Source organism: Benincasa hispida, chromosome 8 (genome assembly GCF_009727055.1).
Source record: "Benincasa hispida cultivar B227 chromosome 8, ASM972705v1, whole genome shotgun sequence".
In the NCBI taxonomy this organism is placed as follows: Eukaryota; Viridiplantae; Streptophyta; class Magnoliopsida; order Cucurbitales; family Cucurbitaceae; genus Benincasa; species Benincasa hispida.
This window is the reverse complement of record NC_052356.1, coordinates 31,441,976-31,514,064: the sequence shown is the minus strand read 5'-3', so window position 1 is coordinate 31,514,064 and position 72,089 is coordinate 31,441,976. Positions and strand designations below refer to the sequence as shown.

The following is a 72,089-nucleotide window of genomic DNA, read 5'->3' as shown; positions in this document are numbered from 1 at the left end:
TAATTCCAAAAAAAAAAGATGTGGGTGGCATTATGACTGGGGTGTCGCGGTTCCCGCACTGAGGGATTTCGTGAAAAGTGGTAGAAGTTCCTCTCCAGCTAAAGGAACGCCCAAACGATGGATTCAATAAGTTCTTGCCAATAACCACGCCTACCAAGGTTTTAATCAATATATCTCCTCTCCTTTGCCGATGCTCACTGAATTACTCACAACGCAGGTTCAAGACTTTATATACACAATTTTCAGTCAATAGTCTGACGAGAGGTCGGTCTGTGTCGCTCTTCCTTTTTGGGGGATGAGTGCCATAACCTATTTAGTTTACACCTACGAGAGGTCGTTCCTAGTGCAAATTGCAGATACAGAAATGAGAGAATCATTTTGGATCGGACCAAATACGGGTCTCCGATAGAGAGAGATGAAAGAACTTTTCGGGGGGGGGGGACACTGCAAGGTGGGTAGTTTATCTGGGGCGGATGCCTCCTAAAGGCTCTTACCCTGCCCTTGACTCTCTTCCTTCCTGTTATCTTGGTGAAGACTGTGGTAGTGGTTCTTTGCAAAGAAGAAAGATAGTTTAGAGTTTACCGTAGCTACTTCTGACCCTGGCAAGACTTTGAAAGCTTGTTAGGTTCTTAATGAGGAAAGTGCCTCACGTACCACTTGAATCGGCGAACAACCGAACCATCTCGGTATGGGGTTGGATCATCGGCCCTGGTGATGGCTCCCCTTACTAGTAAAGGGAACTGGAAGGGATGCTATTGGTGCTATCGGTACTGCTCTCGCACGATCTTAAGAAATTTGCTTGACTCTTCAGATTCGTCGAGCTATTTACTCGATCGCAGACATTTCTGGAACACCAAGCAGGCCCCCTTCTTAGCTCTTGGTGCCTGCTTTAGCGATTAGATGGATCACTTTCAGAAAGGGAAGACCAATTCAGAAGACCCACATTCGACCTCTAACTTTAGAATGGATATTTCCGGGTGTTTAGGCTTTCACTGTTTTGGTTTTTATGAATGCTCACTACTACCAGACCAGAGCGAGCTTCCAAAAAGGAAAGCTCAATCCCAACAGTCTCATCTATTGCGCCTTATCCTGGCCCGGAAGTTCGCTTCTGGCGACTAGCTTCTACGTTAGCGCTTGGCCCATTTCCTCCCTTTATATCGTATGCCTGCAGTGGTCAGGCTAGCGGTGTGCTGGTTTGGAACCTTATACAAGGGGCGGTCAGTAGATGATGCAAACTGAGAGGGACAGTGAGGGGAAGAGGGGGCTGCCTCGGCCCGATCATCTTATTCGCTCCAACAGACAGTCCAGAGACCCTTGACATGGCAGGATATCGCACAACGCGATCTCCAACAGTAGTCGATCCTAGCCCAGGGAGCAGCTTCACCCTTCTCTCCTCCGCAGTTCGTCGCATTATAGTTGGTTTTTTTCAGTTTCTTGTGGGGGAAGACGGGATTAGGCCTTCTCTAAGTGGCGGCACTAGTACGTCCGTCAGTAAGTATCTCTGACGGTTAACAGCGAGTAGGGTGCGATCCTACCGAGCTATATCACACACGGCACTTTGCCGTAATCGAATGTTATTTCTCATTTCGTGTTAGCTTCTCCAAGAGCTTCCTGGTCTGGTAGTAGACGAAAACTTGGACTTAGAGACGGCAGACTCACCAGTCAGGCACACCGTGAGGCTGACTACAGCAGACCTAGTTGGAGCGAAGCTCATACAACTGGCCTCGAACCATGCAAGGGCTTCAAGAGAAGAGGAACGGAACAGCCCCATGAGAAAGGCCTGCCTTTCAGTACGGTTCTTTTTGTCCAAGTTACTTGTTTTTTTGTCCAAGTTTCTTCTATTTTTGTCTAACTCACGAACGATCTAAAGAGGGTCATAGCTTATTCAACTTGCAGATGAAATTCTTCCCGACAAGAGCCTTTAGAATTCGAATCGATCGGTGCCCCTGCCGCTAATGTAGCGGCTTGTCGAGCATTTGACAAACTCACACCATCAATTTCAAATGGGGTCGTGCTCAAGACAAATTCTGATTTTCTTACTCATCCTTCTCTGGGATTGCAACTACATCAAAAACCGCGACGGCTGGTCCGGGTAGGAAGAAAGGAATTGAACCCAGATAAAGTCCGTGTGGGTGGGTGGGGATTGAATCATTCATTCATCAGATACGTCCGAAACGAAGGGGACTAAAAAGGAACAAGAGGGATCCATCGAAGAAGATACTTCTCCTTCCCTTTTCTTCTCTTACTCAATTCAACAAAGGGTTCAGAGACGATTCGAGATGAGCCACTAAAAGAAAGGCGATAGAGAGAGGTGGAAGGAAGACGAGTTGTGAGAGTCAAAATGCCCTATACAAAAGAGTGATCAGTGACCGGGAAGGTTGGACCTGGCCTGCCTACAACCAAAGCGTTAGAAGCCCTTAATTAAGGGTGATAATGAAACCAACCAGCAAAAAGCATTAAGGCTGTAAAGACTAATGCACCAATTGCGAAATGGGGGTCTATGTCGATGACATGATCAACAAGTCTTGGGCGGAAGAAGACCCCGCCTTTTGAAGAAAAGGATATTTTGATTTCAACTGCTCTGGCTCTTGGTTTATGAAATCCCGGGGCCACCACTTGGGGTGGGAATGGCTCAGCCCACATGCATCATTTGATGAAAGCACTCCCCGTCTAGCCGTTGGTACTCCGCATCTTCACGGAGAATTCAATTTCCGCTAAAGACATTAATCAGGGGCAATCTCTCCTAAAAGTAATCCGTAGTAGTGGATTTCTACTCGACTCTCAAAGTAGTGAAGTTCTCCTAGGGCGAGGCACCGAACATGTTCGAGACTCAACCTCCATCCGTCATTAGTAATCAAAATCCGCTTTTTGATCAGTGATTCACCGGCCACTAGATCCAGGGATCCCACCTTATTCTCAAACCTGGCGGCTCGGTTGATTGGCACTCCTATATGCTCATGCAGATTCTATTCTGGGCATGAATGTGCAACGCTTTTCCAGAAGGGAGTTTCGAAGGGCGGTAACCTTAGCCCAGAACTCGATCTACGGCCCCCTCAAGCGACACAGACCGAAAAGAGGAACCTCACCGAAGCCTGCCGAGACCCCCCGGGCAGAAGCTTCACGACATTTTCTAAAAACGAATTCATATTTAAATACAAAATACACACCTCTTCGAGCCCCGGCTGACCCGCATTAATCTTCTTTTCTTTTCCTCGAACTCCACGATAGATAAGGAATGCAGCCGATACCGGAGCAGCTTACCAAAGGTTCTTCGCTTACTTCTCTAGAGTCAACGATGTCGCTTTTTTCGTCACGGAGACTGCTGATGGACCGGCTTATTGGCTGGTCCCTAGGACCGGATCCCTTTCTTTTCTTTCAAAGATGAGGGAAGGCACGGGGAAGGAGGTACCCCAGGCCCCAGGGTTGGGCCCAAAGAGGAATCCTTCCAATAGTCTCGGCCATTTGTCCCACTTCCCTACTGCCAAGACTCGGATTTTCTTTTTTATAGTAACGCCCTTAACGAATTACGTTTAACGTCCCTTTATGACTTTCCCGCGAGCCTTGAATTCAAAAGAAGGAAATGAAGAACGGAACGAAACGAAATGAGGCGTTTCTAGCGCGGGGCTACTCAATCAGACAACCAGAATCGTGAGCCGTTATTAAAACATTATAAAGTTGATGATTCCCACCGCGACTCTCAATTAAGTCACCCCTCTCGATTCAAGTAGAAGGCAACTGCGTTAGAGTTACTGTCCGCGTTTACCGGGGCTTCCATTCAAAGCTTATAACACTTCTCCTTTCGACCTTCCAGCCTCATGCTGCTTCGGCGGCGCTTTTTCGCCTTCTCTTCGCAGTGATTTATTGTCTCAATAGAACCGACGCGCAGGAAAGGGAACCGCCCCGTGGTTTGCTTCGGAACAAAACAATTAGAATTAGGCTCGGGGTATTGTTCAAACGCACTTCTAAAATGGGGCTGCAGGGTTAAACAACCCGAACCGTTGTCTCGTCAAATCCCTTCACGTTCATTGATATCTTCTTTTTATAAAGCAACTCGACTTCGATTCTTGAATAATCCACATCACTTCTGCTTCTATTGGAGAAAGAATTTCGCCTTTTTCGTTGGAACTTTAGGCGGTTCGCGAAAAAAGATAGCGAAAAAAATGATTCCTAGAGTCGCCTCAGCTACAGGGGAACGCTGCTTAGAATGCCAATGCAGTACCTCACACTTGCGACTTTGTCTTCAAATCGTAAGTTCCAGCCCGTTCCCAGCTTGCCTCGCCTCTTAGTGCAGGCAGTCACCCACGGGCGTTAATTTCTTCATGCTCGTTCCAAGTTCGCCTTACTCTGAAGTAATAGCTTAGATTAAAGTACGATTAAAGGGAGGGAATCAAAGTCAATCGCAATTTTTTATTGAATGAAAAGAGTCGCGCCCAGAGGAAAGGTAGTTAGCTAGTTTACTACATTGAGATGGCACTCTAAAGAAGCCAAATAGCTTGGCTTGATCTTTCCAAAATTCAAAAAATAGGATTCCCGGGGAATATGACGGCATGGAACGGAGCCACTACGAAGAATTTCTAGGAGTTACGAAGGAAACCTCGAGCTCATATTGGTCATGGGTTGAGAACGGGAATTGAATTCTCTGAGACCTAATTTACCGTTGTTCCTCAGTAGCATATATGAATTCCATTCTGGCTTGGCCCTCCTGTAGGCGCAAAGTTCATCATTCAATGCTTTCGGACTTAGTTCTTGCTTTAGCCTCTTTAGGGGTATTACTTCCTTGGTAGCGACAAAAAAGGTTTGGACTGAAGACGGAGAAGAACGAAGATCGACTGACTTCTGCTTAGTCTACTAAAATCAAAGTGGGACCAGCCTCATCGTGGTAATTAGAGGACATCTTTGATCGAGCCTAGATCATCAGTACCTGGAAACCCTTCAGTGTTCTGTTTGCAATTGAATGCGTATCCGACTTTCCAGTCTTTTTCTGAAGTTCCTGATAGATTACTGTCAAATAGCTTCTTCTGCCACTTCATTGTAAGATCGGTATACGAAGGTGTCAGCTTTTTCACTCTTTCATATACTAGGGGATTTCACTTGGAAAAGAAAATGACCACAAAAGAGCAATCCAGCGAGTGACTAAGCGCGAGACGAGCTATCCACGCCTGTATATTTTGCTTTCCAATATTCGATTTCCTTGGACCATGTAAGAATTCGTCGTCCGATTTCATCTTCTTGTTCCTGGATGCTCCATAGGAATCCTTTCCCTGCCTCAAGATCGATTGTTGGCCTAGGGATGTAGATCCCACCAAATCATTAAACCTGGCGGCAGCTCGCGAGGCCTTCTCAACATATGTTGCAATGTCTTCAATAGCTGCCTGAAGCTGACTATCAACACTAGGAGCAATCGTGCCCTCACTGCATGTTGAAGAGGTGAGTAAGGGGCTGGGAATTCTGGATTGAAGAAGAGGCAGATCTAAATATGGTGCAGAAAAACTCACTCCCTAACGGAAGATTAAGACTAAGGCTACTCTCGGGAGGCCAATAAGTCTCTTCCACCTATAGGTGATGGCCACGCACGAGCGGAGCGAAAACAAAGCCAAAGCAGGGGGGAAAATGGACCTTCCTTCTTTCGTTGATTTTCAGCAAGCATTTTTGTAAAGTAACAATTCTCTTCAGTTTGGTTTCGGAAAACTTGTTGGTTGCGGACGTTGACAAACAAAATGTCAGAATCCGCACGGTTCCACTGTAGCCGGAACGTCTTGTCAGGTAAGTAAGGGTCCGAAGGAGGAAAGGCGGCAGTGGGCGGCAGTGGGCGACATAATAACAATTATGTCGGCGACTTTACTTCACATAGCTTTTCGTCTCCTTGATAGCTAGAAGTTCTCCAAAAGTATGAAAAGTTGGAGGACCTTGACCAACAGGATTTGCTGCAGTCGAGCTTGATGCTCCCGAACAAAGTGATTTTCCTCCTTTTTCCCAATAAGTCGACGGCGTTACACCATTGGGGCCTTACAATGCTGCCTGATAGTTCACAGCAACAGCGTATAGATAATTCGAGAGAAAATTCAGATGCCAGGGTGGATCCTACTTCGTATTTACCAGCGCGTCTTGCCCAAAAACTTTCTGGATTCTCATTGGAGAAAGACTCTCCCGCGGCAAGGTTTTACACCTTATCTTCGTGCTCGCTTACTGCCTACAACCAACCCTAGGTCCAATAGAAGCAAGCCCGACGGCGAACGTCAGTCAGTGATTGCGCCATAACGCCATAAGAGAAGATTCCTCGGTAAAGAAGAGAAGAAAAAGGTGTTGTCATCGAGATCGACCTGTTTCCCGAGGCATTGGAAATCCAGACAGGCTATCTTTCACTCATAGGAATATGGAAATTCCAAGAATTGAGTATCTCTCTATTGAAATAGGTGTTGTCATCGAGATCGACCTGTTTCCCGAGGCATTGGAAATCCAGACCGGCTCAGAGGATCTTAGTACATACGCTCTTCAGCAGAAGACTCACCTCCGACTCCCAGGTCAATAATGGCTATTCATTCTTTCTTTTATGCCTTTCGCCCGGTAAGGACTTAAACAATCGAAAACAGTGGCGTGGCTGAATGTCGAGCAGTCCGCCCCTACAGCATTTGATCAGTCGATTCTTTTTTTCTTCGGAAGGCCTGCTGAGCAAGATGCATTGCGATTTCCTCTTCCCTTGATTGGAGTTTGTCAAAAGATTTTCGAGTGGATTGTGCGCGTCGGGCCCTTCGGGTGTCATATTTTAGCCGAGAGTAGTGGCTACTTCAACCAAAAGAAGGGCAACCCCTTTTCAAACTGAAAGAAGTACCGCCCCTGCATGGCATTATCATGACTCACGAAAGATCTCGAAGAGCGGAATGACAGAGCTCAACAAAGGAAAGAGCTTGCAGTCTTCCTTGTGGCCTTCCTTCTCTTCTGGTTAATCCTATGAATCGGTAATCGGATCGGCAACTGTTGACTTTCGTTGTAGCCCGTCTTTACAACACGCCAGAAGCATATCTAGTAGCAGATGCAAAGAGAGCCTCGACCCCTACCGCCTATAGGTAGTTTTAGACAGGTTTCTTGTTTTCTCAAGTCCCTGAGTTCGACCCTGAACTTACCAGGAAACTCAATGGGGTTTACACTTGGATTCTACTGAGAAAACTTGAGTGCTCAACGCATTGTCATCATCGCATTTCATCCATAATTCCACATCATAAAATACTGCATCATCCGTCAAGAGCGAACCTCCTGATTCCTGGGGATAAATCGTAGAGGTTGGGCGACACATAGTCCCGAATGGGCCTATTGCAGTCGTTCGCCAATAGGATGGGATTCGCCATGACATTATTTTTATTTGGTACTCCATTTTCTGGTTGTTCTGCCATGTTATCTTTCTCTTATTATTGTTGTTGGCGGTTGTCTCTCAATCTTCGTTAGAACGTTCTTTTAATCTCTGGGTCGTAATTCACCAAAGATTGAAAGCTGCAAAAAAAATTAAAAAATTACCGTTAGCACAATGTATTGTCGAAGTCCCCGACAACGGCGCCAAAAACTTGTTGTATTGCTTTATGCGATGAAATGATGGAGTAGAATGTGATGGTGGAATATGCGTTGTGCAAACAAGTTTTCTCAGCAAGACCCAAGTATAAATCCTACTGAGTTTCCTGGTAAGCCCAGGGTCGAACACAGGGACTAAGGAAGACAATATGGGATGGTAACTTTAGATCACCTTGCGGTAACAATTGAAAAAATGGTTTGGTTGGTTTGTTGTTTAAGGTATAAAAAGTATGCAGCGGATTTGAGAAAAGAGCAATTCTGCGACAGATACACTGAGTATGCGGAGGAACGAATTGAGAAGGTCTTTAACTAGCATTTCCCAAGAATACGTTCAAGCTATGCGATCATGCTACACTCATGCAACAGCAAATCATTTTCTAATGCAAATGCGATAGCTCCTAATTTTAGGACGCATGTGATGAATGCGATAATGTCTATAGAACTTATTCCTAAGTCTCTACTTCTTGCCTATGCGGTGACGATGCATACAAAGACAAGGCGACCGCATACAATCATATCCTATCTCTAGGGTGCATGTGATGCGTTAATAGCAAACAGAACTTATTCCTAAGCTTCTATCTCTTGATTATGCGATTCTAATATGACTTTTCCAAGCCTAGATTCTATCCTTAGACTACCCTCCCGATTATCTCTAATGGACGAATGACACATACATAATACAAGATAATAGCATAGAATGAAGATCTCAGGTTATGCTAGCTAAGTGTTTCTCAACCCATTCGACAGATTTAGCTACTCATGCATAATGTACAGAGAGTGGACAGATATAAAGATGCAATTTCCATTTTTATAAATAAGTTCAAAGTACAAAATGACAATGGAAATAAGGGTAGAGAGTCTGGTAGTAATTCCTTGCTTCCCAAGGCTTTTACACTGTGTTCTCTCTATTCTGCCCAAAATATGTTCTTGCTTACGCAAGAGTTGGCCCTCTCTCTGGTTTCGACACTTCCTGACACTCTTCCAAGTTCACCAAATCCCACGTTTCTGAAGAAGAAGCTGTCTTCTTCAGTCAAGCTGCTGTGAGTTTCTCTGGTTTCTTCACATCTTCAAGCTGTTCTTGAATCCCACAACACTGCCTAAAGCTCCAAGAGCATAGTAGGGAAGCCTTTGAGGTGGTTCACGTTGATAACAAGTAAAGACAACAGCTGAACAGGCGTTTTCTTGGAGAGTTCATCAAAGGTATGTTCAGAAAACCCGCTTTTTAAGAAGAACATGCTTTAGTTTTTACTAAAATTAGTGAATTAGAAAGCTTATGGATCCTTGATACTTCTGCTGCATGTTATTTTACTCTTTCACTACCAGCATCCTTTGTAGCAGACTTTGAGCTACTACTGCCACTTTCCTTCTTCTCTCTTCCACCTTCTCCCTATTGCACTTTAGCTTTCAATGCCTTCTCAATGCTTCCTTCTTGTCTCATCAACCTCCTCTACTCTTGTTCTTGTAAAGCACTAACCATTTCTATCACCTTGAGTGTTGAGAGGTCATTAATAATTTCTAAGGAAGCAATGATTGTTTCATATCTCTCAAGTACTGAAACTAGAATCTTCTAAACCAATCTATTGTCAGGTAAATTGGTTCCTAATGCTCTTGCCTTGCTAGCAATCCTAATCAACTTATCTGAGTACTCTTTAATGGACTTAGAATCCTTCATTTTCATTCTCTCGAATTCTTGCACCAAGTTCAACACTTTCATGCCTTTAATCCTCTCATCACCTTCATACTCACTTTTGAGGAACTCCCAGATTTTCTGTGCCGACTTCAAGGCCATAATTCTATTGAATATGGCGGGAGACACAACTGCATATAGGCAAGCTCAAGCTTTTGCCTTCCTAGTGACTCGCTCCCTGTGAGTCTTGATCTGATGTATTGTTGGGTTATCAGGAAGTGGAACAATCTCATGGTCTTGCTCAATTGCTTCCCAATAATCACAACCCTCCATGTAGGCTTGCATTCTGATAGCCCATGCTTGGTAGTTTTCACCATTAAACACAAGTGGAGCCAATGAAGAAAGACTGTTTGATCCTAATTCAATCTCTAATAACTCTCACAGGTGTATCACTCAGTTTTTCTCGGAGATATTTCACTGATTCTCACTCACAGATCCCTTAAGAATTGAGAGCTCTAATACCATTGTTATTCTAACTAATGAGAGGGAAATGAGAAAAATGGGAAGTGTGTGTATTTCATTCTAGAAACCTCCATATAAATACATATCTTAAGTCTACAAATAGATTCCATAATGTTATTAACTAATTCCACTAACTCCACAAGAATAGAAACTTAGACTTGACTACAACTAAAAATAACTTCAACTGTTTTCTAGAAACTAGGAATTGACTAAACCAACTCAAAAACTAATTTGCAGTTTTGAGTTACTAACAAATAGAATATTGCATTCAAGTGGAAAACAATAGAATTTGATAAAGCTCTAGTGGCATCAACCTAGGAATGTGATTGTTATTCAATTCGGAATTGGAGCAAATTCTTTCTATTGTCTAGCTGAGAGGAATCGACGCATTTATTGCAATATTCAATAAATCATAAAGTGGGGAATGGCCTTTATGCTTGGAAAACACAATGAAAAACGATAATAGCTCAGGGAGCGAAAAGGGAAAAACAAAGAGAAAAAATGTTGCTGGTGTTTGAAATTGTCTGAACTTGCAGATCTGGACCACTAACGATATAGGTACACAAATTTAAAGCCACTTAAGTGTGGATAATAATCGAAGGCAGCCTGCCTCGGAGCCGAGCAAGCCCGAAATGTGTTCATCCCACTCTACTTGCATATAATACAATTCAATTGCCTAGTAAGAAACAATGATAAACAATTAACATTAACATAAAAGTGCATATGCGAAAGACAATGTATCTTTACACCTAGATATGTCCTAGACAAAAATTTAATTGAATTGAAAAGGTCCATCAAACAGGATAAATGAAAGACAAAAATATAGAATGAACATAAATTTTTAACCCAAAAAAAAAAATACAGAAACTTGTTTGGATAGACCCTCTTATGAAATTGACAAGTAAATAACACAAAAAGGAACGTAGAGAAAGAGAAGATCGACACACAAATATACGTAGTTCACTAACAATGTGTTAACTACGTCCACGGATAGAGGGAGAACAATATTATTTGAGAGAATGTTTTCAGAAATTACATAAAAAAATGGTGCCTCTAAGGTTAGAGAGTTTATATAGCGCACTACTCTAAATCCTAGGGTCATAATCGTAAAAAACTGCAAATAAATAAATATGTTGAATAAAAATTTTGAATAGGTATTGAAACGCCAACAAACAGATTCAAGATTCTTAATGCTCGAAGTGCCTGTATTTAGTTGTTCGAAACGCCAACAAACAGATTCAAGGCATTTCAATAGACCCACGAGAAGAAAATAGAATAGAAATGAATAGCAAAATAGTCAATGAGAGATTTTTATTACCATGGAACCCAATTTCTTCCCAAGTTTGACCCTCTCGCGTTGAACTTTCTGTAAACATCTACAAACAAAGAAAAATACCTACGAAGGCCGACAAATGATGGACAACCAAATCTACAATTGCGAAAAAACCTAAGAGTGAGAGGGGTGGTCATCCAAGTGTTTGCTGGTGAAGAAGAAGGTCGCAAGGGGAAAGGTTTCACTGCTAGAAAAACAATATAAAAAGGGGAAAAAAAACTTAGTTCTTATAAAAACCCATCGAGAAGAAGAACCTCCTGCTGGAAGAAGAACCTCCACGGCCCAAAATCACTTGGTTGGTACCATATCTGTCGCCCAGATCCACTCTATTCTGTCGCTTGTCACTCATTTCGTGGAGCCTTTGCCAGATCTAAATTTGTCTCCTGTCGCTAAGAATCCATTGCCAAGAAAAAAAAACACACATAAGAATTGGAATCCAATATCAAGTAAAAAAAACAACAAATGAGATGTAAGATCCACCTTTATAAGGAAAAAATCCAAAGATAACAACTTACACCTTGTAACTTCTTGTAAACAAGATTATTACTGCTCAACAGCTATAGAATTGGCCAAACAAAAAGCTTGACAAGGAAAGGAGAGCTCAACAGCCACAATCACAACTATCAATTGCAACAAATTTATAAGGTTAAAAGAAGCTTACAATGTTTTGATGGAATCAACATGAAGAAGGTGTTGGGTTGTATGTTCTAAAACTCGCAATTTGTAAATTTAAATATATTCTATTATCAAATAAAGATGTTATTCGACATTATTTCAATAAAGTTATTATTGAATCTATAAATTGCACTTATAAAGTCTAAATCCAAGAAATTAAGATCCATAGTTAATATATGAATACATGAACTTGTGGATCAGGTTCGAGTAAATAGCCAAAACGGTCTATAATAAATGAATAAGATTAGATGTCTATTCTGGTAACACTATCGGATGCGGCCCACTATATAGTTGTTACAAGTTGTTGTAAAGGTGCTACAAACGAAGGGATCCTGATTCGTTCATGTATTGACATGAGGAGTGGGGACATCATATGCAATGAGTTTGCGTAAGATCGGACAAATAAATAAGTCACTCTTGCTTTATAATGTTGTTTAATGTTTAAGACTGTCTATTTCACTTAAATGACCTAGGTAACTCGATCTTAGTCCTGAGCTAACTATGAATTCCTGTTTATTCGGGATTATTCTTAGATTTACATAGGTGAGGGTTGACTCAACAGCGCCAACTCAATAAGCCCCTCATTTTAGGGGTAAAACCGAGTAGATAGTTGGGGACATATGGTGCAATAAGGAATTCATGTGCCTACCCGATTTAGGGATAGAAGAAAGGTTATTCACTTAAAGTATTGAATCGAGGTCTTGAACAAGGGGCCCCACCCTCTCATTGGCCTGAGAGGGATTTGGTTTAATTAGTGATTGAATCACAAACTAATTGTTCATTAAAAGATCAGTAGAACTTCAGGAGCAAGATGTAATATCAGGGTAAAACAACATATTGACCCAGCCGTTATTACAAACAGCATTTGAAGGGTCGACTTACTGATTATGGTTAAATCAAGTGGACACAAATATATCTACAGTGAGGAGAGTACAATTATATCGAGCTATAGTGGTGTGACTGGATAGATAACGAATACTGACTAATTTGGTCTAAAGAGTTTTAGCCAGTTAATCTTAAATCGTTGGAGCTCATGATCTGTAAGTCCATAAGGTGCCTTTAATAACTCGTAAAACATGAACACCTTGAATTAATAAATTAAGTGAATTTTGAATGATATCAATTTGAAGTGTTCAAATTGAAATTAGGGTTTGAATTTGAATAAGTTTAAATTCAAATTAAGGTTTGTATAATTATATTTGATATAATTAATTAATGTTTAATTTACTAAAATTAAATAAAATTAGAAAGTTTATAATATTTAAATATTGATTTAAATATTAATTACATGAATAGGATTCACGTTTTAAATTAGATATATGATTAATTATTTAATTAATTAAATATGTATAATTAGTTAAAATTAAATTAATTTCTTTTTATTTCAAATTTCATAATTTGAATTTTTTATTTTGTTTTTAATTAATCTTGAATTAATTGAAATTAAAAACAAATGAAAGAGAAAATAATGGAAATTTGAAAACAAAGTGGAAACACCCACTTCTGTGAAGTAGGGGGTGTTTCCTCTTTCATTATACTCCTTGCCTACTTAATTTTCAAGTGATTGAAGTGTCAATGTTGCTAAACTTCAGTGCTTACATGTGAATTAAATATAAAACCTCTTCAATTTATAGAGATCATAAGGGTTTTGGCACCTGGAAAAGTTCTTGCTGCTGTGTTCTTCTTTTTGACAAATTCACTACAATTTAAAGTTCCACCATTCAAATTCAAGGCTAAAAATAAAGAATATCATTTGATGGTTCACTGTTGAGTTGGAGCTAGAATCACGTGAAGAGCAACTTGGAATTGGGAGAATTCATCAAATGTATGTAGTTTAGAAACCCTCTTTTGAAGTTTCTGTTTAAGCATGCTTTTAAAACTCAAATTAAATGTAATTATAGTGCTTATTGAATCTGTTTGCTTCCGTTACATGCTAGTATATTCTAATAATTGGTATCAAAGCGTGATTTAAGCACTTAATTAGCGTTAATTTGAGTTTTGGTGGGTGTTTTTCATAAGTTGTATGGAAATGGTGAACTTATATGGTTTTTTTGAGTTTTGGCATTGTTTTCTCTTCAATTATGTTATAATTCATGTAATTGGCTCTTGTTTGATGGGTCTTAATGTGTGTTTAAGTGTCTGTAATTCGATTAGAGTCATTAGAGTTGCAATTACGATGTAATTGAAGAAAGAAGTGAAGAATGTCGAGCAATAAGAACTGAATTTTACAACCACTGCACATACTCAATGCTCGATGGAATACTCGATGGCTTACTCGATGATAATTCATGAAATAACACGATGCACGATGCTCATACTCGATGGTATTTTGTGAAATACTCGATGCACAATGTCATACTCGATGGTACTTGATGCAACTCAATGGTATTTTTTGAAATACTCAATGCATGATGCCATACTCGATGGTACTCGATGCAACTCGATGGTATTTTATGAAATACTCGATGCACGATGCCATACTCGATGGTACTAGATGAGCAACTTGATGGTATTTAGTGAAATGCTCGATGCTTGATGGTACTAGATGGTTTTTTGCCCCATTCAACCTAATTTTTGAGCATTAGAGGTCCAGTTCGAGAGTTTCGTGTCCGATTCACGTTTGAGCATCTAAAAGCATTTTGGAGCTGGTTTTTTCTGAATTTTATAATAATTATGCTTTTGTTTGCTTGATAATGCCAAAAACTAAAACCATATTAGTCTATGTTTAATTATTTATGCATATGATGTATGTTATAATTAAATAAATCTTGTATGTGTATAAAGTACACCATGTAGATTTAAAATCCTATCATAGGAAGCATGTTACATGCATTAAAAGTATGTTATAAAGTGTTATAATATATAGTATGCATGTATAGGGTTTCAAATGTTTTAATATAAATGTTATATTAAATATCGAATGCCTTTGATATATGTTGTGGATGCTTAGCATGTCTAAAGTTTTGTAAGTTGTTATAAAATTGGGTTAGACATTTAAAATCCATAACAAAGATAAGCTACATGCTCACGTAGGTTAACCACCTATTTTAATAGTTAAAATAGGTCAACATCTTGTAAAATTTGGTTACAAACTCAATCGGTATATAATTCTGTCTAAGGTTGGGGGTACATAAGTTGACGGTTTACAGAACACCTCCTACATGGGGATTATGGCCGAATAACTGAGCATTGTTAACCAGCTTTATGAGCAAAATGTGAGCGGTGTGAGGTTTTAAGGCTAGTTTAACACCTAGACATCGTAGGTTAAATCCAAATATAAACATTATTCTTGGATAAACACCTAGACTTAGGTTGTTTAATTAGCACGAGCAAATCTGAGTAAAAATATACCCAAACAAATATTAGAACACTTCAGTAGGAGTTCAATAGCATATATGATATGTTATTAGAATGCTTCAGTGGGAGATTAATAACATATACGATATATTATTTTTATCTTCCACGTCCCTAAAAGTTCACAATCAAGTTTCATGTGACACTTCGTGTCACCCTGGAAGTGACCTCCATTCAAAAAGTGTTTACATAAATCGAGATTATGGTGAATAGGGGAAGCTGTTCATAGTAAAATCAAAAGTGATGTTTTCTTTTTCATTCTCACGTCCTAAGAGTTTCACAACGTGAGATTCATGCGACGCTTCATGTCACCCTGGAAGTGACTTCCATTTAGAAAGTGTTTGCACGAGTCAAGATCAAGGTGAATGAGGGGAAGTCGTTCAATGTAAAATCAAATATAAGATATATTGATTTCAACACTCATATCCCTAGAAGTTTCACACCGTGAGATTCATATGACGTTTTGTGTCACCCTGGGAGTGACCTCCATTCGGAAAGTGTTTGTATGAGCCAATATCAAGGTGAATAGGGAAAGTAGTTCATAGTAAGTAGGTGAAGGATATGTGTCAACATATCCTACGGTCTCTTCCACTTGTTTGAACTGTGAGATTCCTATGTTGCGTCATCTTGTCATCTTTAAGTCGACCTTTCTAGTCATTTAACAATGGTTATACCCTGGGATGGTTGTAACATAGAGTTCAGAACAACTCAAACTCCAGGAATGAATAGAATTTCTTAGGTCATTTTTCAACCTTGATTTTCCAATTCGGTAGTATCGTTGGGGCCAACCTCTGAGGTCTGAAAATGGAGGGTTACACTTACAAAGTTACTAAAGTGTTAGTCTAACAAAAAATGGTGATAAATGACTATCGAAATATAAGTTATTCTGGAGATAGTATTTAGTCAAGATTGTCTTGCTTTAGTAAAGGAGTATTTGACTGCCTCTCGGTAGCACTTATTCTGACTCACTACAGTATCATTGCAAATAAATAATGATTATGGGTATATTATTACTTTTTACTAAACTTGATTTGGATTTAGTTGCAATTTACTAATAAGAATATGTTTAAAATTTCAGCATGTCGAATTCTTCTAAAATACTCGATTCTGCTTTAAATAATGGTATTATGTTGTATGTTCTAAAACTCGCAATTTGTAAAGTTAAACATATTATATTTTCAAATAAAGATGTTATTCCACATTACTTCAATAAAGTTGTTACTGAATCTATAAATTGCACTTATAAAGTCTAAATCCAATAAACTAAGATCCATGACTATTATATGAATACTTGAACTTTATGTGGAGACATAAAAGTGGACCAAGTTCGAGTAAATAGCCAAAACGGTCTATAGTATATGAATAAGGTTGGGTGCCTTATTCTAGTAACACTATCGGATGCGGCCTACCCTATAGTTGTTACAAGTTGTTATAAATGTGCTGCAAATGAAGTGATTCTGATTCGTTCATGTATTAACATGAGGAGTGGGGGCATCCTATGCAATGAGTTTGTGTAAGATCGGACCAAGAAATAAGTCACTCTTACTTTTTAACTTTGTTTACTGTTTAAGACTGACTATTTCGCTTAAATGACCTAGGTAACTCGATCTTAATCCTGAGCTAACTATGAACTCCTATTTATTCGAGATTATCCTTAGATTTACATAGGTGAGGGTTGACTCAACAGCGCCAGCTCAATAAGCCCCTCATTTCAGGGGTAAGACCGAGTAGATAGTTGGGGACATATGGTGCAATAAGGAATTCATGTGCCTACCCGATCTGGTTTAGTTATTGGATCACAAACCAATTGCCATTAGAGGATCAGTGGAACTTTAGGAGCAAGATATAATATCGGGGTAAAAAAATATAATGACCCAACCGTTATTACGAACAACCTGTGAAGGATCGACTTACTGATTATGGTTAAATCAAATGGACACAAATATATCCATAGTGAGGAGAGTGCATCTATCGAGCTATAATCGTGTGACTTTATAGTTAACAAATAGTGATTAATTTGGTCTAAAGAGTTTTAGCCAATTAATCGGAGCTCATGATCTCTAGGTCCATAAGGTCCCTCTATTAGGTCGTAAAACATAAACACCTTGAATTAATAAATTGAGTGAATTTGGAATGATATCAATTTGAAGTTTTTAAGTTGAAATGTTCGAATTGAAATTAGGGTTTGAAATTATATTTGATATAATTAATTAACGTTTAATTTATCGAAATTAAACGAAATTAGAGATTTTATAATATTTAAATATTGATTTAAATTTTAATTACATGAATCTGATTCATGTTTTAAATTAGGTGTATGATTAATTTAATATTTGATATTAAATTATTATTTAATTAATTAAATATGTTTAATTAATTAAAATTAAATTAATTTCTCTTTTTATTTCAAATTTCATTATTTGAACTTTTTATTTTGGTTTTAATTAATTTTGAATGAATTGAAATTGAAAACAAATGAAAGAGAAAATGGAAATTTGAAAAGAAAGTTGAAGCACCCCACTTTTGTAAAGTAGGAGGTGTTTCCTCCTCAATTATATACCTTACCCACTGAATTCCAGGTGATTAATGTGTCAATGTTGCTGAACTTCAGTGCTTACATGTGAATTAAATATAAAACATCTTCAATTTATAGAGATCATAAGGGTTTTGGCAACTGGAAAAGTTCTTTCTATTGTATTCTTCTTCTTGACAAAAACCTACTTTTTTCCTTCACAAATTCACTCCAATTTGGAGTTTCACCACTCAAATTGAAGGCTAAGAATAGTAGCGAAGATCTCTTGGTGGTTCACTGTTGAATTGGAGCTGAAATCACGTGAAGAGCATCTTGGAATTGAGAGAATTCATCAAAGGTATTTAGTTTAGAAACTCTCTTCTGAAGTTTCTGTTTAACCATGTTTTTAGAACTAAAATTAAATGTAATTAGATTACTTATCGATTTCGTTTGCTTCCGTTGCATGCTTGTATAATGTAACAGAAGGAACTTGAGGTCTTGATCTTGGTAGAAAAAATCTTAAGTTATTTCCTATCCAAAAGTTAAAACAAAGAGATACCAATCAAATGGCAATGAAGAGATAATGAAATCAACCCCCACCCAAAAAAATCAAGTTTAATTTCTTAATTACCTACTGTCCTAAGGGCACGAACTGTTTGGACCTACATAAAACAAATATCCATGAGCTTCACTACAAAAGTATTAGAAATATAAAGGAAAGATTTCATGTCTAAGGAAAGATTTGAACCAAACCACTTTTTTGCAAAATGCACTTTGGACAAAGACCAAATTAAACTACATATAAAAAAAAATTAACCAAGTGATAGACATGCATACAGTTATGTGAACATTGTAATCAAATCCCATTTGAAGTGACCACAAATCTGAAATTAGGTAGTGTCACCCCCACAGTTTAGTGACACAATGTTGCTATCCTTCTTATAGCAATGTCACCTCACCGTTTAGGAGTGACAACAAGTCTTTGATGTTCTCCTTGGTATGGTCAATGGCTAAATCCACACTCAAACTCTTCAAGAACTCTAACTTACCTGTATTTCAAGTGGTTGCAACTTTTGTAGCTCAAAACATATGTTTTGTTATCTGAAGCAGAAACATAATTTGTAGAGAGAGTCAATTATTCATGTGAACGTGAGAGATATAACTTGAATGACTAGGCTTCTATCTCCACCAACGCCGTTGAGAACAAGAAAAATGAAATCCGTCAAAAAAGAAGTCCTTACTCACTGATATTTGTCGAAAAAACCTATTCGTTGTTGGTTCCTTGTTCAAAGAGGTTCAAATTTGGAAAGTACAACATGAGGAAAATAAACTAATCTAAGTTCATCAAGTTTCCATCGACACATGGGGCAATTTATACTTAAGACCAACGATATTAAAATCTAGAAGAAAAATGAAATATGTAAGTAAAATGAACTCAATAAAAACCATTAACAACACAAAAGAAAATTACTTATAAATCCAAGCAAGTAAGCCTATCAAATAGAAAACCCAAATAGTTATACACTTATAAACACAAACGACTCAATGAAAACCATAAACAAAGTTATCAACCTAAGCAAGTAAACCTATGAAAACTAAGAGAAGATACTAATAGAACTCAAATTCATTTGAAAAATGCACAAATATAAACAAAAAAGGACTTATAACAATTAAACACAAACAAGTCAACTTATAATCAGAAAAACTAAAGTTAACTCACTTGGTCTTTCTTGATAAAAGCGTTAACATAGTTGTAGGTGTTGAGTTTTAAGCTAGTTCCTAGGTCTTCCAGATGATCTAAAATTTCAAAGGCAACATTCAAATTTGTCAGACCTAATAAACACATCAGAAAGAACCTTGAAAGTGTGAGAATCAACAGTGGTACTTGGTAATTGAACCTTGAAAGTTTTAACCTCAACTTTGTTGCCTTTTTAAATGTTTGTTTCCACCTCCTATATCTACCTTCTCAACTTCGTTTCTTGCTAGGGGCTCTTAGCCTCTGAACCGAACCTGGTAATTGAATTTATTCCCTCCCATGTTCATTGGGTTTTGGGGAGTTTTCTGTTCTTTCAGTTTTTCTTCTTGTTTATGTTGTAAGAACTTCAACTCTGAACTTCTGATTACTGTAAACCGATGAATTTTGCTACAATTGCATAACAGAGCTTTAAGGGACTGCATAAGCATCTTTCTAAAGACCTCCAACTGCTAACAATGCAAGAGTCAATCTTCTTATTTCAGATATAAGATAATCAAAATTTACATATATTGATGGTAGTATCCCCTCAACTTTTGCAGGTTAACTTCAAAGCGTTCCACTATTTCCTTCCATCATATAAAAATAAACTTATGAATTATTACATTGAGAAGTTTCAACTATTTCATGTTACTTAACATAAAAATCGAAAGTCCATATGTCATAATCAAACCATACTTCGCACAATAATCTAACTCCATTATAACATCCAAAATTCAAATATTCATCGTAATCATAATTAATTCGAAAACGTTAATTCAAACTTAGGAGTTGAAAAAAAAAAATCAAAATACACAAACAACAAAACGATTAAAAACCATGGCTATACCTTCGAGACATCTCGAGTGAGTTTCTTCACGGTGTTAGAAAGCGACACGTTCTCTTGCAACAACGTCTCCTGCAAATTGCAATCAGCACAAAAATGCACAATCCAAATCAAAATAAATTACAAATAGCAATCAAACAGCAAAACGAATCAGGAAGACCTTTTCCTGCTCGGTGCAGGTGAGAATTTTGGATTTCTCGGATAAAGTGGCGTCAAGATATTCGATCTGCTCGGCGCTGGAACTTCAATTTCTTAGTGTAAACTGCTGAATTTTGTGATCCGTAGGGAGATAAGTGGTCAGGCTGTAAGATTTTGAGCCAGTTCCATGGGATTTGCTTTAGCACCAGGATTAAAGATAGAGGGAGAAAGGCATCTAGCATCTGATAGATGAAAAAGGCATCTAGCATATAAACGAAAGAAGACGTGAGTTTGTTCTTACCTGAAAATAGAAATCTACTCCATCAAATTGGGTTTCAAGTGTGAGAAACCCTATTTTCTCACTTGGGGGTTGAGGATGTCAAGTTCGTAACCCAGAACTTCCGGTACACCTTCGTTAACGACAAGGTCAAGTGCAGCGCCCGCTTCTACTCCCCTGGCTAGTGCCCCTGAGACGTCGTCGCCATCTAGCTCGCCTGTGAAAGCTCTTGGAAGGACACAGTAAAAAACTCTCAATTTGGAGGGTCAGAGAGAAGGGAAAGTAAAAGAGAAAGAGGGAGGGGATGACAATTTCAATTTTTTCCCGTTCTCCATCAACCACACGCGCGTTTACAAAATTCTTCCATTTCCTTTTTTTTTTTTTTTTTCCAATTTATTTCATAGCTCATTTTAGAAAACGCTATCTCTCAAGGCTATAAAAAAACATTTTTCTTAATATTGTTGGTGTAAAAAATTCTAAAGATCCCAAATGATAATCGCAACCACATCTAGTTCCTTCTTGCTAAGATTGTCTAACATCCAGAACCAATGCATCAATTGCTTGGATTCGTATCCTAAAGCCTAATAACTATTGAGTTATTTAATTATTTAATATCCAATATTATTTATTTAATATCCAATATTATTTTATCTATTATATTAAAAATCAAGGCAATTAAATGTTAAATAGAAGAGAATGTGTTTGATTTACAGGTGGATCATGTTCAAGAAATAATTTAATGGATCTATAATATATGGATAAGGTTAAGGTTGGGTTCTTTTTCCTAGTGACACTATGAATATGACCAATTTTTTTAATTGTTATAAATTGTTTGATCTAAATTGTTCATGTGGAGATATGTGAGTAGGGATATCCTCTTGAGTTAAAATTGGACGGTGAAATACTTAATCTCCCTTTATAAATTTGTCATTGAAGAGATTAATATTTCACATGATTATCATATGTGATTCGATCCCAATCCTAAGTGATGGTTATGAACCCCTTATGAACCCCTTCCTGTGAAGGCTTTTCATTTGATTTGCAGGGTTGAACATGACACTTATATCTAAGTCTATATGTTTTCCATTTCGGAAACTTGATCGAATAGCACTACTACAAAAATAGTGTTTCTTGACGTTTTTTAAATGTCAAGAATCACTTTTCTTGACATTTTAAAAACGTCAAGAAAAGTGACACTTGACATTTAAAAAACATCAAGAAACACTAAAACTTGACATGTTTAAAATGTCAAGAATATGAGTGTTCTTAACAAGGAAAAAACGTCAAGAAATCTTTTAATTTGACAATGAAAAAACGTCGACATGTTAGAAATATCAAGAATATGAGAGTTCTTGACATGTTCAACATGTCCAAGTCTGCTTGTGAATTTTTTAGAAAAATCTGTAATATTGACGTTTTTACCTATAATTGCTCCTGTATTTTGATCCAAACCACATTTGGTATATATATGACATATATTCATCAATTAAATAAACAATACACGCATTTTCAATGTTATATATATCAACCAAATTTCCACCAATATCTTTATAAAAACTTCACTTCTTTAACATTCTCAATATTACAACCTCATAAAGTATTTCTAAGTTAAAAAGAATACGGTAAACCCCATATGAATAATTCCAACATTATAATCAACCCCATATGACAATTTCAAAAGTATAATTATCAACCCCCACATGAATACATTCCTATTGTACAATCAACCCTCATCCCCTCTATGAACAATTTAAAAAAAATTACACCTATCAATCCTGTAAGAAGTAATCCTCGCCAAATCTCGCTCATTATGCTCCTACCTCCACAAGAATAACATAGTTCACCTTGAACTCGTCGCTTTGAGCACCTACATCAACGAAATAATATTACCCATATGGACACTTCCAAAACAATATAAGGAACATAATTGTAACAGTCAACCCAATATGAATTCTTAAGTTTATGCTCCTCTTTTCTTGTTGTTCATCTTTTTATGTATATTAATCTTTGCTGCTTATATAACCATTATTGTTGCTTATAATTTGTTCAGCTTGTATTTAAACTGAATGTAAGAAAACTTTTCTCAAGATGAGAACTAAAAAGAAAGTCAACAACTATCTCACACCCAGCTTTCAGTTCTTTAAACTGATCAAATTTAGGTTGATTCATAATATGAACAATCATTGGAAGAACAAAAGCAGTAGTCTTACTCGAACCAGTTTTTGCTATTCTAATGATATCTCTCCCATAAAGCACAATTGGCATAGCTTGGCACTGTATAGAAGTAGGCTTCTCATACCCTTGCTTTTTTATAGCATTCATAAGTTGAGGGGAAAATCCAGTCTTCAAAGGTTTTAATTGGCTTGGGAACGTCAAAACCCGACACATGAATAGCCAAAATCTTCTGGTAATAAGAAACTTCCTCTTCACTCATCCCTAAAGACGAAATAACACTTCATCAATTTCAGACTTGTGTTCAAGCCTCAACTATGGGTAGATTGTGCTTTCTGGGATAGACGAAATAACTAGCATAATTGTATCCATTAGACAAAATAACTAACACCAATTTCAGGCTTGTGTTCAAGCCTCAATGGACGAAATAACTAGCATAACACTTCAAGCCTCAACCTAGCAATAGACTTGTGTTCACATATTATTGGCATCAAATATGGGTAGATTGAGCTAATTGTATCCATTCAAGCATTTCATACCTCGTTAAACATACCTCTTCATCAATTTCAGGTTGGCCATTAAAACGTAAAAGAACTGGTAAAATGTACGACTCATCATCCTGCAATCATCAAGAAGATGAAACAAAATCATAAAGAAAACTAATATTTGAATTACACTTAAATATGAGTTGATTCCATTCCACCTATTGTCAAATAGTCGTCGAGAAATAATGATTGGCAACCTCAACCAAATTGTTTACATCTTTAAAAAAATATCAATTATTTTCTATTGGTACCCCAACCCCTATCAGTTTCAGTTTGAAACTTACCATGTTCCTGACAAATTCAGATATGGTGCAAGTTCTTCAGCAGTTACAACACCACCGTTGGAGGTGATGTATTGCCCAATCTGCAAATTGGCTCAAAATGTTAGCTTATGTCAATAGTTAGATATATAAAAAACCGAGATTGATTTAATGCCAAAATAGCATCCCCTCCACTGGATTTAAGCATGAGTCCATGACATAGTTTGAGGAAAACATGGAAATATCAATTAAAAAAAGAAAAGAAAAAGAAAAAGAAAAAAAAGTGTTGATCTAGAAAAATTCTGAAATTGTTCATCCATCCAGGGAAACTTTGCATCCGACTTACTACCTTTTCTTTTCTTTTTTTAGTTTCTTTATCCTTGATATAAAGTGTCCCTACAAACTCATTCTAACAAACAGAAAGACCTTGAACATAGCTTCATAACAAACAGGGAGTTTTTCAAGGAAGCAAGACCCCTAATAAAATAAAAAATGAGAAAGTTCATCCGAGAGTGGAAAAAGTTAAAAACAAGAAAAGTAAAACTGAGAACCCCTGAGTTGTATGCATAACTTCAAAACACAAGAATTTGTTAAGGACTAAGAAACTAGAATCACCTTAAATTTTATAAGGGAAAATATTCACAAAATGAAAAAGGAAAATAAAATATTGAAAGTAACGGACCACTGAACACAATCCTCAAATATTCTTAGGCATGATCAGTTTCTCCTTCGATCATGATACCCTCTTCACAAAACCTGAAACTCTGTGATTTCTTAAAGATAACGCTTCCATCCTCCACTTTGTCTTAGGTTTCCACGATCTTGGAGAACAGCCATCTCTATAAAAACAAGACCCTAAAATTTCAAATCGGGCAGAACACAGAAAGGAAAATATAGAGAAAGAAAGAAGACAATTAAAATTAGGGAAAGAAGGAAGGCGAGGAGATAGAGAAGAAAACCTTCGCCAGGTTTGTGAATCAGAAGCATGGAGAATCGATTCATCTAGAGAAAAGCCAGAGGGATCCCCCATGAATAATAATCAGTAATGCTCCAGTGCTTGGTTCTGTAGAGCACGGTGTAGGGCTTCTTCGGGCCTTGAATTGAATTGAAGAAGAAGAAGAAGAAGAAGAAGAAGAAGAAATTGAGAGATCAGAGAAAGAGGAATAATCGAGAAATAATATTGAAAGGGGAAATTACCATTGGCATTGGCGCATTCCATGGCGAGGTCGATATCAGATTTCTGGAAGAATATTGTAAGTGGTTTGGGAATCGGAACGACAAATCGACGGAGAGGAAGCGGCTTTTGAGGGAACTACAGAATTAAACGAAGCTCGAAGCTTGGAACCTCGCACTATTTTTCCGTCAAAACCCGAAGCGTTGCAAGTACAATGCTGTTTGCACGAGGCACATGCGTTTTTCATTTTTTAGCCGTTATAATGCTGTCCTAGATATTCTAGTATTCTTGACGTTTTTAAAATATCAATAAATCATTAATTGAACTTCATTTTTAAAAGTCAAGTACTGTATTTTCCAGAAAAAAGGTACAACTTCTGCTTTTTAAAATAATTCTTGACGTTTTTTCTTTAAAATACTTATTTTTTTGACATTTTTTCATAAAAACGTCAAGTAATTAAAATTACAAACGTCAAAAAAGGTGGTTTTTCTTGTAGTGTAGGGAGCTAAGAATGTAATTTTACAATATTTAATTCCTTCCTTCCTATATAGTGAAATTAGATAAGTAATTCTTTGAATACTGATTTCAAGACTTGAATAATGGAATTCAACTATTAAGAGAATTTCATAGTGCCGTTGTTTTTAATGAATAATTATAATTAATTTAAATGTTACTTTGATTTTATAAATTTAACATGTAACAACAAAAATCATTGATATTGATTCTTGATATACAAAGGTAGAAATTTGAGTAAAACATAGATGTAAATTTACATATAATATTGTCCATCTCAAAGTTAAATAATTTGTGTGGGAATAGTCTATCTTTATGAAATATTGGAGTCTTTTGATACCAATTTCGAAATTTTAGGAATATGTGTGTTTCGTCCTAATTTTTTAAAATGTAGCTTTTTAATTCTTGAATTTTTTAAAAATGTCATCATATTGAAGTAATTTTTTTTATTATTTTAAATAATTATACGACATTTTGATTTTTTTTTTAAATAATAATTTTAGAAATAAGAGATACTTTTTAAAATATTTTTTAATTTAAAACTTAAATAACTTTTTAAGTTTATTATTAAAACCTCGGTGATTAAAAAAAGATATATTTCAAAAATTAAAGTTCAAATACAATTATATTCTTAAAAATCAAAGAATAAAAAGTTAGGTTTCGAAAAAAATTGAGATCAAATATATCTTTTTGAAAATTCGAGGACTAACACGATGGATTTTCCATCATTATGTTTACTAGGATCATGTTTTTCTGTGCACATTGAAAAGGAGAAATCATTTTCTTATGTTGTTATGTCTACTATTTACTGTACTAATTAAGAATTCATTGATGCAATAATCTCTTATATATTTGTCTTGCATCTAAAAATCACCTAATTTTGTGTTTGTCCAAGGAGTTGAAAAGGGAGAAGTATAGTCGGCTTTCATGGCTTGGAGATCTATTTTAGATAATTTTGTTATCAGATATGAGTGTCTGCGTTTTCTGAATCCTGAAAGGAAAGGTCCCAAAGTTATTATGCAATAAAATTAGGTTTATGAATGGACCTTTCTAGAGAAAATCATGATAGCCTTGGGGATTTTCAAATTTTGTATGGTAAATTCTTTTAATTTATATTTGGGGATGCCTTCTTTTTCTCGAAATAAAAGTTGGGATCTCCGTAGTGTTAAGGAGAAAGTGTTGAAAGCTCTTCAAGAAAATCCTTAGTAAGAGTGTGATGTAGGCCATTCTGACGTACGTGATGGGGTTTTTCAAACTTCCGGTGAGTTTCTATAAGGAGTTAATGCAGATCGCGGCCAGGTTCTGGTGGGGTTTGAGTCTGGACGATAGGAAAATCCATTAGGCTTTGTGGGAGAAGTTGTATCTTCTGAGGCAGGAAGGAGGTTTAAACTTTCAGAATCTGGTTACGTTTAACCATGCTCTTCTAGCAAAGTTGGTCTGTGATTGAATCAAAAAGGTGTCGAGTCCTTTTGATCATATCAAATAAAGTTCTGTTCCTTCCTTAATTATGCAATAGTGAAAGTACGAGTTGAATCCATAGAAAACCTTTGTGTTTCTTAGATAGGCTGTCTATAACCCCAAGGTAACCATGGGGGAGGGAGGTTTGTTGATGGTAAATGTTTGAACGAGAGTAAGAGAGAGATTTGTGAGAATTAATAATGAAAAGATCTAGGTTTGATGTGATGTTTTCCCAATTCTAATTGATCATTGAACTCTAGATCGACCTTCCTTGCTTAAGCCCAACCAAAATGATTAGAATCCTAATCAATAGTCCTAATTATCTAATTAACCGATACGCATTGAAGAATCCATTCTAAGTATTTGAACTAATCGCATTAAGCTAGGGGAATACGCTCGATGAACAAATCAATTTATAATCGCCTAAAGTCATTCAGTATGGTTTTACATCAAAGTTGATTAAAGCAATACTTACAATAAGCAAGTTAATCCAACCATTTGCTTCCCTATAATTTATTACCTTAATCAAGGATAAATCTAAAGCATGGAATTACACAATCAAGCATTGCTTATCAATCAATAATCAAAATAATGCAACTCATGATCAATAAATTCAAAGTAAAACCCATAATCAATAGTGTTTGAACAATTTACAATGAAGGACAAGTCTCATAATTAATCTAAAAAGGGAAAAGCTATCTAACCCATGTTAGAAAACTAACTTCTAACCACTAATCATCATTCAAATCAATGAACAATAATTGATGGAAGTCCCAATGGAAGATATAAGGAAGAACATATAAAAATGGCCAACATGATAGAGAGAAACTATGAAATTTTGTTTGGTTCGGTCGAAGAGACCCTAAATCGCAAGAAGAAAAGTATTTATAAAGACGAGCAGGCGTCGCAGTGCTAAAGGGAGCACAGACCCTATTATCAAAGTGCAACACTAGCGCACATGTCGCTTGTCCATCTACGTAGCGCTGCAACATTGCCTTTAGTTCCCAAATGATATGCTCGCGAAAAAAAGCACCAGGCGTGATGTCGCTTCATTTCTCTAGGGGCATTTTGGTAATTTTGCTTTCTTATTTCTCCATTGATGCATTAGAGCTCCATTTTGATTCATTTTGATCCATTTTGATCCTAGTACCATTTCGACTCTAATGCTCCACTCTACCTCTTATATGATCGATAACGTAAAATCACTAAATAAGTACATAAACTAGAGAATGATCCCGATCTAAGTAGAGCGAGATTGCACAAATTTAAAGCTATCACTCTGGCAATTACTTTGTAACCCGAATTCCCTGTTGGCTAAACAGCTGAAAAGACACTATTTTGCTCGATCAAACCTGTTGAGATCCAAGGTCTCGCCCCAAATTTCTCTCTCCTAGAGGTGGTTAACATGGGGTTTAAAGTTTTTGATGTTGGGATTTGTGCCATAAGTCTCGTAATTTATTATTTAATTAATTAAATTATTAATTATGCAATATTGATTTATCCATTAACCAAAAAATCTAAGGTTATTATATGTAACTTTGAACAGTATGTAGTTGACATACGAGGTGGATCATGTTCAAGAAATAACCTAAAGGTCTATAGTATCCTTGTGACAATATAGATACGATCTACTTTGTAATAGTCCTAAATGATTTGATCCAAACCATTTATGTGGAGACATGTGAGTGGAGGTATCGTATACAAAGAGTTTGTATAAGATCGTGAAATAATTAATCTCTCTTTGTAAATCCGTTAATTGATGAGATTTATATTTCACATGATGATCATATGCAACTCAATCCTAATCCTAAGTAATTTATGAACTTCTATCTATGAAGTCAGTCTTTTGATTTGTAAGGTGAGAGTGGCTTGAGTTGCCAACTTAATAAACCTACCATTTTGAGGACTTGACTAAATGGGGAGCTGAAAACATAACTTCACAAGATTGAATTCGCTCCTTCCCACATAATGTAAGTTGATGAGTAGTTTCCTTAAATGTTGATTTCAGGTCTTGAACAAGGGGCTTTACCCTTCCCCTGGCCCGAGAGGGACTTAGTTTATGGTTTTACCATGAGCAAATTACTCATTAGAGGAATCGGTGGTACTTAAAGAAAATAGGTAATTATAGGGGTGAAATGGACATTTTGACTCAGCTGTAATTATGAACAACTCGTAAAGGATGAACTTACTTATACTGATTATATCCATGGACACAACTTGTCCTATAGTGCATAAGACTTTAACTATAGGTCTATAGTGGTTTGCCTTGTACTTAAATAAATGTTAAATTAATTAAAGAGTTTAATTAATTAATCTTGTATTATAATTGGAACTTATAATCTATAGGTCCTTAAAATTCCCTTGCCAACAAGAATCAAATATGTTGAAAGAAAATTTTGAAATATTCAAATTTATATGGGAAAATATTAATTGTATTGGATACAATTAAATACATATTTTATTATAAAGTTTATTTGGATGAGATTTAAATTATAGCTTTATAATATGGAGAATTATTTTATTTGAATATGATTCAAATAATTAATTATTTTTTAATGAGATTAAATTAAAGAAAATCTATAGAAGATAAATACTTAAATATGATTAGAATATTTTAAATCTTTTAATATGAGATATTAAATGGAAAGATATTTTTTATTAGATATTATTGAATATTGAGAATTCTCCTAATAGGATTAGGAATGACCCACTAGAGATCTAAATAGGGCCCTATGGAACCCTCATTGAAATCACTTCTACACTTTACAACATAATCTTTACAGTTATTCTATAGAGAATTTTCTCCTAAAAAATTCTCCCAATTTTTAGAGAAGTGTTTTCTAAAAATTGTTCTTCCCTATTCCCTCTCATCTTTTAAGAGTGGTTCTCCCAAATCGAATCGAGTCATAGCAAGGAAGATCTCGTAGACAGTTGTGGATCGGTAAAGGTATGATGCTTAACTTTCTGTTTATTTTTGCATTATTAATTTTACCAAAAAAATCAAAGAATGTGATCATACGCTTCCGTCAGGATTCAAATCCCTTCTGTTGAAGATAGGAATTAGGAAGGAGGTGGGAGTGGGATCTTTGAGTCGGATTTTCAACAATTTGTGGATCCTACGTCCAACCTATCTTTGGCCTATTACCCTCAATTTTGGAGATTCTGCTTTAGTTGTGGCTGATGTATTGGATTTTGGGAATTAGTGGGATGTAGATTAAGTCAAAAACTTGTTTCTCCCTGTTGATTGGAATGTTTTTGTTAGTATCTTAGTGTATAGTGCTTTGGATTTGGATAGGTAGATCAAGCATTCTGATAACACTACAAGAAATACTTCTTTTTATAGCTTTTTATTATACCATTTTTGTAAGTTAGGCTATGAAAGAGTGGGGAAAAAAATCCTAAAAGAAAGGAAAAAAAAGGCGAAAGAATAAAAATGAATGGGTGCTCACAATCCCGCTTTAACATTTCGAATTCCTCCTCATCATTTCTAATTTTTATTTTTCCCATCTTGCCCTAATCTTGATTGTCTTTCTTCCTTGTCTTAATTTCCTCTCTTCCTTTTGATTTATACTCTCCTCGAGATTAAGGAGACAAATATTTGAAGCACTTTTTGGTTTTGAAAAGGAATGAGTGTGTGAAAATGTGTCGATTAGGTGAATGAAGTGAGTAAATGATAACACCAAAAATGTGTTATTTTCCTCTGCTTAATTCTAGGTCGTTACTAAGTTTAATGTGTTTATTGGATGATTTTGTAGGTATTGAGCATCTTGGAGGTAGAATCAGTCGTTACGAGCTATGTGGGGTTAATTTGGAACAATTAGGAGCTAATTTGAGAAATCGGACTTCAAAGGGACATGAACGGACGAAAACACCCCTAGATGGAGTGTTGCGCAATAAGGCAGTAGATATCTATGTTGGACAAAACAAGGCAGCGTTACAACGCGTCAAACATTATGAACACGCACGTGCAAGGCAGCGTTGCAACGTTGTGACCTTGCCCTATATATATGTTCTTCCCTTTAGGTCAGAAAGACTCTACCCACCTTCAACCTCCAGTCGATTTTTTCCCTCTATTCCCTCTTCCACTTTGTATTTTGGATGTTTCTTTAGTAGTTAATCGAGTAATGTCGGATTGTAGCTAAGTCTCGTTGATGATGATAAGTCTCGCTAAGAATGAAAGTCTTGCTAGTTTTGTGCTTAGTCTCGCTTATGAGGGTAGTCTCACTCATGAGGATGGTCTCACTAGTGAGGTTCTTGCTGGTGATGGTCTCGCTAGTGTGGTCTCGCTAGTGTTGATCTCCCAGTGATGATCTCGCTAGTAGTAATATTGCTAGTGATGATCTCGTTGATGAAGGTCTCGCTAGTAAACAAACTATTTTAAGCATCTTGATTGGAATTCTAAGGAATCTAACAACGAATTATGTTGTTTCGGGATAAGAGGAGCTAGAAGAAGCCTACAAACTATTAAGAGCCCAGACGAGTAGTGAGTGACTAAAATGTTTCCGAAGTTTTATGCATATGAAAGTTCATGCATTTCCAATGGAATTTCATACTAAAGTTTATGTGTTTTCCAAACAACTACAAATTATGCATATGGCACATGAAATTACATAGCATATCCAAAGTAAGATGTTTAAAGCTATGTAAAGTATTATACTTGTTTAAACGCATGCTAAGGTTGAATGTTCAATATTTCAAAAGCTAATATTCCTAATTTACGAAGCATACATACAAAAATGTGACAACGTTTTATGATGAAAATTATGTTATGCTTTAACCTCTATGAGAAGATACCTCGGTAATAGTACCTAAGGTGTTGACCGTACTTAGTAAACTCCACGTACACGTACCCAAGACATGACTTAATGAGGCCGAAGTATGGGTCTCATGGCCATACAAAGGACGTTGGGAGCTTCAGCTATGAACATTCGTTCTTAACTAAGGTTTAACGGTACTTTTCAAAAGTAGGATGCTATGTTTTAAGGTATGATTTTACCAAGTTACTTGTGAATGATTTCAGTATGGTTTATGTGATTAAATTTCAAGAAGCATGAACTGTTCTACTTTTCTTGAGTCACTTATTGGGCAACTAGTTTATAGTTTTCCCATGTTTTCACTTCCCATGTAGCAGATTCCTCGAGGTTGATCCTGCTACTGCTTGCCACTGACAGACCCGACTAGTTGGAAGAACTTAGGTTAATGGTTTATACTGATGTACACATGATGTGGGGAAGTCAGGGTTTTGCTAGTATAATTTGGGCCAGTTGTAAATACGATATCTGTAAATATTGTGTTATGGTATGATAAACGTGTGGATGTATGAAAGTTGATGTTGGACATTCCTAATGTGAATCCATTGTATAAGTTAATAATGTTTCATCAGGTTGGCACTTCAAGAGTTAAGTAAGTAAGTAAAGTTAGTAAGTACTGATGAAAGGGCTAAAGGTAGTAAGTATTGGTGAAAGGGGAGCAGGTGTGATAGAAGTGCCATGGGCCCAATTTTTGTATTCGAGGATTTAAAAATAGATCTGGGATTGAGAAAAAATCATGCACATATGGTTTTGAGAATGAAGCTCGTTTGAGGTCTCAAATGGCTCCCAGGTCCGGCGGTGTCTCAGTACCCAATTTTTGTATGCTACTTCCACCGAAATCTCACTTCTCAAAACAGAGGAAGAAGCTCTCGTAAGCTGTAGAAGAAAAAAATCTTCAGTCATGTCAAATGAGGAGCACCACTTCGTACCAAGGCCGACGTCGGAGCCTCCAATACCTACCAAAACAGGTCAAAACTATCCGGAAGAACGGCTACATCATCGAACCATCCATGCAAGGTGATTTGGTGTTATTGTTTATCATTTCTTGTGTTTCTTCATTGGATCCAGCTTTCAGATACTGTTGTTTGCCCTTTGATCTGTTTTGTTTGTTTGTTTGTTCTTTATTTTCTGTTTCCATCGTTGAGGAATTTTATTTGTGATCTGTGTTTAATTTTTGTTCATGATCGAGGAATCTAGGCTCTGATTATTTCTTTGGTGCTTGATTGAGTCTTTTATTGTTAGGGCTTCGTTATTGTTTGTTTATTTGATGGTTTTGGGGAAATTATCTTATCAAACGCGAAGGCTATAGCTCTGCAACTTACTGTTTCTTTGTTGTTGTGTTGAGATCCGATTGTGGGAACTTGTGATTACGGATTTTTTTTTTTTTAATTTGTTATAAGATTTTTTTTTGTCTTGCTGATGATTTTATTTAGGATTTTAGTATACTAAAATGATATAATTAACATATTGAGGAATGTACTATTGATTTTTATTGTTCACTTTCTGAATACATTGATTCTCCTAAAGCATTTTAGAAAAACAAATTCAGGTAAAAAAGGGTATGAAGTTATGGTCCAAGGTGGAGTTATTGATGACTTGGCGAGGCATATTCCAAAAAATCACATTGAAGTACTTGATAAAACAAGGAAATGAGAGGCTAGAGCTGGTTAGTCTTTTATGCTTACTGCTAATTTTGATGCATGTAGTTATATTAAAGAATAGTTGGTATTACCTTTTTGTGTCTAGTAATATTAAACATCGACTGCCTTCTCAATCTGATTTCTCATGGAAATGACCCAATCGATCCAATTTTATCTCATCACTTAATTGCACCGACAGGACATGATTTCCACACATATCATGCCTACTACCAATATCGGCAGAGGGGGTATGGTATTAACTGTGTGTACAAGGTTTGTGTTCGTGGTCGTCTCTTCAACAAGAATATGTTAAAAACATACATTCCATTACCATACTTGTACTGTTGACTATCATATGCATCTTTCTATTGAAGTTTAAACAGTCAAAATTTCTGTATTAAGAATGATTGCATTTGAGTTTTTGTGAACTTGAAGAAGATTTTTTCAGCTAAGTGAATTGCAATAGCACTAGAGGGATTTAACTCTTGATGTCACTTCTCATTGAATGTTCGTTGATGACTATGGAAAACATGGAAGAAGGGAAAACGCCATTTAGAATTTTCTACACTAACAAGCACTTCCCCCAGCTTTGTTTTTCTGTTCCTGTGTGCAACATACATTACAAATAATTACACACTTCATTTATTTGCTTTCTATCATTAGCGAATATCATATCTTTGTATAGGATTTGTGAAGGTTTAATGGCATTGGTAGAGATATACTTGGAATTTGAAAATAGACATGTTAAAAAATTTGAAATGTCAGTTGGAAGTGGATTCCTCTATTTTTGTGAGTTTTTATTATTGACTTAAAATTTGAAACTGTGCATCTCTATATGGGTTTGAAGAGGGGGAGAGAATTGAGGTTGGTGAATGCAATATACAAAAAGGTTGGTGGAAATGTTTGAAATCATCTTGGATGAGATGTATTTGTGATATTTATGTCAAAATTTAAACCTTTGAATACAAGAATAATATTTGTGATGTTTGTTATCAATATGAGTTAATGTTTTAAAAAACTATGTCTCTTATAAGAGAAAACACATTAAAAGCCGAACAATGAAGTTTATGCCGAGCAAGCTGAACTTTGGAGTAATAATTATTTATTTAACCTTTTGGAATTAGTTAGCAAGCTGATGCCTTTGTTTCTTGCGCTATTCTGTATTCTGTTTTAGTTTTTCCTTGCACTATTTTGTGTTCTCTTTGTTTCTTTCCATGGTATGGAATTGACTAAGAAGATTTCCCCTTACAATAGTAGCTAGACATATTCCATGAATGTTGTTGACTTATTCCCTTAAATAACTTGGTTTGTCTTACGTTGTTGGAGATGTGTGTAAGGAAGCTTGATGTTTGCTCAGTTAAAGTGTGAGGTTGAAGGAGATGGCAGACTCACGCGGGAAGTCGAAGTGCTCGTTGTCGTTTGAAGAGGTATACAACGGGACAGTAAACGATAGTACTGGAGAGGTAGACGATAACGTCAACAGGTAGACGATAGTGTCAAGAGGTGGACGATAGCACTTAGACAAGGTAAACGATAGCGTCAAGAGATAGACGATAGCGTTTAGAGGAGGTAGACGATGATGTCTGAAGGAGGTAGACGATAGCGTCAAGAGATAAGACGATATCATGTAGATGATGATGTCAGGAGGTAGACGATAGATGATATCGTGTAGACGATAGCGTCATGAGGTAGATGATAGTATCAGAAAAGGTAAACGATAGTTTCAATCAGGCAGACGATACACGACAGTGGCAAGCCAACTTTTCCTTTATAATTTCTTGTATATGAAATGTACATAGGTGTTTGTATTTATACAATATGGAATCCCTAATTTGGGAATGCAAGAATAACTCAACAAAAGAGGTTAGACACTTGTTGTAACCATCTTATTCTTTTGGTAAATCCTATTCTTCTGGTAAAGAGGTAAGACTGTAATTTATGAAGTCTTGCACTGGTGACGAAGCTGCTGAGTGGATTTTCCTTTGGTAACGTGGCTGACTGTGTTTGCATCCTTAACATGCTCTAGATTATGAGTTGGTTTGTTTTTTGTTTCCAAATTGTTTTCTTATATTTTGATAGCTAGATTTTTTAAAAACCCTTCAACCATTGCACAAAATTATTTTGATATGGCTAGTTTGGGTATTAAGTTTGAAGTTGTTTGTACTTAGAAAAACAAAGTTGATGATATTCATTTTATGTAAATTTAGTATGTTAGCCATGTTAGAGCCAATGTAAAGTTAAAGAACCTTATTGAATTGTCTAAGTTACCGTCATTGAGATAATAATCTTATTGAATTTCCTAAGTAAAGTTAAAGATGATGAGGCTGCTCTGTTAGGATACTTGCAATATCAGCTTTTGCAAAGTTGCATAGTTCATCAATTGAAACAAAGTTGCAAAGTTGTATAATTTTGTTTTGTAATTATTTTTGTAGGTGAATGAAATGAGGCTCTGCATATGGATGGAGATACAACTCACTAGGATTTATGTTGAAAGTGAAATATCTAATTTATGTGTAGTTTTTATTTTTCTATGAATTAGGAGTAGACATGAATTGAGGTGCTTTGTTCAGAAATCCAACTTCTTAATAAGTGGAGACCAAGAACGGGTAAGGAATCTATCTAAATGTTTGGATGGATCTCTGAGTTTATGCTCACATATGAAGATAGAGAGGGGGATTGGATGCTAGTTGAGATGTTCATTGGGGGTATGTTATTTTTTATTCTAAATCTAATTTCTATGTTTTAGAATTATATGTTCAGGTTAAGATTTCTTGGTTATGTGGTTTCTTCAAAATTGTAACATTTGTTGTCTGATTTGGTTGAGGTGTAGAAGACATTTTTTTGTTGAGAATCAAATCTTTGGTCATCTGCAGATCTTGAAGTTTCTTTGGGGTTTCGATGTTCACCACTTTCAAAAGGGAAGATGAATGGTTTTGAAGATCACTTTGAACAGAAAAGGAAGAATGCTTCTGCAATGATACTCCATTGATTTTTCCTTACGAATGAGGATCTTGGAGGGATCTTGAAGACTTTGTCGATATTAGTGTTATTTTTTTTAATACTAGTGCATTTTAAAAAGTTTAGTTTTTTTTCTTTTTTTTTTTTTTTTTTTATTTTTTTTTATTTTATAGGTGTCCATCAAAATGTACAAATCAACCTTCAAAAGAAATTTCCATTGGGAGATCAAGAAAATCTTAAGAATTAATAGTGAACAAAGAAAGCTTGCAAAATATTTTATTTACTTACAAAAATAAACATGAAAGATATATTACTTTATTTTGTATCATTTATATACTTTGTTCTAGGAAATGATTATATATATATTTTTGTAATGTTAATAGATTTATAAAACTTCAATTAAGAATGAAAGTCTTTGTATTTAATGTGTTAAGTATTTAATATGTGGCTCGAGTCACGAGTTTATTTTTAACACAAATATGAAAAATTATATACAAATTATTCTTGTTGAGAAAAAAAAATTGTACCTTTTATAGCATGAGCAAAGTTATAACAAAATTTATATAGTGAAAAAAAGTGCTATCAAAAGATTATTCTAGTAATTATAGCTATTAGAAAAGTCTAAATAACTTTACTATTGTGTGAGATTAAAGCTATGAATAGTATATTATAGCGGTAAAAGAGTGCTATTATAAGTTAAAGATAGCGTATTATTTTAGATATATAAACATACTATAGCTTTAATAAAAGATGCTATAAAATGTTTTTATAGGAAAGTAAATAAGCTATATCTTCATACTTTATTATAGCATCCAATATAACTCTACAAAAACGCTATAAGAAGTCTCAGACTTTTAATAACATGGTCTGTCAGGACCTTCGAAAAAAGCTATAAAAGGTCTTTTATAGCCTTTTTCGTTAGCTATCATATCCGTTATTTCTTGTAGTGCAAGTGGGATAGGTATTCTGTTAAGAGTGGATATAGAGTTGCTCAAGAGCTTAGAGAATCTCATCATTCTTCGAGTGGTTCGGTTATTCCAATTGGTGGAAGAAGGTTTGGAATGCAAAGATTCCAAGTAAGGTGAAATATTTTTTGTGGAGAATTTTCCATAATTACCTACCAACTTGTCTAAAACTCACATTGCCGACATGTTGATGTCTTCTCTAGTTGCCTGTTGTATAGAGTGGATGTCGAATCTGTGCAACATGTAATATTTTGTTATCCTAGTCCAACGTGTGGTGTTCAAGATTATGATAGACAATGATAGTTGTCTATCATTGTCTATCTTAAAACGTGTAATAGACAGTGATAGACAACTATCATTGTCTTTCAATGATAGACAGTGATAGTGTTCTATCTTTCTATCTTAGAAACTGATAGTAACTTCTTGCTTGGTTTTTTTTATAGTGTTGTTATATAATGTTATGTTTATATATAGTTATTATATAGCAGTATTATTATATATACTAGTATTTACTATATTTGCATATCATTGATTAATGGTGATAGTGATAGTGGTCTTCACTGTCTATTTATACTCTATTTATAGTTTTTTGCTCTAGTAGATCGGTTGTGCTAGTTCTAAAATGTTTATTGCTTTGATAGATTAGTTTTGTTAGTTCCATCTTTTTACTCAATTAGAATGATAATGTTAAATAATGGAAGGTCAAGAGATACACTAAGTGATAAAACACTACCATTGTCTATCATCGGTAGACACTAATAGTAGTTTATCATTGTCTACTATTAATATTCTTTCTTACAATAATTTCAGATTGTTGAAGATAAGGGCAAGCGTTAAAGGTTTAGAATAAAAAATGTTAAATGATAGTCCCCTTGAGAATGTAAGGCCAAAAAGACAACAAAAACCAACAAGAAAGGCAGTGGACAAGAATATAAAGAAAATCTCTCCAAAGAAGAAACTTGAAATGAAGGACAAGGAAGTTTCCACAAACAAGACAACGACGCGAGTCATTGATGGACAGTGCTCCAAGCTTTAACTTTAAGATTTCTCTAACTACAATCTCAATCTTAATTTTGATCGTAGAATTAAATTTTTATAAATTGTAAAAAAAAATTTCTACTTGTTGACAATCAACTCTCTTGAAATTTATAATAGATATTGTTCTATATGCTATCATTTTTTATTTCCAATGTTGTTTGTAATGCTTTACCCATTGTGCATTATATTTATTAAGTATTGTCGTTGATACATAGTGGATAATATATTATCAATGTCTATTAGTGATAGTCATAAGATAGACATCTATCAATGTCTATCACTGATATTTAGTTCCTCGTGCTTCCACTTATTCAAGTATTTTTCTTCAATGAACTTTTGTCACTGATTTCTATTAGTAATATACACAAATATATATCTATCACTACTAAATAGTGATAGAAGTCTATAAGCGTCTATCATTAATAGTTGTTGTACTTCTACTGGTTTAAGTATTTTTCTTACTTCTTGTTTTGAACTTCTATCACTGCTTTCTATCAATGATAGACAGTGATAGATGTCTATCAATGTCTATCATGAAAGAATATGCCAATACCCATTGTGAAATCGTTCGAGCTCTTGATCTCTAGGTCCATAAGGTCCCTTTACTAGCTTGTAATTTGGATTAGCAAATTAAGTAATCTTGATTAGATTTGAAATTAGGGTTTCTATTAATTGTATTTGATACAATTAAAATATTTAATTTTATCAAAATTAAACGAAATTGGAGAATCGATTAATGTGTAAATTATGATTTAAATATTAATTATATGAAATTAAATTCATTGTAGCGAAATCAGTATTTTATTAATTTAATATTAGATATTAAATTAACAAAATTAATTAAAAGGTTTAATTAATTAGTTTTATTTAAAATTAATTAATTGAATTAATTTTTATCAAACTCATAAACAGATAATTTTTTTATTTGTAAATTGATTTTTGAAATCAATTTTGAAAACACAAAATGGAAATTTCTAAAAGTTGAAAATCTTCACTATGGGTGCAAATACCTTACTCATCCAATTCCACTCAATTCATGAAGAAGAAGCCGACCTTCATGCAAGCTTTGGGATTGCAAGATGAAAGCTTTATAAATTAGAGTGTTAGGTTGAATCATTAGCCAAACATTCAGCACTTCTACAAAAATTCTACGAAATTCGAAACCCTTTCCAAACCATCTCCATTCTTAATCAAAACCAGCTCAATTTAGTATTTCCACTATATTTGGGTTGATGCCCTAAATCTCGTAGGGTCCTGTAGTTTGTAAACATGTGTATGAACAAACATTTGTGATATAATAATATGAGATATTTTCTTCACTATTGTCTATGAAATATGAGATATTTTAGTTGCATTAACCACAAACTAATAAACCAAGATCCCTGGTTATCCTTGTAACTTAAGCATGCATGTGGAGACATACAAGTGGATCATGCCTTAAGTGATAACCTAAATGGTTTGTAGTATATGGATAAATGAGGGAAACCATATCCTGGTTATACTACGAATACGACCCGCTTCGTAGATGTTACAAGTGTTGTAAAGTGCTACAAATGGTCTGGTCTTGATCATTCATGTGGAGACATGTGAGCGGGGTATCCTATACAAAGAATTTTGTATAGGACCGGACCACGAAATGTTTAGTCTCGTTATATAACTTCATTCATGGTAGAGACTTTCATTTCACTAGGATGACCATAGGGTTTAGTTTACTTAGAAAAAACACGGCTAATTATTTTAACTAAATGACTGTTTAAGTTTGCCCAAAAGTAATTCTTACTTTGGAAAGTTAAACAACTTTTGATCAACATTCATTAAATGCTTTAACAAACATATAATCAACTATTGCATGCTTGTAGTAAATCTATCTAATTCACTTTTCCAGGTAGGTTCCCAGGTAGGAATGTTCCGTTTCCGTCAGCTTAAATACCCAGCCTAGCTATAACCCACCTTAGACAAAAGGTCCCTTATAGATAGATTTATTATAAATTTAATCTTTTATTCAAATCAAATTAATTCTATTAAACCAATTTAAAAGATTAAACTTAGGTTTCTAATCTCATTAGAACCATTAACTTAGGTCTATCTCAATCAAATTTTAAAACCTTTCTAAAACATGATTTTACCTAAGTTTGCATGCAACTCTTGGTTATTGATTTTAATTCTAATTTCATTAATTATAACTCTTACAAAAAATGAAACAATTAAAAACAACCACCATTACTACTTTATATAACTCTTATATAGCTAAGTAATGAACCAAGCATACATGCTCTCATACACCCTTATACTATAACACTTATAATATAAAGATGATGAATGGATATGCTTAATGCATAAATAAATATAACTCTTATATTATATGATGCATGAGTATACTTCAATGTAATTTAATCATGCAATCTATTATATTATAATACTTATAATATAAAGATGATGCATGAATAAATGCATAACCTAAGGTGGGTTTTGAATCTATATATCATACATTATGGCATATAAACAAACATACATCTCATGTACATTAAAAAAAATGATGGACTGGGATAATATGCCTCAAAATCCAATATAAAACTAACTATTACATTGAACCATCGAGCCGACTGGTTCAAACAAGCGAATGAGGTCTTAAACCATCCAGATGAATCCTCATTCAACTGATCGTGTAGCTTTTCCTTGTGATCGTTTAGTAACGTTGGTCTAGTAACCACGATCATATAGAAACGATCAAGTATCTTTGACTGTGTGATGAAGCATGAAAGCCACTCGACTGTGCAACGCACCGAGTTTAATGCATGCCTAAACAATCAAGTAGACGACAACTATGCAATGAAGCATGATCGTCTAGACGATCGAGGAGTAAGCGACAAGTATCATATACCGAGTGACCGAGTAGCCAGTGACTATGTGATAAAGCATGTTGGCCTTCACGATCGTTTAGTGCAGGCACCTACCATACAACGAGTAGCATATACTCAACAATCGTTTACCCTCATCATTTACACGATCGAGTAGCCAACACAAACTAAACGAGTAAACTTTTTACTCGTTCGTTTAGCATCAACCATACGATCGTTTAGTAAATGCTACACGATCGAATTAGAACTTTTCTTCTTGATCGTTTAGCCAAATCTAAACGGCCATTTAGCTTAGGCTACACGATACGACCAACGCTTGGTCTTCTTCTTCCTTGAAGTGAACTGCATCCCCATGCTTTGAAATTTCATCACGAACGGCTCAAAACTCTTCAAAAACTTTGAATACAGACTCGAATTGACTTTACATAATAGATTTATTATTTTACATGATGTATATGTAGTTCCTGAGTTAACGAGGAACTTAATTTCTATAAAGTGCTTACTTGAATGTAAATATACTCTCAACTTTTCGGTGAATAAAGTGTTTATTCTGAAAGATGGTGTTGAGATATGTTCAGCTAAACTGGAAAACAATTTATATGTGCTAAGACCGTTAGCAAAAAATTGCCTCCATAACATAGAGATGTTTAAAACTTTCGTAACTCAAAATAAACGACTTAAGGTTTCTCTTAAGGAAAATGCCCAGCTTTGGTAACTTTGATTAGGGCACATCAATCTCTATAGGATTGAGAGGTTGTAAAGAATGGACTTCTAAGCGAGTTAGAGGAAAATTCTTTACCTGTGTGCGAGTCATGCCTTGAAGGCAAGATGACTAAAAGACCTTTTACTGGAAAAGGTTATCGAGCCAAAGAGCCTCTAGAGTTAGTGCATTCAGACCTTGTGGTCCGATGAATGTGCGAGACAGGGGAGGCTACGAGTATTTCATCACTTTTACTGATGATTATTTGAGATATGGGTATGTTTATTTAATGCAACATAAGTTACAATCCTTTGAAAAGTTCAAAGAGTTCAAGGCTGAAGTTGAAAACACATTAGATAAATGGATTAAAACACTTTAATCAGATCGGAGTGGAGAGTTTCTGGATTCTAAGTTCTAGAACTATATGATAGAACATGGAATCGTTTCCCAACTCTTAGCACCTGATACACCTCAGTAGAATGGTATATCGGAGAGGAGAAACAAAACCACGTTGGACATGGTTCGGTCAATGATGAGTTACACTTCCTTACCGGACTCATTTTAGGGTTTTGTAGTAGATACTGCAACTTATATCCTAAATTGTGTTCCCTCTAAGAGTGTTGTCAGAACACCTTTGGAGTTGTGGAACGGGCGTAAAGCTATTTTTCATAACTTTCGCATCTGAGGTTTCCCAACACATATGCTTGAGGCTAATCCTAAGAAACTAGAACCACGTTCGAGGCTGTGCCTATTTGTAGGCTACCCCAAAGGGACACGAGGAGGTTACTTTTATGATCCTAAGGAAAACAAAGTGTTTGTATTGACAAATGCTACCTTCCTTGAGGAGGATCATATAAAGGAGCACAGTCCACAAAGTAAAATCGTGTTGTATGAGCTTTCCAATGAAACTGCTGAAACTTCAACAAGAGTTGTTGAAGGGCCTGCTACATCAACAAAAGTTGTTGATGGAAGTTCATCTTGTCGGTCAAATCCACCTCAAGAGTTGAGGGAAGCTCAACGTAGTGGGAGGATTGCGAACCCATCTGTTTGTTATATGAGTTTAACTGAAATCCTGGCTATGGTAGCCGATGGTGAGGTTGAGGATCCGTTATCTTACAAGAAGGCATTGGAGGATGTTGATTGAGATGAATAGGTCAAAACCATGGATCTCGAGATGGATTCTATGTACTTCAACTTAGTATGGGATCTTGCAGATCAACCTAATTGGTTAAACCAATAGGTTTTAAATGGATCTACAAGAGGAAACGGGGTCCTGATGAGAATGTGCAAACCTTCAAGGCTAGACTTGTGGCAAAGGGTTATACTTAGGTGGAGGGAGTTGACTATGAGAAGACTTTCTTGCCTGTTTCCACGTCAAAGTCTATCCGCATCCTCCTATCCATTGCCTCATATATGACTATGAGATATGGCAAATGGATATCAAGATTGCCTTTCTGAATGGTAATCTTGAGGAGACCATTTATATAGTGCAACTCGAGGGATTTATAGCCCAAGGTCAGGAGCAAAAGGTTTGCAAACTGAATTGGTCCATTTATGGACTGAAACAAGCATCTCCATCTTGAAACATAAGGTTTGATATTGCGATAAAATCTTATGGCTTTGACCAAAACGTTGATGAACCTCGTGTCTACAAGAAAATCATCAAAAGTTCAGTAGTTTTCCTAGTGTTATATGTAGACGATATCCTACTCATTGGGAATGACGTAGGTTTACTGACTTCAGTTAAGAACTGGATAGCGACCCAATTTCAAATGAAAGAATTGGGAGAGGCTTAGTTTATTCTTGGTATTTAGATCTTTCGGGATCGAAAGAACAAAGTACTAGCATTGTCTCTGACATCGTACATTGACAAGATGTTGATGAAGTACATGATGCAGAACTCCAAAAGGGGCCTACTGCCTTTTCAGCATGGAGTTTCATTGTCTAAGGAACAGTGGCCTAAGACACCTCAAGAGATTGAGGAAATGAGACGGGTCCCCTATGCATTTGCCGTTGGCAATTTTGTGTATGTGATGTTATGTACTAGACCTGACATTTGCTATGCTGTGAGGATAGTCAGTAGATATCAATCTAATCTAGGACAGGGTCACTAGACTGCCGTCAAGAACATCCTCAAATATCTTCGGAGAATGAGGGACTACATGCTTATGTATGGATCTAAGGATTTGATCCTTATGGGATACATGGACTTTGATTTTCAGACTGATAAGGATTCTCGAAAATCCACTTCAGGTTCAGTGTTCACTCTTAACAGAGAGGCTGTAGTATGACGAAGCACTAAGCAGGGTTACATCGCTGATTCCACTATTGATGCCGAGTATGTAGCGGCTTGTGAAGCTATTAAGGAGGTTGTTTGACTCAGGAAGTTCTTGACTGATCTGGAAGTTGTTCCAGACATGTCTAGGATCATCAACCTTTATTGTAATAATAATGGTGCTGTAGTGAATTCCAAGGAGCCTAGGAGTCACAAGCATGGAAAGCATATAGAGCGAAAATACCATCTCATCTTCGAGATTGTGCATCTAGGGGATGTGATAGTCATGAAGATAGCTTTGGAGCACAACTTTGCTGATTCGTTTACGAACGCTCTCACGGCTACAGTTTTTTAGGGTCACCTACAGAGCAGGAGTCTACAAGACCGACCGCGACTGGACTAGGGAAAGTGGGAGATTTTGAACTGGGCCTTAGTGCCATACTTTATTGTTTTGTACTTTTATTTATCTTATACACCCCACTAGCTTTAGGACAAGTGGGAGATTGTTAGGATTGATGCCCTAATTCTTGTAGGGTCGTGTAGTTTGTAAACACGTATATGAACAAACATTTGTGATGTAATAATATAAGATATTTTTTTTACTATTATCTATGAAATATGAGATATTTTAGTTGCATTAACCACAAACCAATAAACTAAGATCCCTGGTTATCATTGTAACTTAAGCATGATAACCAGGGATCCACAAATGATATCCCTGGTTATCATTTGTAGAGACATACAAATGGATCATGCCTTAAGTGATAATCTAAACGGTCTGTAGTATATGAATAAATAAGAAAAACCTTATCCTAGTGATACTATGGATACAACCCGCGTTGTAGATGTTACAAGTATTGTAAAGCGCTACAAATGATCTGATCCTGATCATTCATGTGGAGACATGCGAACAGAGGATCCTATATAAAGAAGTTTGTATAAGACTGGACCATAAAATGTTTAGTCTCGTTATATAATGCCGTTCATGGCAGAGATTTTCATTTCACTAGGATGACCATAGGTAACATGACTTTAATCATGAGTGAGTTGGGAACTCTTGCCTATGAAGGCGGTCCTTTGATTTTCATGGGTACAAGTGGCTAGATCGTCAACTCAAACCTACCACTTTGGAGATTCGTCTGATTGGGGTGTTGGGAACTCAGCTACACAAGACAGAATTCACTCCTAGATTGTTCCCTTAAGGGCTGATTCCGGGACTTGAACAGGTGCCACACCTTCTCATGGCCTAAGAAGTGTTCACTCATAGTAAGACTATGATGTATTATTCATTAGAGGATTCAGTGGTACTTAAGGAGTTAGATGTAACTACAGGGGAAAAATAGTAAATTGGCCCAACTGTACTTATGAGCAATTTGTGAAGGGTCATCGTACTATTGATTGGTTATATCCAATGGACATATGTCTATACTGCAAAGAGTGCAGCTGTCGGTCTTTAGTGGAATGCCCGACAGTTAACGGATGGTGGATATCATGATTAAAGAGTTTAGTCAATTATTCACGTATCGTTGGAGCTTCAAGCTATAGGTCCATAAGATCCCCTTGGTAGCTCAATGGATTCAAGTTGAAAATGCGTTTTTCGGTTATTTTGAAGTGTTCAAATTAACAAGAGTGAATTTTATTATATATGATATAATTGATTTGATGTATTAGATACATTAATTGGAGAAATTAATATAAATATGATTTATATTAAATGTCATAAAGGAGAATAGAACTATGGTTTAAATATTACATATGATGTGATATTAAAACTATAGGTTATAAATATAATATGATAAATTAGTTATTATATTTATTTATAATAAAAAAATTATTAGATAATTGTTGGTAGTTATTTTTTTCTCCTTTAACCAATTGAATGGGAGTTTCTGTCAGTTTTAATAACTGGAGAATAAAAGTGAAAATAGTTTTCATTTTTAGTGAGTTCATCACATTTGATTGAGTGAAAGAAAAAAGTTATACGATAGCCTTTGATAGATAAACGACCAAGCTTCTCATTACTAGACGATAGCTCGTTTGCTAGACGATTGAGTATCCAATTCTATACGATAGAGGATTCTCATTCTTGCATTTACTTGATCGTTTAACTCGATCTATACATCCTCATTCCCTCTACCAAATTCACATAGAGCCCACACCTCCTGGATTCTCACACCGAGAATACCAAGGCAATCGAGTGGTAGTATCGAGTGTTGCTATTCGAGGGTTAAGGATTGAGTCTTACTCGATTGGGTTCAAGGATTTGACAGTTCGTGAGTTGTGCTGGTTGTTCGTTGCGTTCGTGCTTGTAACCGACTTTGCTAGGACGCGTGACTGGTGTAGATCGAGGTAATACATGAAGAAGAGTTCTTCAAAGGTTTGTCACTCAATTCCCTTTGGTTTTAAATGAAAGCATGCTGTAATTTACTCGATGATGCATAACTGTGGTTGTATGTTTGTAAATGCTTTATTCTTTCACAATGGGTTTGGAACAATCTTGCTTTCGCTCAACGATTCTCTTGTACAAGATTTCCTTCACACCACACAATCCTTGAAAGAGAGTAGTAGAGAAGATCTTCTTGGTGGTCTGCTTGTAGATTGAAACATCTTTTCGTGGAGCTCAGCTGGTTGTGAAGAAGTTTCATCAAAGGTATTATGTTCAACAAACCCTCTTATGAATTGGTATTAGAGCATGATTTAAGCAGTTAATTATTGTTAATTTGAGTTTGGTGGGTGTTTTTTCATAAACTGTATGAAAATGGTGGACTGATATGGCTTTTTAGTGTTTTGGCATTTAAATCTTTTCAATTATGTTGTAACTCTTGTAATTTGCTCTTGTTTGATGGGCTTAATGCATGTTTAAGTGCCTGCAATTCGTTTGGAGTCATTAGAGTTGCAATTAGGATGTAATTAAAGAAAGAAGTGAAGAAGATCGAGCAGCAGGTACTGGAAATTCGAATCATTGCCATATACTCGATGCACGATGCCATATTCGATGGTACTCGATTCGCTTACTCAATGATATTTCATGAAATACTCGTGCTCGATGCATGATGCCTTACTCGATGATAGCATCTACTCGATGGTGTTTTGTGAAATACTCAATGTTCAATGATGTTTGATGTCATACTCGATGCACACTAGCATACTCAATACTGGAGTCCCTGCGGGGGATGTTTGGACAACTGTCTGAACAGCTTAAGCACGAGGCTCTTATGTATATATTCAACTCTAAAATGGAGGAAGGCACCTCTGTTCGTGAACATATGCTTAACATGATGGTACACTTCAATGTGGCGGAGTTGAATGGGTCTACTATAATTCTGCATTCTTTACCGGAGAGCTTCTTACATTTTGTTAGCAATGTGATTCTTAACAAAGTGAAATACACCCTTACAACTCTTTTCAACGAGTTGCAAACATACCAATCTTTATTGAAAAGTAAGGAGAGGAAAAAAGCTAAGGAAAATGTTTCTTCATCCTCCAGGATGTTCCATCGAGGTTCGACTTTAGGAACGAAGTCTGCACCTTCTACTTCTAACTCTACAAAGGGGAAGAAGAAGAAGGGTGGTAAGGAGAAAGGGAAGGCGCCTACTAACCTGCCACTTGTCGCCCCAAGAAGGCGTCCGCTGCCGGTTGAAAAGGGAAAATGTTTTCACTGTAGCCAGGATGGACACTGGAAGAGGAACTATCCTCGCTGGCTGAAGGAAAGGAAGGCTGTCAAGGCTAAGGCCAAGGCAGATAAAGGTAGATATGAATTACTTGTACTAAAAACATGTTTAGTGGAGAATGATGATTCTGCCTGGATAATTGATTTGGGCGCCACTAATCATGTTTGTTCTTCTTTTTAGGGGATTAGATCCTGGTGACATCTGGAGGCTGGTGAGATGATGATGCGAGTAGGCACCGCGCACGTCATCTCAGCTGTGGCTGTGGGAGAGATCCAGTTATCTTTACAGAATAGATTTCTAGTTTTAAACAATGTATATATTGTTCCTGAACTTAAGAGGAACCTTATTTCTGTAAAGTGACTGTTGCAATGTAATTATACGCTTTCTTTTAATGTGGATAAAGTGTTTATTCATTAAGATGGTGTTCATATTTGTACAACTTATTGGAAAGTAACTTGTATGTGCTAAGACCGTTAGCCTTAAGTTCCCTTCATAACACTGAGTTAAAACTGTCGTAACTCAATCTAAACGTTAATGAATTTCTTCAAAAGAAAAGGCCCATCTTTGGCACCTATGATTAAGGTACATCAATCTCAATAGGATTGAGAGATTTGTGAATAATGGACTTCTAAGTGAGTTATAAGAAAATTCTTTACTGGTGTGTGAATCTTGCCTTGAGGGTAAAATGACTAAAAGACCTTTAACTGGAAAAGGTTATCGAGCCAAAGAGCCTCTTGAGTTAGTATATTCTGACCTTTGTGGTCCTATGAATGTGTGAGCCCAAGGTGGCTATGAGTATTTTATCAGTTTTACTTATTATTACTCTAGGTTTGGGTATGTTTATCTGATGCAACGGAAGTTTGAATCCTTTGAAAAGTTCAAAGAGTTCAAGGCTGAAGTTGAAAACGCATTAGATAGATGGATTAAAACACTTCGATCAGATCAAGGTGGAGAGTTTTTAGACTCATCATTCTAGCACTATTTGATAGAACATGAAATTGTTTTCCAACTCTCAGCGTCGAGTACACTTCAACGGAGGAGAGGAATCGTTTCCCAATGTTTGATGATGAACCATGCTTCCTTACCGAACTCGTTTTGGGGTTTCGCAGTGGAGACTATGATTTACATACTCAATTGTGTTCCTTACAAAAGTGTTGCGAGAACACCTTTGGAGTTGTGGAATGGGCGTAAAGCTAGTTTACATCACTTATGCATTTAGGGTTGCCCTGCACATCTGCTTGAGGAAAATCCTAAGAAGTTGGAACCATGGTCGAGATTATGCCTCTTTGTAGGGTACCCCAAAGGTACATGAGGGGGTTATTTTTATGATCTGTTAGAAAATAGGGTGTTTGTTTCCATGAATGCTACTTTCCTAGAGGAGGATCATATCAGGGAGCACAGTCCACGTAGTAAAGTCGTGTTGCGTGAGCTTTCCAATGAAACTACTAAAACTTCAATAAGAGTTGTTGAAGAGCCTGCATCATCAGTAAGAGTTGTTGATGGTAATTTATCTAGTAAGTCGGTTCCACCTCAAGAGTTGAGAACCCACCAGTTCGCTATCTGGGTTTCATGGAAATCCTTGTTATGGTAGTAGATGGCGATGTTGAGGATCTGTTGTCTTATCAGAGGGTTGAAAACCCGCCCGTTTGCTATCTTGTAGATCAGCTTGATCGGGTAAGACCTATATGTTGTAAATGGTTCTACAAGCACAAATGGGGTGCTGATGGGAAGGTGCAAACCTTCAAGGCTCGACTTTTGGAAAAGGGTTATACCCAGGTAGAGGGATTCGACTATGAAGAGACTTTCTGGCCTGTTGCCATGTTAAAGTTGATCTGTATCCTTCTGTCCATTGTAGCTTATTATAATTATGAGATCTGGCAAATAGACGTCAAAATGACCTTTCTGAATGGCAACCTTTAGGAGACCATTTACATGGTGCAACCTGAGGGATTCATAGCCCAAGGTCAAGAGCAAAAAGTTTGCAAGCTGAATCGTACCATTTATGGGCTAAAATAAGCATCTACATCTTGGAACATACGATTTGATACTGCGATCAAGTTGTATGGGTTTTACCAGAACGTTGATGAACCTTGTGTCTACAAAAGATTATCAACGCTTTAGGAGTTTTGTTAGTGTTGTATGTAGACAATATACTACTCATTGGGAATGATGTAGGTCTACTGACTGCAGTTATGAACTGGCTAGCAACCCAATTCCAAATGAAATATTTGGGAGAGGCTCAGTTTGTTTTGAGTATACAGATCTTTAGAGATCGTAAGAACAAAGTGTTAGCACTATCTCAGGCATCATAAATTGACAAGATGTTCCTCAAGTACTCGAGTCAAGACTCCAAGAGGGGCCTACTACCGTTCAGGCATGGAATCACTTTGTCTAAGGATATATGTCCTAAGATACCTCAAGTGGTTGAGGAAATGAGACGGGTCCCATATACATCTGCTGTTGGCAGTTTGATGTAGGCGATCTCTGTACTCGACCAAACATCTGCCATGTTGTGGGCATAGTCAGTAGGCATCAGTCTAACCAAGGCCAGTGTTGCTAGACAGTAGTGAAGAACATCATCAAGTATCTTCGGAGAACGAGGGACTACATGCTTGTGTATGGATCTAGGGATTTGATCCTTACTGGATACACGGATCCTGACTTTCAGACTGATAAGGACTCTTGCAAGTCCATTTCAGGGTCAACTTTTACTCTTAACGGAGGAGCTGTAGTGTGGCGAGGCCTTAAGCAGGGGTGCATCGCCGACTCCACTATAGAGGCAGAGTACGTAGCGGCTTGCGAAACTGCTAAGGAGGCTGTCTGGCTCAGGAAGTTCTTGACAGAATTGGAAATTGTTCCAGATATGTCTAAGCCCATTACCCTCTATTGTGACAATAGTGGGGCTGTCGCGAACTCCAAGGAGCTTAGAAGTCACAAGCGCGATAAACAAATAGAGTAGAAGTATCACCTGATCCATGAGATAGTGCATCGAGGGGATGTGATCGTCACGAAGATCGCTTCGTAGCACAATGTTGCTGACCTATTTACGAAGGCTCTCATGTCTATTGTGTTTGAGAGTTACCTTCAGAGCATGGGTCTAGTTTATGATTTTGTACTAGTTTTTGGAAACCCCACTTTGTTTTAAGACAAGAGGGAGATTGTTAGGGTTGATGCATTAAAGTCTCGTGTTCTGTAGTTTGTAAACAATTTGTACGAACGCTTGTGATGTATAAGATATTTTACTTCACTTCTTCATTTTGCTTAGTTGAATGTTTTATTTGCTTTACCACAAACAAATAAACTAAAATCCCTGGTTGTCTTTATGTAACTTAAGCATGTATGTGATGACATACAAGTGTATCATATCTTAACTGATAACCAAAATGGTTTGTAGTATATGGATATAAGAGGTTTATCTTGGTAATGCTACGGATGCAATTTGTTGAATAGTTGCAAGTTGTTTGTAACTTGTCACAGATGGTATGATCCTGATCATTTGTGTAGGAGACATGCGACCGGGGGCATTCTGTACAAAGTGTTTGTATAAGACCTGACTACGAAGTGTTAACGTCTCATTATATAACATCATTCATGACTGAGACCTCACTTCATTAGGATGACCATAGGTAACATGACCTCAATCTTAAGTGAGTTGGGAACTACTACCATTGAGGGCGGTCCTTTGATTTGCATGGGTGCAAGTGGCCAGCCGCTGACTCAAACCTACCACTTTGGGGATTCGTCTGATTTGGGAGATGGGAACTCAGCTACACAAGATGGAATTCACTCCTTCCCCGATGCAGGGGCAAGTAGATAGATAACTCCCTTAAAGGCTGATTCTAGGGCTTGAATGATGTGGCACCACACACCTTCTCTTGGCCCGAGAGGTGTTCACACATAGTTGGACTATGTTGTATTGTTCATTAGAGGGATCAGTGGTACTTAAGGAGTGAGATGTAACTACAGGGGCAAAACGATAAATTGGCCTAGTTGTACTTATGAGCATTGATGATGGGCAGAAATGTACGTTATTATAGGCTTTTTATTTAGAATTATGAGGGATGTTAAGTAGAATATGTGACGATTATACTAAGAATTCATGAGAAAATGATCTTGCGTCGATCGACATTAAAAATCTCGGTTAACCCACTATTATGCATTATTTTGCATCCAAATGTCTATTTTTGTAGCCAATGCATGAATCGATCGCATGCGGGGAATCTCTCCATCAGAAAGGCGAACACATACGTTCGACGCATGGACGTTGCGGCCATTAACCACATGCGTCCATCGCATAAAAGTTGCAGTTACAGAGTAATAACCATAATAGAGGGATGAACGCAAGGGTGGTAGAATGCATTGATACTTCGGAAACCAAGCATGAATGCATATCTCGGGAGTATCAAAAGGTGATGCTGACATTTCACCTATCACGTCGTTAGCAGCAGAGATTTAGAGCAGGTCCATCACACCGTTAGTTGCAGAATTTCAGAGAAGGACCATTAATGTTATCCGTGATCAAGCTCTATAAATAGAAGCCTTAGAGCACAACTTGAAGGAATCCGAGTTTCTGCCTTCGGGTAGATCCTTGTGATCCAAACGAAAGCATGAAAAGATATTCTTGAGAGTTCTTCATTCCTCCTACCATTCTGAGTGACGACCGGAGCTCTACCGGAGATAGATCTCGAGAGAGACTACTCCACCGCCCATCCATGGCACCACCGGCAGCCTTGACACACATATGATGGAAGCAAAACATTGCCTCCATATCTCTTCTATCTCCGTATTGTATTACATTGTGGCTTAAGAGATTAATACATTTTGTGATCAATGCATTTCTCAATTTCCTTCGATTCCATCTTCATTTTCTTATCATCCTTTACTTTCACTGCAAAGACTGAGTAAGATTGCTAGAGTATCGTATACTTAATCATGCGACATAGACATATGAAGCATGTAGCAAACCACCGAAAGATGTGCGTTGCGCATGTGTTGTGAGAAAATCCTATTTGCTTAGTGTGATGCTGTAGCAACGCTTGTCTATAAGCAGATGCAATGCTTGTCTATGAGCTGATCAGTTGTAGTTAACTGCCCGGGAGGGTAAGTGGTGGAACACATTAAGCAAAATAAGCAGTATTCCTAGAGATAGGAATAATCTTATGTCAACCATGTTTACGTAATTACCTTATCTTATGAACGTATCATTCATCATTTAGGCATACTTGAGAAAGTAGTCTAAAAACCAAATCTAGGCTTGGGAGAGTCAGATTGGATCGCATAAGCAAGAATAAAGACTTAGAAATAAGCTCTGTTTATTACTACATAGTGCATGCACCCTTTAGATAGGATAAGAAAGTATGCGGTCACCTCGCATGCGTCCAAAAGTAGGATATGGTGGTATGCGGTCATCTTGTTTATGTATGGGAGCACGTGAGCAGGAATAGAGACTTAGACATAAGTCCTCTCAATACTATCGCATATACATCGCATGCGTCTTCGTCAAGTGTGTATAGCATAATCGCATAGCTTGCACTGGCTACGGTTACCCTTGTGATCAAGCTTAGTGTTGCGGGGAAGTCATCCCCGCAATTTTATCTATTTTCCCATGTATTTTATTATGCGTTAACAGTTGTCGTGTCTCTATCTCTCATAGTCATACTTCCACTGCTTAATCTGTTAGTTAGGAGTAGAAGTAGCACATAACCCTTAAACTTCAACCTCATTATTCTTTTATTCTTCGCCGCAAACACATTACTTCATGACATTTAGCTACAAGTCCCTGAGTTTGGGCTCGGATCACCCGAAAAACTTGCGATCTCATTATACTTGGCTAGAGAGCAAGAAAACTTGTGGCAGGAACGTATGGTCATTGCATACATTCTTAGACGCAAATTGCATATCTGACGCATGACCAGCGACGCATGGAGAACGCACGATAAAGGCATATTTATTTACTCCATTTTCCACGCATCAAGCATCTGTGAAGGGTCATCGTACACATGATTGGTTATATCCGATGGACATAGAAATATATCTGTGGTAAGAAGAGTTCAACTGTCGGTTTTTAGTGGAATGTTTGGTAGTTAATGGAAGGTGGATCTCATGGCTAAAGAGTTTAGTCATCTATTCACGTACCGTTGGAGCTTCGAGCCATAGGTTCATAAGGTCCCGTTGGTAGCTTGGATAAAAGTTGAGAATCAGTTTTTGGGTCCCTTTTACCAATTTCATCAAAGTCCACCCTTTGGATTCTCACTCCGAGAATGTCGAGGGCTTCGAGTGGTGGTGTCGTCCCTGGTTGCTTGTTGTTCATGCGCTGCTGATCATGTAGACGACCATGGTGCTGCTAGACGACTGCTTGCTGGACGAGTACGAACGAGGGGAGTTCATTCGCATTAGATTGAGTTCTTGTGAAGATAGGCTTTAACTGGTACGTTTTCTCAGTCTCTTGTTATTTATTGTTAAAGCATGCCAGTAATTAGAGTTTACAATGCATATTTGTTTGTAAGAATGTATGTGTGGTAACTCTGTCACAATGAAATCAGAAAGATCTGCTTTCGCTCATAGGTTCTCTTATTTAAGAGTTCCTTCAGTATAGTATGCATGTATAGGGTTTCAATTGTTTTAATATAAAGGTTATGGTAAATATTGAATGCCTTTAAAGTATGTAATGGATGATTAGCATGACTTTTTTTTGTATGTTGTTATAAAATGAAATTAGACTTTAAAATCCATAACAAAGATAAATAGCATGTTCACTTAAGTTAAAAACTTGTTTTCATAGTTAAAATAGGTCGTTATCTTATAAATTTTGGTTACAAACTCAATCGGTTTACAATTCTATCTAAGGCTGGGGTATTTAAATTGACAGTTTACGTAACACCTCCTATCTTGGGATTATGACTGAAATGATGAGAAGTGTTAACCAATTTTATGAGCTTGCGTGAGTGGTGTGAGGTTTAAAATTAATTTTAAAACCTAGACATCGTAGATTAAATCCAAATATAAACGTTATACTTGGATCATAAACATATAGACTTAGGTTGTTTAAATTAGCCATAATAAAACCTAAGTTAAAGAATACCCAAACATTTAGAGCACTTCAGTGGGAGATTAACAATATATTTGATATATCGTTTTTAGCTCTCACGTCTTCAAGAGTTCTCACTGAGAGATCCATGCTCGACTTCATGTCGATTTTACCTCGACTGTTCCATTCCAATAGTGTTTGCATGGGTCAATAACAAGGTGAATGAGGGAAGTAGTTCATAGTAAGTGGGTGAAAGAAATGTTTCAACATATCCTATAATCTCCTCCATTAGTTTAAACCGTGAGATTACTATGTTACGTCTGCTGTCGTTTTTAGGCCGCACTAGCTAGTCGTTAACAGCGGTGTTCCCTTCGGAAAGTTGTAACATAGGATTCAGAATAACCCAAGCTTCAGAAATGAATATTGTCTTATAGTTCTGTCTTCCATATTGTCTTCCAATTCGGCGGCATGTTCATACCGTTCTATAAGATCTTAAAATGGGGGGTCACACTTACAAAATTACTGAATGTTAGTAAGTTCTTGACCGAAAAATGGTAGCTAAACGACTGTCAGAATATGAGTTATTCTATGTTGGGAATGTCCTAGAACTCGCAGTTTGTGTTAAACATTCTATTTATCAATAAAATATTATTTTTTTGAGTATTTTATTCAATAAAGTTGTTGATTTTGCATTCTATTATGAAAATCCAATAAACATATCTATGGCTATAATATGAGTTCTTTAACTTTATGTGGTGACATAAATAGGATCAAGTTAATAGTATATAGCCTAAATGGTCTATTGGTATATGGATGGAATTGAGTATCTCATCCTGGTAACACTATTGGATGCAACCCATTTTGTATAGGTAATACAAATGATGTGATCCATAGATCATTCATGTAGAGACATGTGAGTGGTGGCATCCTATGCAATGAGTTTGCATATAGACTGGACCACGAAATAGTCACTTTTCTTTAAAATGACTATTTATTGTTAAAACTGACTATTTCATACTTAAGTAACCCAGGATAACTTGATCTTAATCCTAAGCTAGCTATGAACTCCTGTTTATTCGAGATTATCCTTTGATCTGCATGGGTGAAAGTAGTCCAACAACACTGCTTAATAAACCTTCCATTTTGGGGATAAGACCGGATCAATAGCTGGGGACATAGCCCTGCAAGATGGAATTCACTTCTACCCATTTTAGGGTTAGCAGATAGGTTATTCTCTTAAATACTGATTCTAGGTCTTGAACAATCAGGGCCCCGCCTTCTCATGATAGAGAAAGGACTTGATTCATAAGTATTATGAATCAAATTGTTCATAAGAGGATCAGTGGAAACTTAAGGAACGAGATGTATACAAAGGGGTAAAATAGTAATGTTGACCTAACTGTGATTACGAACGACATGTGAAGGATCGACTTACTGATTATGGTTTATATGGATAGAAATATATCTACAGTGAAGAGAGTGCAACTATCGAGCTATAATGGTGTGTCTTGATAGTTAATGAATAATTATTAATTCGATTAAAGAGTTTTGACGAATTAATTACAGATCGTTGGAGCTCATGATCTGTAGGTCCATGAGGTCCCTCTCTTATCTCATTAAATTGGAATAACAAATTGAGTATAGATGTATGAATTTAGGGTTTTTGATTGATTGTATATGATACAATTATAAACGTTTATTTTAATTGAAATTAAACAAAATTTGAAAATCAATTAATATTTAAATTATGATTTAAATATAAAATTGATTTATTGGTGATATTAATATTTTATTAATTTAATATTTAGATATTAAATTAATATTATTTAAAAATCAATTAAAATTAATTTTATTTAAATTAACTATTTTGAATTAATTTTATAAAATTATTTTAAATAAAATGATTTTATGAAATCATTTTATGTTAATGGGTTTTTCCATTTTTAGGAAAAACCCACTAACATGTATTATGGAATATCACCAAGATCCATTACTAGTCTTCAAGTTGAAGCTACCCAACATGCAACCTGATTCATTTGCATGATTTTTACTTATATATAGAAGCTTCATGCAAGAAGACTGGGGAGAGATTGAAAAAAAATAGAAAAGTTCTGAATTGATAACCCTGTTCTCGTTCCTCATAAACTCAACTTGTTCAAGTGTTTCCACCACACATTCCAGCTTGAGCATAATAGAAAAGATCTCGATAGTAGTCCTCTCTATGATTCAAGCGAGATCTTGGTGTTTTTCAGCTGATTTTGTGGAGGAATCTTCAAAGGTAATATGTGTTTCAAACCCTCCTTTGAATATCATATGTACAACATGCTCAAAACTCAAATTAAATGTAGTTTAAATGCTTATTGATTCTGTACTCTTCTGTTGCATGATATTTCATTCCTTCAATTGGTATTAGGGCATGATTTAAGCACTTAACTATTGTTAATTTGAGTTTGGTGGGTGTTTTTCCATGAACTGCATGAAATAGTATGTTGATATGGTTTTTTTCAATGTTTTGGCATTTTAATCCTTTCAATTATGTTATTTCTCTTGTAATTGGCTCTTGTTTGATGGGCCTTAATATGTGTTTAAGAGTCTGTAATTCATATAGAGTCATTAGAAGTTGAAATTAGGATGTAATTAAAGAAAGAAGTGAAAAAGATCGAGCTGTAGATTATAGTTTTTCAGCATCTGTTCAAACTCGTTGAAATTCGAGCAAGATTTCCATTTCCAACGAGAGCAAGATTTCTCTTACCAGCGAGAGCGATATGTTGATGTAAGCTCAAGCAAGATTTCGTTTCAAATGAGATTCTGATAAAATTTTCGAGCAATATTTCAAGTTCAAACAAGATTTTGAATCAAGCTTGAGCGAGATTTCTAGTTTGAGCGAGATTTTATTGGAATTTCGAGTGAGAGATCGAATTGAGTGAGATTTTGATTCAAGTTCAAATGGGATTTCGAGCATGGAGCGAGAGATCGAGTTTGGGCAAGAGTTAAACCGAGCGACACCAGAACTAGTGAGAGCTAGCGAGAGCAGCCAGTTCAACCGATTTTTCTTGTGGTCCTATCCAGTTCGGCCTAAAATGGTTTTTGGCTGGTTCGATTCAGACTTTTCTGATCCGATTCAAGTTGTTTGAGTTCGGTTTAGAGTAGTTCGAGCGATACAGAAGCGGTTTTGAAGTTGTTTCTTGTTGTTTTGTAATTTTTTTAGCCTTTTATTTACTTAAAAATGCCAAAACCAAAATTAAAAATCGTATCTTGAATATAGTATTTGGTCAAAATTTTGTCTTGCTTTAGTGAAGGAATTGTTGACTGCTCCTCCGTAGAAACTGTTCCAAATCACTAAAGTATCATTGCAAATAAATAAAGATTTATTGGGTACTTTATTATTTTGCTAAAATTGGATTTTAGATGCAATAAATTTTCATAGAGTTTGTTTAAGTATTTTCAGCAATGTCAAACTCAATAATACATCTTCTTACTTCTGACAAATTTAATGGAGAGGGTTATTCCAACTGGAAGTCAAATTTAAACACAATATTAGTAGTTGATGATATGAGGTTTGTGTTAACATAGGAATGTCCGCCTATTCCTAGTTTGACTGCAAACCGAAATGTTTAGAATACTTATGATAGGTGGGTAAGGACGAATGAAAAGGAAAGGGCCTATATCTTAGCGAGCATATTCGATGTGCTCAACAAGAAACACGAAGCCATGCCCACGGCCCGTGAAATTATGGCATCATTATAGGAAATGTTCGGGCAACTTTCATCTTCTATACGACATAAGGCTATAAAGTATGTTTTTAACTCGTGAATGAAAGATGGAACCAATGTCAGGGAACATGTCCTAGGCATGATGGTTCTTTTTAATGTCGCGGAAGCTCACGGGGCCACCATAGACGAAACTAGTCAAGTTAGTATAATATTAGAGTTTCTTTCAAAGAGCTACCTAAACTTCCGTACTAATGCCGTAATGAATAAAATTAATTACAGTTGGACTTCTTTATTAAAAAAACTACAAACTTACCAGTCAATGATGAAATAGAAAGAAAGTGAAGCAAATGTTGTCTTACGACAAAAGAAATTTTTAAAGGGTTCATCGTCAGGAACGAAACCCTTTGACGAAAAGAAGTCTATCCCTTCATCACCTAAAGAAAAAAGTGTACAGATGAAGACAAGGGGAAAAGGGAATAAACAACCTACTACAAAGAAAAACAAAGCTCCCAAAGGAAAATGTTTCCATTGTGGAGAAGACGGGCACTGGAAAGAAACTGCCCGAAGTATTTGGTTGAGAAGAAAGCAGAAAAGGCAAATAAAAAAAAATCAGATTTACTTGGAAGAATATCGTATTAAAAGTCATCAACCTCGTAGTAAACGAATATTGAAAGAAATGACCAAAGATACTACAGACAAATCAACAATAGGTTTTGAACAAGCTGGTCCATCAACAACAGATTTTGCCCTATCACATTCTTCTCAAGAGTTGATAATGCCTCGACATAGTGGGAGGGTTGTTAATCAACCTAAATGCTACATGGGTTTAACATAAACTCAAGACATTATACTTGATGATGGTCTAAAGGATCCATTGACCTTTAAACAAGCAATGAAAGATGTTTATAGGGAATAATGGATAAAAGCCATAGAAATAGAAATAAAGTCAATGTACTTCAATTCTGTCTGAGAACTTGTAGATCAGCCACATTAGGTTAAACCTATAGGTTGTAAATGGATCTACAAGAGGAAAAGATACCAAACTGATAAGGTGTAAACCTATAAAGCTAGACTCGTGGCAAAGGGTTTTACCCAAAGGGAGGAGGTTGACTATGAAGAAACCTTCTCTCCTGTTGCCATGATAAAATCAATAAGAATACCCTTATCCATTGCCGCATATTATGACTATGAAATATGGCAAATGGATGTCAAGACAGCCTTTTTGAATGGCCATCTTGATGAAAGTATTTTTATGTCTCAACCAGAAGGGTTCATTGAACAGGGTCAAGAACAAAAGGTTTGTAAGCTTAAGAAATCCATTTATGAATTGAAACAAGCTTCTAAATCCAAGTGTTGGGACTAGTGTCCTAATTCTCTCAGAGTCTCGGTGTTTTGTAAAGATGCACATTGTTAAATGAATAAAATAAGTGTTATTTAATTCTGGCATTTACTCATATCCAATAAACAAAGTTCCTTGGTTATCTTATGTGAACTTAAGCATGTATATATGATATACAAGTGGATCATGTCTTAAGTGATAACCTAAATCGGTCTGTAGAATAGGGATTAAGGTGGGATACCTAATCCTGGAGACACTACGGATACGGCCCGCTTTGTAGAGGTTTGCAAGTGTTGTAAACTACTACAGATGGTTGATCCTGACCATTCGTGTGGAGACGTGGAGCGGGGGTTCCTATACAAAGAGTTTGTTTAAGACCTGGACCACGAGATGACTAGACTCTGTATATAATGCCGTTGATTACTAGAGACTTTCATCTCACCTAAAATCGACATAGGTGACATGACCTCAATCCTGAGTGTTTTGTGAACTCCTGCCTTTAAGGGTCGTCCTTTGATAATTATGGGTGAGATTGGCTAGAATTGTCAACTCAACATGCCTACCATTTTGGGGACTTGTCTGGTCTGGGAGCTGGAAACTTAATCCACAATATGGAATTCATTCTTTACAAAGCAGGGATAAGTAGAGAGATTGCTCCCTTAAGGGCTAATTTTATGGGCTTTGAACATAGTGGCCACAACTTCTTTTTGGAAGAGAAGACTCAGTTCGTAGTAGGACTATGATTTATGTTCATTTAGAGGGAATCAGTGGTACTAGTAAGGAGACAGATGTAACTACAGGGGCATAACGGTTATTGGCCCAACTGTACTTACGAGCGATCTGTGTAAGGGTTGTCGCACTGCTGATTGGTTAAGAATGGACACATAATATATTTAGTAGTGAGGAGAGTTCAGCTGTCGATCTTTTTAGTGGAATGCCTGGCAAGTTAACAGATGGTGGATCCCGTGACTAAAGAGTTTAAGTCAGTTATTCATGTATCATTGGAGCTTCGAATCTACAGGTCCATGAGGTCCCTTGGTAGCTTAGATTCATGTTGAAGGATCAAGTTCTTGGTGTTGATTTGAAATGTTTCAAATTGACAAGAGATATTTTGATTATATGTGATATATAATGGTATAATGTATAAGATACATCTAGTGGAGGATTGATGTAAATGAGATTTACATTAAGAATTATGTTTATATGGTTATGAGATGAAATATTAAAACTATAAGGTTCTCATGAAACATTAAAACTATAGGTTATAATATAGTATGAACAGTTGGTTATCATTTATATTTATAATAATATTGATTATTAGATAATTAATAATTTTTTCTTTTAAATAACCAAATGTAGTGGGTGGTTATTGATCATGGTAACCGTGAGGTTTTAAAGGGAATCAGTTTCCTATTTTGAAAAAAGAGGTTTTTCACAAAATGTTTGAAAATAATTTGAGTTTTCTCTCCGGCGAAGGAAACTCACGGAAGTCGTCAAGTAAATATACAGATTTACTAACAGACGGCTGGGCGCTAGGTAACGATCGTGCAGTGTTTACTAAACGATCGCATAGCTTTGCTAGACGATCGCTGACCCAAAGTAAACGATCGTGTAGAATCGACCGAGCTAGACGATAGAGCTAAACGATTGCATAGCTTTTGCTAAACGATCGCATAGCTTTATCTAAATGATTGGACATCAACCTATATGTTAGGTTTCCGACTTCTCCCACTTGCCTAGTCGTGTACACGATCTGTCTTTCCTCCGTTGTCTACCTCACACTAAGTCCGAACAGAGCCCACCCTCTGGATTCTCACACCGAGAATACCAAGGTCGCCTTGTTGGTGGTGTCAGACTCAACTTGACACCGTCAAGGTATTTTGGAGGCCGTTCGTGGTGCTGTGGAGGCCATTCGTTGTTGCGAAGGAGATCGTTGAGGACGAACATGAAGAGTTCGTGCTGTGTTCGTGCGGTATTGCAGTCGTGTAGAATGGGCACTCGTGGTTGCTATGATCAATCAGAGTGTGCATCGGAGCGTGGAGATGCTTCTACCTTTGTTAGTACAATTTTGCCTTCTGTACTTTTGATGTTCATGCTATAATTTCTCAGTATATTTGCATAACTGTTTGTATTGAAGTCGACTGTAAATGTATTGTTGATTCGTGATTGTAAGTTGGAATAATCGTGCTTCCGCTACTCACGAAAATCTCGTTCCTGATTTCTTTCACCAAGAATGTAAGATTTGACACTGCGATCAAATCTTATGGTTTTGAACAGAATGTTGACAAATCTTGTGTATACAAGAAAATTGTCAACAAAACTATAGCTTTCTTGGTACTTTATGTTGATGATATCTTGCTCATTGGGAATAAGACAAGTTTCCTTGCAGACGTAAAGAGATGGTTAACATCACAGTTCCAAATGAAAGATTTAGAAAATGCTCAATATGTTCTTAGGATTCAAATTTTTCAAAATCGAAAAAACAGAACCCTAACACTATCTTAGGCATCTTATATTGACAAAATTTTGTCGAGATATAATATGAAAAATTCCAAAAATGGTATGTTATCTTAGACATGGAATCCATCTATCAAAGAAATAGTGTCCTAAGACACCTCAAGAAATTGAAGAAATGAAAAGAATTCCATTTGCATCAGCAGTTGGGAGTGATATACGTTGTGTTGTGTACACATTCTGACATATGCTTTACAGTTGAAATCGTCAACAGGTTCCAATCTAACTCAAGACACGATCATTGGACAGCTGTAAAAAAAATCCTCAAGTATCTTAGGAAAACGAGGAACTATACACTTGTGTATTGACCGAAGGATTTGATCCTTACAAGATACACTAATTCTAATTTTCATACTGATGTAGATTCTAGGAAATCTACTTCAGGTAACGGAAGAACTATAGTATGGAGAAGCATTAAACAAAGATGTATAGCTGACTCCACAATGGAAGGAGAATATGTAATTGCATGCGAAGCATCTAAAGAAGTAGTGTGGCTGCCGCAAGTTCCTAACAAATTTGGAAGTGGTTCCAAATATGCACCTGCCCATTACTCTTTATTGTGGCAACAGTGGTGCAGTTTCTAATTCCAGTGAACCGAGTCACAAACATGGAAAACACATCGAAAGAAAGTACCATCTCATCAGAGAGATCATACACTGAGGAGACGTGATAGTCATGCAGATAGCCTCAGAAGACAACCTTGTTGATCCTTTTACGAAGGCACTCTCGGCTAAAGTGTTCAAGGGCCACCTGGCTGGACTAGGACTACGAGCAACATAATCTAGGTCCAGTGGGAGAATGTCAACAAAGAGTATTTTAGATGCCCTAGTTTATTGTATTTTTCTCTTTATTTCTCAACATTGTAAACATTATATTTTTATATATTTATCTCACTAGAGTGTTGGTCCGAGTGGAAGATTGTTGGGAATGTCCTAAACTCACAGTTCATAAATGTTGTTAACATATTCTATTTATCAATAAAAATATTGTTGAGTATTTTATTCAATAAATTACTATTGATATTGCATTCTTTTATGAAAATCCAATAAAAAATCAATGGTTATAACATGAATACTTTAACTTTATGTGGCAACATAAGAGAGGATCAAGTTCTAGTATGTAGCCAAAATGGTCTATAAGTATACAGATGAGATTAGGTACCTCATCCTGGTGACACTATTGGATGCGGCTCATTTTGTATACTGATACAAATGATGTGATCCAAAAATCATTCATGTGGAGACATGTGAGTGGAGGCATCCTGTGCAATGAGTTTGCATAAGATTATACCTCGAAATAGTCACTTTTTTGTATAACAACCGTTTACTGTTAAAACTGACTATCTCAAACTCAATGACTTAGGGTAACTTGATCTTAATCCTGAGCTAACAATGAACTCCTGTTTATTCGAGATTATCCTTTGATCTGCATAGGTGAGAGTAGTCCAATAACACCGCTCAATACGCCTTCCATTTTGGGGATAAGACCGAATAGATAACTGGGAACATAGCTTTGCAATATGGAATTCACTACTACCCGATTTGGTTAGTAGATGGGTAGTTCTCTTAAGTGCTGATGCCTTGTCTTGAACAATGGGGCCCTGACCTATAAACCCCGAACCTAATTACCTTAAGTAAGCAAGTGTAAGTTATGTGATGTCTTCCAATGAGTTGTAATGAGATTATTTTTTGGTTAGGAGTGATGGAGAAAGAAAGTAAACTAAAGAACAAGGGAACTCTCGGATGGCTATGTAGGAAACAATGGTCAAATTTTGGCTAGTAGGGGAAACCAAAAGGAGACCATGCTATCCTATGAGATTTCATGCTGAATTGTGCTATGATGGAGTGGGAAGAAAATGGCTTAATCAAATCTCAACCATTAATCTTCATTAGTGGGCTAAGTGGCCCAAGGAGATTTCATTCAGGATTTTGGGCGGTGGTAAGCAGGAAAGCCGAATTCATTTAATTGGTTTGAACAAATTACTTGGGCTATTCGTGTAATTCTAGTGGCATTCGAAAGCTCCATGTATCTATTTTCTATGGAGAAAACTCGTCGGAATAAGGCCAGAGGAGTAAAATAAAGACGCAGGGTTTGTTTCTCGGGTGAATCTAGGCGATCGGTGAAGAATTGAAGCTCTAGGACAAATCAAAAAGATTTTTTAGCTAATATTTTGAGGTAATATTGTTAACCCAGTTATAAACAAATTTGTAGAATGAAGCTTTTTAAGACGAGGCCTAGAAATTGAGTTATATATTTTTTAAATTTGAACTGGAAATTGTTGAAAAAAGCAGGCAGCTGCTTGAATTGGGGCCAATGATGAAGTTTTGAATCTCCAGATAAAACGACAAGGAATTTCAAGCTGACATTTTAAGGTAATGTTTCTAACTTGATTCTAAGAAAGTTTGTAGAAGGAATTTCCTTGAGATCAGTTTTGAAAATTTAGTTATGAATTGTTGGAATTGAATCTGCAATTTGATGCTCCAAAATTTTTCTAAGTGTGGGGAGTGTGGGCAATCAAAGGGTGCATTCTTTTGACACCCAATCCCTTTAAATTGGCTAAGTGTCCAACCCTCAAAGTGAATGATAGGAGGCACAATGTGATGGTTTGGCATGTGAGCTTGATCTATTGAGTAGGCCTAAAAGGAAGGCTAATGTAAACACTAAGTAGTATGCTTATATGTGTAGGTTCAACTCCCATTGGAAATGCCTATCAAGCCTTAAGGAAGCAAACTTGAAGGACCTGTGAGTGACTATAAATGATTTATAAATGGTTTATAAATATTTTAATAATCCATGCTTTATTAACAGTTACTTTTATGTTGGTTATTTTACAAGAAGTTCCAAGCAACACATTTTCCTAAAGTTTATAAATGCATGCTAGTTACAAAGTTTATGAAATATGCTTTGGTACAATGGTTGAACCATGGTAGTTTTCAAAAGAATATTCTATGACATGTTTATATTACAAGTATTTGTATTATGTTTTAAAGCATATGTGCACTTAATGTTGTTGAGCTTGCGTTAGCAAATGATATTCTTACGAAAACTATGATTTATGAGATGAAGCTTTTAGTAAGCATGTTTTATGAAAATGTTTTCTTATCAGGTATTTTCAACTCAATATTGAAGTACAAGAAGAAGGTATCCGAGCTGTACTACCTAGTTTCAGTTATATTATGAGTTTGATGTTGAAGTATATAGAGAATGTATCAGAATAATTCACTCAGTTCAGTGATAAGTAATGGTACCCTGCTTCAGTTATGATCCTTGACATCAGGATCCAGTTTGCTCTATGTGCACGTATGACAGTTAATCAGTAGTATGATAGAACAAAAGGGATTTTTTTCCTAGCATTGGCTTTAAAATGTTGAACAAAAGGGTTCTCACCCCAGCCCAGACTTATGTTTGAGACATCGAACAAAAAGGTTCTCTCTTAAACATGATATCTGACGATAAGATTGAACCACAAAGGTTCTTTCTTAGCATTGGCTAGAAGGTGTTAAACAAAAGGGTTCTCACCCCAGGCCAGGCTAATGTTTAAGAGATTGAACAAAAGGGTTTTCTCTTAGGTGTTGAACAAAAGGGTTCTCACCTATGCCAAGGATTATATTTGAGAGATTGAACAAAAGGGTTCTCTCTTAAACATGATACCCGACATTGAGAGATCGAGAAAAAGGGTTCTCTCTCAACCGAGAATCAGTTTAGCTATGTTTTCAGATACAATGGTTTTAAAAGTTTTAGTTCCAGTATTATGTTTTCTAGCTTTCAGTTTAAGCATGAGATTTATGTTTTTATTAAGTCACTCACTGGGCGAGTAGCTCATTCTTTCAAATGTTTTTCTTTTCCCAGGTAGTGGTCATCTCCCCAGAGGTTAGTTGTCATTATGCTCTGCCACTCAAGGACTCCAGTTAAAAGTCCAAAGTCTAGAGAGAAGATTTAGGTCTTTACTCTGTAAATGTCTGTACATATGTGTTGCTCATATTAGGGATTAGTAAAATATATTGGGACCGCTGAACTCTGTATGTGTTAATATGATGTAATTATGTTGTTGTTGATCCCTGGTGTTCTGAGGTTATTTTTAAAGTTTCATTAGTTTGGTGAATGTTATATATGTACTCCAGGGATCTAAGCAAGTTAAAGATGTTAGTAAGGCAGTAAGTGCCACAAAAGGGTTGGTAACTACTGTCGTCACATTCACTTCTAGATTAAGAAGGGTAATCTGAGAGGGGGTGTGACACGAGCTCTCATGGAAGAGAGGGTTATGATTTATAAGTTGGACTATAAATCAATTGTTCAATAGAGGATCAGTGGGTGCTTAAGGAGCAAAATGTATTTACAGGGGTAAAACGGTAATCATTGACCCAGCCGTAAATATGAGAGACCTGTGAAAGATTGACTTACCGATTATGGTTAAAATGGACAAAAATATATCTACAGTGAGGAGAGTACAACTATCAGCTATAGTGGAATGTCTTGGTAGTTAACAAAAACTGATTAGTTCGATTTAAAGAGTTAAACCAATTAATTGCAAATCGTTGGAGCTCATGATCTGTAGGTCCATAAGATCTCTCTACTAGCTCGTAATTTGGATTAGTAAATTGAGTAATCTTGATGAGATTTGAAATTAGGGTTTCTATTAATTGTATTTGATACAATTGAAATGTTTAATTTTATCAAAATTACACGAATTGGAGAATCGATTAATGTGTAAACCATGATTTAAATATTAATTATATGAAATTTAATTCATTGTAGTGAAATTGGTATTTTATTAATTTAATATTACATATTAAATTAACAAAATTAATTAAAAGGTTTAATTAATTAGTTTCATTTAAAATTAATTAATTGAATTCTATTTTATAAAACTAATAACAAATAAATTAGTTTATTTATAAATTGATTTTTGAAATCATTTTTGAAAACACAAAATGGAAATTTTCAAAAGTTGGAAATCTCCACTATGGGTGCAAGCATCTTATTCATCCAATTCCATTCAATTCATGAAGAAGGAGTTGGCCTTCATGCAAGCGTTGAGATTAAATGATGAAAGCTTTATAAATTAGAGTGTGGGGCTAAATCATTAGCCAAGCATTCAGAACTTCTACAAGAATTCTGCAAAATTCGAAACCCTCCTCATTCTTAATCAAAACCAGCTCAATTTAGTGTTTCCACCACACAATCCTTGCAAGAGAATAGTAGAAAAGATCTTCGTGGCGGTCTACTTGTAAGCATCTTTTTGTGGAAATCAGTTGGTTGTGAAGAAGTTTCATCAAAGGTATCGTGTTCAACAAACCCTCTTATGAGTTAGTTATTCTAAAGCATGTTTTAAACTCAAATTAAGTGTAATTAGAGTGCTTATTGATTCTGATTGTCTCTACTGCATGTTAATTTACTCCATTAGGAATGATTTTATTTTGAGACAAACAAACACTTTTCCAAAACCTTCACCAACTTCAATATTCTCAATACCTTACAACTCCGACACATTTTGGATTATTTATAATGGTGTAAATGGAAGATGAAACAACCTTTCTTTTCATCTTCCAAATAATAATGAGAGAATTTATTGAAGAAAATGGAAGGTTTATGAGTTATTTGAAGAAAATAAAAGGTTTATATAATTAAAAATACATATAATTAAATAAAACTAATTTTCATTTAATTAATATATACTTTAATTAACAACCTATTTATGTAATTAAATAAAACTATATATTTAATTTATATACTTTAATTTAATATTATAAAAACAAATACACTCACTTATTTAATTTGAATCAAATTCATATTAAGTTTGATATTTTCTCTCAAATTATATGTCATATAATTTTATATAAACAATTCTCTTTATTAATTTGAACAATTCAAATTAATCCAAATTAGTTCGATTACATTTTTATCCCAATTGAGCTAATGAGGACCTTATGGACTTATAGTTTGGAGCTCTAATCGTAGTCAATTAATTAATCAAATTTCTTTGATTAAATTAATCAACTTTCATTAATTGTCAGTCACTCAACTAAAGACTGATAGCTACACTCTTTGCACTATAGATATGATTTTGTGTCCATTAGATATAACCAATCAGCAATCGTTGACCCTTCACAAATTGTTCGTAAGTACAGTTGAGCCAAATTACCATTTTGCCCCTATAGTTACACCTAACTTTTTAAGTACCATTGATTCCTCTAATGAATAATAAGTCATAGTTCAATTATGACCAAACCTCTCTCGGGCCATGAGAGGGTTTTACGCCACATTGTTCAAGCCTTGGAATCAGTTCTTAAGAGAGCAATTTTTCTACAGTCTCTAACTATAGAGAAGGAATCAATTCCTTCTTATGTAACTGTATTCCCAACTCCCTGACCAGACGAATCCCTAAAATGGTAGGCATATTGAGTCAGCGAAGCTGGCTACTCTCACGCATACAAATCAAAGGACCGCTTTCACAGGCAAGAGCTCACAACTCACTTAAGATTTAAGTGAAGTCACCTATGGTCATTCTGATGAAATGCAAGTTTCATCTATAAACGGTGTTATATAGAGAGACTATACATTTCGTGGTCTGGTCTTATACAAACTCTTTGCATAGAATACCCCTACTTACATGTTTACACATAAATGATCAGGATCAGATCATTTGTAGCTCTTTACAATAATTCTAACAACTACAAAGCAGGTCATATTCATATTGTCACCAGGATAAGGTACCCAGTCTTATTCATCTACTAAAGACTCTTTTGGTTCACTAAAACATGATCCGTCTGTATGTCTTGATATACATGTTTATGTTTCATAAAATAACCCTGGATCTTAGTTTATTTGTTTTTGTAGATAAATGCAACTAAATGATAAATAAAATAACTCTGTATTTTATCAGATAAATAAATTGTTTATACAATACAATTACAACTACAAGACCCACGAGATTTATGACATCAACCCCAACAATCTTCCACTTTTCCTAAAGTTAATGGGGTGTACAAAATAAAGAACAGTTAAGTATAATGTACACAACAACAAGAAACTAGGGCATATAATACGCGTCCAGTAATATCTCCCACTTGCCCTGATCCTCAATCACCTTAGCCGAAAAGGCCTTCGTAAATAGATCAACAATGTTATGCGACAAAGCTATCTACATGATGATCTCGTATCCTTGATGCACAATATCTCGGATCAAGTGATACTTGCACTCAATATGTTTCCCATGCTTGTGACTCTTGAGCTCTTTAAAATTAGCCACAACACCACTATTATCATAATAAAGGGTGATAAATCTTGACATGTCTGAAACTACTTCCAGTTAAGTCAATAAATTCCTGAGCCAAATAGCCTCCTTGGCAGCTTCATAAGCCGCTACATATTCTGCCTCCATGGTGGAGTCAGCAATGCACCCCTGCTTGATACTTTTCCAGACATAACTGCTCCATTAAGAGTAAACACTGATCTTGAAGTGGATTTCCTAGAATCCTTATCAGTCTAAAAATCAGAATCAGTGTATCCTGTAAGGATCAAATCCTTAGACCCATACAAAGCATGTAGTCCCTCGTTCTCCTAAGATACTTGAGGATAGTTTTAACGGTAGCCTAGTGATCTAATCCTAGAATAGATTGATATCTACTGACTATCTCCATTGTATAGTAGATGTCAGGTCTAGTATATAATATTGCATATCAGGCTGCCAATAGCCGATGCATAACGGATCTATCTCATTTCCTCAACTTCTTGAGGTGTCTTAGGACATTGTTCCTTAGACAAAACAACTCCGTGCCTGAAAGGTAGTAGGTATCTCTTAGAGTTTTGCATCAAATACTTGTCATGTATTTTGTCAATATATGATGCTTGAGACAAAACTAGCAATTTTTTCTTACATTCTCTAAAAATCTGAATGCCTAAAACAAATTGCTCCTCTACCAAATATTTCATTTGGAATTGGGCCGTCAGCCACTGTTTTATGTCAATCAGTAGTCCTACATCATTCCCAATGAGTAGGATATCATCTACATATAACATTAAGAAAGCTACTGAACTGTTGATGATTTTCTTATAAGCACAAGGTTCATCAACAGTTTTATCAAAATCATAAGACTTGATTGCATAATCAAATCTTATGTTCCAAGATCAAGAAGCTTGTTTCAGTCCATAAATGGACCGATTAAGCTTGCAAACCTTTTTCTCTTGACCTTGGGTTATGAATGCCTCTGGCTACTACACATAAATTGTCTCCTCAAGATTGCTATTCAGAAAAGCAGTCTTAATATCCATTTGCCAGATCTCATAGTTATAATATGCGACAAATGACATGAGTATCCAGATAAACTTTAACATGGTAACAGATGTGAAAATCTCTTCATTGTCAACTCCCTTAACCTGAGTATAATCTTTTGCCGCTAGTCTAGCCTTGAAGATTTGCACCATACCATCTACACCCCATTTTCTCTTGTAGATCCATTTGCAACCTATAGGTTTTACCCCATTAGGTTGATCTACAAGATCCTAGACTTAATTAAAGTACATAGACTCTATTTTTAGATTCATAGCTTTGAACCATTCTCCTTTGTCATTATCTTCCATCACTTTCTTTTATGAAAATGGATCCTCAACTTCACCATCGGATATGATGGCTAGGATTTCTATTAAACCCATATAATGAATAGGCAGGTTCGAAAACCCTCCCACTACGTCAAGGTTCTCGTAACATTTGAGGTTCATGGGACCTTCTAAATGAATTGACATTAACAACTTTTGTTGATGTACTTGACACTTCAACAACTCTTGTTGAAGGTTTAATAGTTTCACTGGAGAGCTCATTCAATACTATTTTACTGCGTGGTTTTTGCTCTCTTATGTGGTTCTCTTCTAAAAATGTAGCATTTGTCGACACAAACACTTTATTATCTTTTGGATCGTAGAAGTAACTATCACTTATTCCTTTAGGTAGCCTACAAATAGGCATAATTTTGAACAATGTTCCAATTTCTTAGGATTAGCCTCAAGCATATGTGGTAGGCAACCCCAAATTCTAAAATGGCGTAAACTACCTTTACAGCAATTCCATAATTCTAAATGTGTTTTAGAAATACTCTTGGATTGAACACAATTCAAAATATACGTTGTAGTCTGTGTTGCATATCCCCACAATGAGTCAAGTAAGAAAGCGTAACTCATCATGGACCGAACCATGTCCAACAAGGTTCGGTTTCTCCTTTCTACTACACCATTTTGTTAGGGTGTATCAAGTACTGAGAGTTAAGATAAAATTCCATGTTCCATCAAATAGTTCTAGAATTTTAAATCCATGTACTCTCCATCTCGATCAGAATGAAGTGTTTTTATTGTTTGTTTTACTTAGTGCATTTTCAACTTCAGTCTTGTACTATTTGAACTTTTCAAAAGCTTCAGACTTATGTTGCAATAAGTAAATATACCCATACTTAGAATAATTATCTATAAAAGTGATGAATATTCAAACCCTCCTCTTGCTTTATCATTCATAGGACCATAGAGATCCGAATGTACAACCTCTAAGGATTCTCTTTCTCTATGACCTTTTCCAGTAAAAGATCTCTTAGTCATTTAGCCTTAAAGGCATGACACACATAAGTGTAATGAATCATTTTCTAACTTACTTAAAAGTCTGTTCTTAACCAATCTCTCAATCCTATTGAGATTAATTTGACCTAATCGTACATGCCAAAAATGGGCATTTTTTTAGGAGAAACTTTTTATCTTTTGTTTTAAGTTAGCGCAGTTCAAAAGAATTCAGTATTAAGGAGGGACTTTGCTACTAACGGCCTTAGGACGTAAAGATTACTCTCTAACTTTGCAGAAAAAATCTCAACACCATTTCTGTAAATAAACACTTTATTCACATT

At 36.1% G+C, this 72,089-nt stretch overlaps 3 long non-coding RNA genes across 9 annotated transcripts; 1 reads left to right on the top strand and 2 right to left on the bottom strand.

Moving 5' to 3' along the window:
• Nucleotides 1–18,252: 18,252 nt before the first annotated feature.
• LOC120082814 lies at nucleotides 18,253–20,983 on the bottom strand. 3 transcript variants are annotated; one of them, XR_005483291.1, is made up of 5 exons: nucleotides 20,602–20,976; nucleotides 20,323–20,464; nucleotides 20,166–20,234; nucleotides 19,482–19,785; nucleotides 18,253–19,380 (listed from the first exon to the last, which is right to left on the bottom strand). It is a non-coding gene; the product is annotated as an uncharacterized LOC120082814 (long non-coding RNA). The 3 variants fall into 3 exon arrangements; XR_005483290.1 differs by lacking the exon at nucleotides 18,253–19,380 and having other exon boundaries at nucleotides 19,483–19,785; nucleotides 20,166–20,464; nucleotides 20,602–20,983; XR_005483289.1 differs by lacking the exon at nucleotides 18,253–19,380 and having other exon boundaries at nucleotides 19,483–20,234; nucleotides 20,602–20,971.
• A 1,139-nt stretch (nucleotides 20,984–22,122) lies between these two features.
• On the bottom strand, nucleotides 22,123–24,963 carry LOC120082646. 3 transcript variants are annotated; one of them, XR_005483239.1, is made up of 7 exons: nucleotides 24,752–24,962; nucleotides 24,514–24,648; nucleotides 24,237–24,393; nucleotides 23,579–23,658; nucleotides 23,289–23,368; nucleotides 22,788–23,013; nucleotides 22,123–22,444 (listed from the first exon to the last, which is right to left on the bottom strand). It is a non-coding gene; the product is annotated as an uncharacterized LOC120082646 (long non-coding RNA). The 3 variants fall into 3 exon arrangements; XR_005483238.1 differs by having other exon boundaries at nucleotides 23,303–23,368; nucleotides 24,752–24,961; XR_005483237.1 differs by having other exon boundaries at nucleotides 22,788–23,368; nucleotides 24,752–24,963.
• Nucleotides 24,964–32,171: 7,208 nt separating this feature from the next.
• LOC120083745 lies at nucleotides 32,172–36,188 on the top strand. 3 transcript variants are annotated; one of them, XR_005483529.1, is made up of 4 exons: nucleotides 32,172–32,527; nucleotides 33,060–33,176; nucleotides 33,350–35,855; nucleotides 36,024–36,188. It is a non-coding gene; the product is annotated as an uncharacterized LOC120083745 (long non-coding RNA). The 3 variants fall into 3 exon arrangements; XR_005483531.1 differs by having other exon boundaries at nucleotides 32,178–32,527; nucleotides 34,477–35,855; XR_005483530.1 differs by having other exon boundaries at nucleotides 32,199–32,527; nucleotides 35,583–35,855.
• The last annotated feature ends 35,901 nt before the right edge of the window (nucleotides 36,189–72,089 follow it).